Genomic DNA, 72,089 nt, shown 5'->3' with positions numbered 1-72,089 from the left:
TTCTGCATTATTAACAAACTCCTTTTCTTTCTTGAAAGAAAGTCTTTAGTTTCTTTAAGATATAAACCATTCATCCAACATATTTCTAATTAGATGACTCAATATAAGATAAGACAATAGTTGAATATTGAGTCACTTTACTCAAGAGATTGCCTAAATATAAGCAAGCACATATCACTTGAACTAAAAGAGATAGTTTTATTAATCAAGATAGTTCAAGGACAATCATGTGAGGCAATAAGAAGATTTATCAAGGTCAAATCAATTTCTTATTTTCAAAATCAATTTAGTTTAGATTCTATTTGCTTAAGATAATTATCAATAAGATATGTTAGTTAAGTTTTAATCAACTTATCTTAAACGGTTGTTTCTATCAAAATTCAGATTATGATTTATTTGTTATCAATGAAATATGATTCATTAAAGTTGGATTGAAGTCTTGCATAAGGGCACATAATAAGCATACATTCTGGTCTACTAGCTGTATGATAAAATAATTATTCTATCATGCTTCAATACAGCTTTAAACAATAGATCTACTTTGCTCATCCTTTTCAAATTCCACAGGATGGGGTCATAGATATACCTTCTTCATGCCAATCTTCTATAAGAGTTTTCTTGTGGACTAACGTTGGTCAATGAAGATCCCCTTTTCTGTTTGTCTTAATTTGGAGTTTGAGAGAAGATGTTAATTCATTCATCATACGTATTTCAAACTCTCCTTGCATGAGCTAAGTAAAGTCTTCATATAACTCTTCATTAGTAGAACCAAAAATGATGTCATCAATGTATACTTTGAGCAAGTAAGATATCACAAATTCTTCTTTTTGATGCAAAGATTTATCACTATTACTTTCTATCAAAAAGGTTGCTTAAGCTTTTGTATCATGCTTTTGATGCTTGTTCCAAATTATATATTGCTTTAACATATTTGTAATGAGTGTTTTCAAATATGGTGGTTATTTAACATAGATCTCCTTTTTAATGAAATAACCACATAGGAGTACATTCTACACATTCATTTGACAGAATATAAAGCTCATAAAGCAAGCAAATGATGATGGTGATCTTTACTTCTAATCATGCAAAAATTTCATCAAGATCTATTTCATCTTTTCGTGATTTAGTCTTTTAGTAGTCATCAATTTTTCTTCATTAAGTGCATTACTGAGAAACTCAATTTGGTTCTAATTATTAACATATTTTTAGATTGTTATATGTAAAAGATTAACCATATACATATATAATTTGATCTTAGTATCTTGATAATAAATCATTAGTCTCATAAAGAATAAAATGACTTGATATTTCTGCAACTAAAATCTTTTCATTGAATATTCTATATGCATTGCTTGATGAATGATATCCAAGGATAGACATATCTCTATCAGATTTGGCATTATTTTCATAAGAACATATCAAGCATAACATGTACGACTGAAAAATATGAAAGATATGCAATGGTTCATTTTCAATTTTTCAGAAGATCAAAAGGAGTTTTCATCAAAAACAGATTTAATAGAAACCATTTGTATGACAAGCAGTGATGATAGCTTTTAAAAATCATTTGAGTAGATAACTATCATACACAATTGTCTTTTTCATTTTTTCAACAATTCTATTAACCCTATTTTACTTATGATGTCCTTGGAGCTGAAATAATCGAATTTAATATTGTTTTCTGTATAACCTTTATCAGGATTTTGGTTTTCAACACTGTGCCATGATCTTCACAGTTTGGAAACCTTTTTCATTTGAAACACTTTTACAAGATTTTAGCAAATACAGAAAAAACACTTCAGTTTTATTTGCCAAGAACAAATCCAATGTAAGCTTTTGAAAACTTAGAGATGGAAACAACATCTTTAGATTTAGAAATGATTTTTGTTTGTTTCCTTAGTTAGCTTGCATAGCAAAACTTTGACCTTTAAGAAGATAATCTAAGTAAGCTTATGGCAAGGTCTTTTGAGATTAAGTACATACTAGCATGAGCTAATTTCATATGCCAAAGACGGTTTCTTTAATCTTGGTATTCATAGTGCATATATTCAAAAGCACATCAAGTACACATTATCATATCTATGATCAATAAACAATAATGCCAAGGATAAAAACTCTCAATCAAGCATATAGAGAATTCATAGAGTTATTCTTAATAAATTGATTAATCATTTAGCAACTTATCCAATAGTGAGTAAAGTATACTATAAAATGAAGTGATTTGATTATATTTCCAAAAGTATTTTCTGTATCACAATGTTGATCAATACATGCACTTCATATTTTAATCAAATACTAAAACAAAAATAATGATGAGATGCAAATATTACTGATTTCATTATTATTATTATTTTATTTAAAATTACTTTTCATAAGTATATTTTAAGTTTCATTTTTGACATGTGTCTAGAGCACCCATTTGTATGAAAGTTCTATTTGTTCCATGGGTATCTTGACACACCTATGTCTGCATCCTCATAATTTCATTTTGGGTACCCAAGCTTGCTTGGGTCCTTGAGAGTTAGGACATATGGTTCCTTTTGGAATCCAAATCTGTTTGATAGTAATAACTTTACCATTTGATTTAATAGTGTTAGAACGATAGGTAAAGTTGTTATGCCCATTCTTTTCATTTTTGAAATAGGTTATCTTATTTAATGGTTTGTTTGGTGAATTGATAACCTTTTTCCCTAGAGATTTATGGCTAAGTGAAGGAGTCAAGCTAAATTTTGATTTATCAAAATCAGCATGTTGGCTTTCAAACATCATTTTTAATCTTTCTGAACTTACAGTGAATTTGTTAATAAAAGATCTTAATTGGTTAATTTCTTCGCTTAAGTTTTGATTTTCTTTAATTAAATTCTGATTTTTCTGGATCAATTGTTCTGAATTTGACCTTAAGCTTTCATTTTCTGAATTTAGTTTCTTAAGATTTTTATTCTTCATAGCTAATTTTCTACATTCACCATACAAATCATGAAAAGCATTTAAAAGTTCATCATAAGAATATTCTCCATGAAATTCATTTGGTGTAAGATTAGATTCAGATTCTACTTTATCTTCTTGTACCATAAGACATAAATTAGTTACCTCTTGTAGTTCATTGTTGCTCCTAACTTTCAATTCCTTGTATGACTTTCTCTTGGTCAGGGCTTTCTTGCGTTTTACCTCTTTCTTCCTTTCTTCTTGCTTCCTCTTCTTCTTTGTCTTTAGGAAGCTGATTTGCCTCGGAGTCGACTCGGACCTTATTGGAGTCGACTCGGTTAACTTGAGGGTCGACTCTGAAATACTTGGAGTCGACTCGACTGAGGTGGGAGATTCAACATCTTTTTCTGCAGTCTCATTGTTAGTATGTAATTGAAGCACATGTGAGCTAATCTGAGATTTATCATAAATATTTTCTAAAGTATCCCAGATCTCCTTAGCAGATAAGCATGCAGAAATTTCATTAAACTTTGTTTCTTGAATAGCACAATATAATATGTTCATAGCATTAGCATTTAATTGTGCTAAGTCCTTTTCATTCATAGTTTGAGAGAGTGTGTGAAGGTCATTTATTATGATTTTCCATAAATAATAGTTTTGTGATTGAATAAAAATGCGCATGCGTATTTTCCAATGTGTATAGTTTATGCCATTAAATAGTGGAGGTGTATCAATTGATTGTCCTTCTCCTAGAAAACTATCTATTTGAGTTGTCATGATCTTTGGCTCTTGATCGTGAGATCAATAATTAAACTTAGAGCACCTGCTCTGATACCACTTGTTGCCCAGTAGATACAAGCCAAGAGGGAGGGTGAATTGGGTCTTTTAAATCTTTTAACCTACTTCTGAAAGTTTTTGATTAATTATGCTAAGTTGTATAGATGTACAGTGAAAGTTAAACTTAGCAACAGTTTGATGTATAGATTGTGACTTGATTGAATATGCTTGCAACTAAAGAATTCGCGGATAATAGTTAAGCAAGCAATTTATCTAAGTGAGTAAGTGTGTAAGTTAGACAATGACAAGAAGCATTACAAACACAACAAACATATAGTGGTTCGGTGCACCCCAGCACCTACATCCACTTCCCAAGACCTCTTGGGAATTTCACTATAATCCTACAGATTACAGCCGGTTGTTTTACAAGCTCACAACCCAACTTGTTGTTTTACGAGCGCACAACGAACTCGGTCGGTTTTTCCAGGCTCACCGACTAGAACCACCCCGATTGTTTTTCCGGGATCACAATCGAACCCTTACACGTTGGTTTTACCCTCGGCTCACCAACAAACCTAACACCGTTGGTTTTTCCTTTGGCTCACCAACAAACCTTAACCCCTTGATTCAATCCCTTGATTGAATCAAGTTACAAGATATTAAAATAAAGGTTTAAAACAAATCAAAGCTTCTTAAATAAGCAAATAGAACAATATAAACAAATAGAGTAAAGAGAAGCCTTCAAACGAGTTTTGAAGATGAAGGAGCTCGGCTTCTTCTTTACTTGACCCTCTTCTGATTTTGCACGAAGTAGAGGATCTCCAAGGCAGCACACGGATGGAGAGGAAGCTTTGGGATTCACTTGGATGCTCTTCTTCTCTCTATTTTACTTTGAATGGCCCTTTTGTGCATATGGGAGATTTCCCAAGTAATCTCTTTGAAATCTCTTTCCTAAATGTTCTCTCCCACTTCCATACCTTCTCCTCTAGCTCTCCTCTTGTTTTTATAGCTTTAGATGACGTGGAAACAAGAATCTAGCCGTTAGAGACAAAAATAGAGCCGTTGGACACAGTCTGCACCTCCTGACAATATTACCGTTGGGATCGGAGTCGACTCGCGCGATCAGGAGTCGACTCGCCTGTTGCAGGAGTCGACTCGTGCTTCACTGGAGACGACTCGGCCACTGTTCTAAATTTGAATTAAAGTGCATGCCTTTTCCTCGGGTCGACTCGGACCAAACTGGAGTCGACTCGCCAATAGCTGGAGACGACTCGGCCACTTGGGGGTCGGCTCATTCTCAGGAATCCAGAGGACATACTTTCTGATTTTCTTCCTCGAGTCGACTCGGATTTTCTTCGAGTCGACTCGGCTCTCAGAGCCCGCAAACTGATCCTCTGTATTTTGGCTCGTCTGGTCTTGGAGTCGACTCGAACTGTTCCGAAGTCGACTCGGCTCTCAATTTCCGAAACACAGCCTTCTGCCATTTTGGTGTAGCGCTGCCTTGGAGTCGACTCGAGCTGTCTGGGAGTCGACTCGGATCTCAGAGTCCGAAAAACTGCTCTCTGATTTTTTTCTTTGTGTACCACTGAGAGTCGACTCTCACTTTCTTTGGAGTCGACCAGCGAACCATCGGAGTCGACTCGCATTCCACAGGAGTCGACTCGAATCTCAGGGTCGAAAATTGCTCTCTGACTTTTGCCTTGTTTTCCTTAGGAATTGACTTGCCAGTTATTGGAGTCGACTCGTTCTACTCTGGAGTCGACTCGAAGACTATTCTTTTGAATTTTTCTTTGAATTTGCTCCTCCAATTTGAGTCCTTTGAACTTGAAACTTGGGCCAATAAAAATTGTAGCTTTCTTCCAACTTGCTATGTTCCTTGCAAGATAAGTATCTTTCTCCTTGCAACACAAACATTAGTATTTATACTTCAAGGTTTTGTGATCATCAAAATCAATCTTTAAATCAATCTTTGGGTCATCACCATGCAAAAAGCGCAAACAAGCCGAGACGTCCCCATAAAGCGCCAAGGCGACCCTCTCAGAAAAACAGAAAAACAAGGATTCAAACCGTTCATCATCGGAGTCGCCCCCGTAAAGCGCCGAGTCGACCCCAAACATCGTCAAAAGTAAAATCTTACAGCCGAGACGTCTCGCGATGAAGCGGAGATGTCTCCGGAGCGCCTGGGACGCGACTGACAACTTTTGCAGGTTTGGTTTGAATTTCAAATCTCTTTAACTTTATCTCTAACGGCTATATTTGCTTTTTGGGCTATAAAAGGGAGCTCTTAAGTGCTTTCCAACAACTTCTCAAAAATCCAACACAAGATCATTCAAGAGAGAAGAAAGAAAAAGAGGTTCAAGGGAGTTAGTGCATTCAAGTGAAGAAATCAAGTGCCTTCAAGCTTCCCAAGTGATTTCGTGCTCAACTACTCTCTTCCGCTAGGCATTCAAAGCTCACATTCAAGCCAACGCGATCCACATCGGAAGAACCACCATTTTCCACGCTTCCAACGGCTAAAAGGGTTTTTCCGGGTTTCATTGTTTATCATTGTTATATTTGCTTATTTAGAGCTTTCAAATCTTTTGTAAAACTTTTTCAATATTGTGCTTGTTCCAGTCAAGGGACTTGGAACAAGGGAAAGGCGTCCCAAGCCTAGGTGAAATTGGGGGTTTTAGGGTTCGTTGTTAGCCCGGTGTAAAACAACGAGTTGGGTAGTGCACTCGCAAAACTACCGTACTGTAATCTTGGATTATAGTGGAAATTTCCAAAGGTACTTTGGGGAGTGGATGTAGGAGCAGTGGAAGCTTCGAACCACTATAAAAGCTTGTGTTTGCGATTGTCTGTTTTCATACCTTTATTTTTACTTTAGCTCATACATTTGTGTGTTTTATTAGACAAAAAGTTTTAAAACACCCAATTCACCCCCCTCTTGGGTGACCATCTCTGGGCAACAAGTGGTATCAGAGCGGGTGCTCTGTATATTTTTTGAAGACCTAACCGTCTTAGCTAAAGATCTAGATGGCAACACCCTTCAACAATGTTCCTGCTGAGGGGCAGGCAACCAATAGACCTCCACTCTTCAATGGGACAAATTATACCTATTGGAAGACTAGAATGAGGATCTTTATTCAAGCACAAGATTATGCCTTGTGGAGGGTTATGGTTAAGGGACCACAAGAACTATCTCACATGGTTAATGGCATTCAAGTTCCCAAACCTGAGGAGGATTGGGATGAGAATGATAATTGGATGGTTCAACTCAACTCTAGAGCCATGAACTCATTATTTTGTGCTCTAGATGTGAATGAGTTCAATAGAGTTTCAACCTGTACTTCTGCCCAGGAAATATGGGATAGACTTGAAGTTACCCACGAGGGTACAAATCAAGTCAAAGAATCTAAAGTGAACATTCTAGTTCACAAATATGAGCTATTTAAGATGGAACCCAATGAAACCATCACATGCATGTTCACACGTTTCACCGACATAATAAATGGTTTAAAGAGTTTGGGTAAATCTTATACTAATCAAGAACTTGTGAGCAAAATTCTCAGGTCTTTGCCGAAAGCTTAGGAAGCGAAGGTCACGGCGATTGTAGAAGCCAAAGACCTCAACACATTGGCACTCGAACAGCTATTGGGCTCATTGATGACGCATGAGCTGACAATGAAGCAACATGAAGAAGATGCGCCAAAGAAGAAGACAATCGCACTCAAGGCTACTTCGAGTGTGTGTGAAGAAGAAAGTAGTGAGAGTGACGAAGAAAGCGAAGATGAGGACTTGGGTTTAATAGTAAGGAAATTTAAGAAATTCATGAGAAGAAAGAAACCCTTCCCAAGAAAGAAGTTTGGAGGGAGAAATGATTGGGAAAAGGAAAAAGAAAAAGAAAGAGACCCAATCATATGCTATGATTGCAAGAGACCGGGACACATTCGTTCCGAATGCCCTCAACAAAAGAAGCACTTTGGAAAGAAGAAGAAGAAGGCATTGAAAGCAACGTGGGATGATAGTGACACATCCTCCTCCGAGGAAGAGAAGGAAGAAACCGCCAACTTGTGCTTCATGGCATTCGAAGATGACGAGGTATGTCAAAACTCAACTATAAATTTTACTTTAGAAGAATTGTATGAAGCTTTTCAAGAACTTATGAGTGATTGTAGTATGTTAGGAGCAAAGAATAAAGAATTAAAAGCCTCCAATCTAAAACTAAAGGATGATATTAAAAATCTATTGATTGAGAAAGAGAGCGTTGAAAATGTTAACACCATTGATCTAGAAAATAAAAATTCAAAACTTAGCATTGAAAATGAAACGGCAAAAACACTAATTAAGGAATTAAATCTAAAAGTAAAATCCCTACTCGATAATAATACCTCACTTGCACAACATGTTGAATCCCTTAAAAAGGATAAGGAAGAACTAGTTAAAGAAAATTTGAATCTTAAGAATGAGGTACATAAGTACAAACCAATTGTTGAAAAATTTACACAAAGCTCTGAAAAATTAAGTCTTATTCTTTCAAATCAAAGAGCTGTTTTTAATAAAGCCGGATTAGGATATAAAACTAACAAGCAACAAAAGTATCTAAAGAATTTCTTTGTAAAAGCAAAAGATGTCAAAACTGAAAAACCTACATGCTTTCATTGTGGAAAAAGTGGACATAAAGCTTACTCTTGTATTCAAAGAAAGATCCAAACAAACAAGAGTACATTTGTAAAAGCTAAAAACATAACTAAAGTATGGGTGCCTAAGGGAACCAACTACACTAACCACGAAGGACCCAAGAAAACTTGGGTACCTAAGAGCTTCACATGATCATTTTGCAGGTATGCCTTGCAGCCAAGAATAAAAAGAGAATGTGGTATCTTGATAGTGGTTGCTCAAGGCATATGACCGGTGACAAGAGTCTCTTCATCACCTTGAAATCAAAAGAAGGAGGAGTAGTCACATTTGGAGACAATGCAAAAGGTCAAATCATTGGTGTTGGTAAAATCTCCATATCACCCTCCTCATTTATTGACAATGTATTGTTAGTTAATAGACTAAAATATAATTTATTAAGTATAAGTCAATTTTGTGACAAGGGTTTTAAAGTGTCATTTGAATCTTCACTATGCATAATTAGTAGTCCAGTTGACAATGAGATCATACTTACGGGACATAGGCATGGAAATGTTTACATGGTAGATCTTGATGATCTCACCATGAAGGATGGCCAATGTCTTGTAGCCAAGGATCCCAAAGTTAATGAGACTAGTTGGTTATGGCATCGTAGGTTAGGGCATGCTAGCATGGATTTAATTTCTAAATTGATTACAAAAGATCTAGTCAAAGGACTACCAAAAATAGACTTTGAAAAGAACAAAATTTGTGCTGCATGCCAATTAGGGAAACAAACAAGAAGTTCTTTCAAGTCTAAGAACATAGTCTCAACATCAAAACCCCTAGAACTAATTCACATGGATTTGTTTGGACCCACTAGAACTGCTAGTCTAGGGGGTAAGAAATTTGGTCTTGTAATTGTTGATGATTTTTCATGTTTTACATGAGTTTCATTTCTTGCACATAAAGATGAGTCCTTTTCCGCTTTTATTAAGTTTCATAATAGAATTTCGAATGAACTCAATCTTAAACTAAAAGCAATTAGGAGTGATCATGGTACCGAGTTTGAAAATCAGCACTTTGAAAAGTTTTGTGACGAAAATGGTATCAATCACAATTTCTCGGCCCCTAGGACACCCCAACAAAATGGGGTGGTAGAAAGAAAGAATCGCACACTAGCAGATATGGCTCGTACCATGTTGTGCGAATCGGATCTACCAAAATACTTTTGGGCTGAAGCAATAAATACTGCATGTCACATTTTAAACCGTGCATTAGTTAGATCTATTTTAAAGAAAACACCCTATGAGTTAATGAAAAATAAGAAGCCCAATATAAGCTACTTTCATGTGTTCGGTTGTAGGTGTTTTATTTTAAACAATGGAAAGGACAATCTAAGTAAATTTAGTGCCAAATCAGATGAGGGGATCTTCTTAGGTTATTCCTCATCTAGTAGAGCATACAGGGTCTTCAACAAGAGAACTCTCGTTGTTGAAGAATCCATACATGTTGTCTTTGATGAAGCTAATGGAGATTCTTCTAGAAAAGAAGAAGATAATGATGCAGGTATACTTGAAGACAGAATGAAGGAGTTCTCCATACAAGACAAACAACTTGAGGATGAAGTCAAGGAAGATACAATTCAGCAAGATGAAGAAGATCAACCCCAAGCAACAAATCAAGATCTTCCGAGGGAATGGAGGTATGCACATGGTCATCCAAGGGATGTAATCCTTAGTGATCCCTCGCAAGGGGTAAGAACAAGATCCTCTCTAAGAAATACTAGTAATTATCTTGCTTTCGTTTCACAAATAGAGCCTAAATCACTAGAAGAAGCCGAAAAAGATGATAATTGGATGAATGCTATGCAAGAGGAATTAAATCAATTTGAAAGAAATCAAGTTTGGACTTTAATGAAAAGACCCCCTAATGTTTCAATTATAGGCACCAAATGGGTATATAGAAATAAACTAGATGAAGATGGAGTAGTAATAAGAAACAAAGCTAGGCTAGTGGCCAAAGGCTATAATCAGGAGGAAGGAATAGATTTTGATGAAACTTTTGCTCCTGTTGCTAGGTTAGAGGCTATTAGACTACTTTTGGCATATGCATGCTTCGTGGACTTTAAACTCTATCAAATGGATGTAAAAAGTGCATTTCTAAATGGTTATATAATGGAGGAAGTTTATGTAGGACAACCTCCAGGCTTTGAAAACCACTTACATCCAGATTACGTTTATAAATTGCATAAAGCATTGTATGGGCTTAAGCAAGCTCCTAGGGCATGGTATGAAAGATTAAGTAATTTTCTAATTGAAAATAAATTTAAGAGAGGAAATGTAGACAAAATCCTCTTCATTAAAAGAAAAGAAAATGACTTATTGCTTGTGCAAATTTATGTGGATGATATAATTTTTGGTGCTACTAATGATAGTCTTTGTCAAGAGTTTGCCAAGCTTATGCAGGGAGAATTTGAAATGAGCATGATAGGTGAGCTCAACTTCTTCCTTGGGCTACAAATAAAACAATCAGAGGAAGGCATCTTCATCAGTCAATCCAAATATATCAAGGAAATGTTGGAAAAATTCAAGATGAAGGATGCAAAGGAAATTAGCACACCCATGGGCTCAAGTTGCAAGCTTGACAAAGATGAAAAAGGTAAAAGTATAGACTGCAAATTGTACAGAGGTATGATAGGCTCTTTACTTTACCTTACTGCTAGTAGGCCAGATATATTATTCAGTGTTTGCATGTGTGCTAGATACCAAGCATGTCCTAAGGAATCACACTTGCAAGCTGTTAAAAGAATTTTTAGATATCTAGTAGGGACATCTAATGTAGGCTTATGGTATTCTAAACAATCTGACATAAATTTAATTGCTTATTCCGTTGCTGATTTTGCCGGGTGCAAACTCGACAGAAAAAGCACAAGTGGCACATGTCAATTCTTGGGTGCTAATTTGGTTTCTTGGTTTAGCAAGAAACAGAATTCAGTCGCCTTGTCCACAGCTGAGGCTGAGTACATTGCAGCTGGAAGCTGTTGTGCCCAAGTTCTTTGGATTAAGAAACAACTTGAAGACTTCGGTATCAAAATGGACAACATACCAATTAAATGTGATAATACAAGTGCAATCAATTTAACAAAAAATCCTGTCCAACACTCTAAATCAAAGCATATAGAAATTAGGAATCACTTTATTAGGGATCATGTGCTGAAAAATGATGTGATGATTGAATATGTATGTACTGAAAATTAATTGGCCGATATCTTTACAAAGCCCCTTTGTAAAGATAGGTTCAACTTCTTAAGGAATGCTTTGAGCTTGTATGATCCTAGCAAATAAATTCAACTTGTATTGCAATGCTTTGCTACTCAAGCTAGTAATCCACCTCAAGGTCAACATAAGTGAAAGCATGAATCCATCTAAGCTAAATGACGAACTGTTTGACTTTCCGGAGGATGGTTACCCTCCCTTGGACTCTTCATAGAGATATTTTCAGAGCCTATTTCATAGGTATTCGAAATTTGGTCAAACATTCCTCATTTCAATATTAATAATTCAAAAATCATTATCAAACCTCTATAGGATGTATTATTAAGGGGGAGGATCACAAACAAACTCATTCTGTATTCACCAAAAGAAATCATATTGATTAGTGTGATTAAATGAAACAAATTAGGAAAAGATAAAAATCAGTCTGAAATTTTTTAGTGCCGGAGACGTCTCTAGCAAATCGCAGAGACGTCCCCCCGGCGAGACGTCTCGCCTTAGTCGCGGAGACGTCTCGGGGACCGAACGAGGGTTTTTAAAATAGGTCGAAACAGCTCGAGCCGACCCGAGCTATCCCTTTTATCCCCGACAAAAACAAAAATTCTAGCCTCCATTTTCTCTCCAACACAAACCCTAGCCTCTTTCTCCTCATTTCCCTAGGTTTTCCATTCAATGGCACCTAAAAGAGCTAGGAGGACTGGTGGGAGGCGTCCTAGGGCAGCGACCGACGGTGAGGAACGGAGGGAAGAGCCTTCCGCGCCGTCTCCTCCGGTTGCTCCGCCAACCGTGACCATTTCCTGTGCGAATCGCACAGTAACCACTGGAAGGTACATAGATTTTCATTTTCTAGATAGTGAGGGGTTCTCTATTGGAGAGAGACTCCGTGCCCAAGGTTGGGAACACCTTTGTACACTCAATACATCGACCTACCCCGGCCTGGTTAGAGAACTATTTAGCAATATGGCCTTAGGGGACTTAGGGTACACTGCATATGTCCGGGGGACATTGGTAGAAATTAATGAGGATGTCCTATCTAGTGTCTTGCAAATTCCTAAAGACGGTGAGGCTCCGACCTCACATCCCCAAAGGAAAATAGCCCTAAACTTGCTTTTAGGACGAGAGGACTGCGGCACTCTCGATGTGGTTAACTCCCAAGACCTGAATGCCGAGATGAGACTCCTTTTGAGTATTGTCAACCGAGTCTTATTTCCTAAAACCGGCCGCTTTGATTTTGTTTCGGAGCGAGACCTAGTTATCATGCACCACATCCTACTAGGGATTCCCCTAAACCTCCCTAGACTTATGTTGAACTACATTGCTACATGTCATAGGTATTCTAGGTTTAGCATACCTTATGGGATGATCCTTACCCTACTCTTCAAACATTTCAAAGTACCCATTTCAGAAAATGAGCCTGCAAAACCCTTGAGAAACACCGACTATTATAATGAGAGCACAATGCGAAGAATGGAGTTTCACAAGGTAGATGGGTCATGGGTCAAGGTACCAAAGAGAAAAGCTCAAACCCTAGAGCCTGAGATCCCACTTCAGGAGCCTGATCACCACTCTCCTCCACATAGCCACATGGACTTTCCTGATGTACCCTCCAGCTCAGCTGGACCTTCCACATACATGCCACCACCTCCTCCAGTCAGTGGGCCCTACTCCCTATCAGAAGACCAGATGCGCACTTTAGCATCTGTTATTTGCCAGCAGATGAGGGAGGAGATGAGATCGATGATCTCTACTGAGTTGGCCCCCATCAGAGCCTCACATGAAGGGATTCTACAAGAGCTGAAGGAAATTAGAGCTCAGATAGAAGCTACAGCGCAAGAACTAGTTAGTGTGAATGCCACCCAAGCCTTTAGATCAATTGAGCTACAAGACAGCTTGAGGACCATTTCAAATAGCCTTCAAGAACTGACAAGCCCTGGAGGTAATGTGGGCACTGTGGTTGCCCAACTTCGAGGAAGAATTGAAAGGGCAAGCATTGAATTTGAAGCACTAGTGGCAGCCTTTCATCAGTCCCAGGGAGAGCAGTTCAAAACATTACTAGATTCCATCAATGCATTTATAGATGCAGCTTGTAGGGCTTATGAGCAACGTCGCCGATGAGGGACATTTTGTAGACATCTAGGGTTCTTCTTTTGTAAACCCTAGGCTCATTTTGAAACACTTTTTGTATTAGAAATGAATACTTGTAATGATCTCCTCTTTCAACTTTGTAATGACTTCAAAGGTTTACAATGATATATGAATGACATACAATTTCTTTTGAAACCTTGTGTACATTTCTGACTCTGTGTATGTGATTCTATGATGTGCCTTAAAGATCTCATAACATACCTTAAGTGCTCAAATTTGACACAATTTATGAATGCATACAAAACAGGGGGAGCACATCTTGTGGTAACTATTTTAAACAAAAAGAGGAGTCTGAAATGAATTTCAGAACAAAGGGAGAGTGGTATGAATGACTGAATTCATTAATAAAAATAACTTGGACAGGGGGAGCAATAACTTGAATACCCTTGAGTGGTTCATGGTACTATGCTGAATTTTACTAGAAAGTATGCTTTAAGCACCTAAGGATAATTTGTCCCCTTCATTGTTGATGACAAAAAGGGGGAGTAGAAAAACACATTTGTAGAACCAATATATGAAATGCAAAATACAAAATTTACAATCATACTCGAAAGTTGAATTAGAAGAGTTAAAATTGAAGAATATTGGCTTTAAGATAATTGCCCTTCTGGAAAAGAAAGGGGGAGTGAAAAAGGAACTTAGCTCTCAATTGTCTTTAGCATCCATCTACATTTTAACTTGATTGAAATTCAGTAGATATGTTAAAATTGCCTAAGAGCTATTAAGATCAATTTTATGCATAAGGATAGAACTGAAAATTGACTATTTTGAATTATGCACATTGTATCTAGCTCTAATCAAAACATTAGACTTGTACATCTGATCAAATACTGTGTATATGTTTAAATTTCGAATTTTGCATATACTCAGTGTTTTGTCATCATCAAAAAGGGGGAGATTGTTGACCCCCTAATAGATTTTGATGAATACAAAACACTAGAGTATAATTCCATTTATCTTAACAATTTACTTGAGAATTTTAGGTGTTTAATTAAGAATATTGTTAAGAAATGTCTAGGCAAGTTCCCATAATTTTTATGAATTTATTGAAAAAATTTTTAAGTTGAAGAAAACAGATCAGGGACAGCCGAGACGTCTCCGGTTTGTCCCAGAGACGTCTCTAGCACAAACAGGAAGAACTGGCACGTCGGGAGACGTCCCCAGCACCTGGCGAGGCGTCTCGCAGGGTCGGAGTCGACTCTCTCAGTAGCGGAGTCGACTCTCTCAGTGGCGGCAGAAAGGTTGATTTCAAGAGATGCGCGCGAGCCGTCTCCACAGGACGAGGAGTCGTCCCCGCAAGTAAAAAGCAGACTTCCCGAGTCGTCCCCGAGGTAGCGGAGTCGGCTCTCTCAGGGTATTCCAGAGGATGTCTTTTTCAGTGATAAGGCAGCGGAGACGTCCCCTGAAAGAGCGGAGTCGACTCTCTCAGAGAATTCCAGAAGACATGTTTTTCGGAGATATAACGGCGGAGTCGTCCCTAAGGCAGCGGAGTCGTCCCCATGCAAAAAGCGCAAACAAGCCGAGACGTCCCCGTAAAGCGCCGAGGCGGCCCTCTCAGAAAAATAGAAAAACAAGGATTCAAACCGTTCATCATCGGAGTCGCCCCCGTAAAGCGCCGAGTCGACCCCAAACATCGTCAAAAGTAAAATCTTACAGTCGAGACGTCTCGCGATGAAGCGGAGACGTCTCCGGAGCGCCTGGGACGCGACTGACAACTTTTGCAGGTTTGGTTTGAATTTCAAATCTCTTTAACTTTATCTCTAACGGCTATATTTGCTTTTTGGGCTATAAAAGGGAGCTCTTAAGTGCTTTCCAACAACTTCTCAAAAATCCAACACAAGATCATTCAAGAGAGAAGAAAGAAAAAGAGGTTCAAGGGAGTTAGTGCATTCAAGTGAAGAAATCAAGTGCCTTCAAGCTTCCCAAGTGATTTCGTGCTCAACTACTCTCTTCCGCTAGGCATTCAAAGCTCACATTCAAGCCAACGCGATCCACATCGGAAGAACCACCATTTCCCACGCTTCCAACGGCTAAAAGGGTTCTTTCGGGTTTCATTGTTTATCATTGTTATATTTGCTTATTTAGAGCTTTCAAATCTTTTGTAAAACTTTTTCAATATTGTGCTTGTTCCAGTCAAGGGACTTGGAACAAGGGAAAGGCGTCCCAAGCCTAGGTGAAATTGGGGGTTTTAGGGTTCGTTGTTAGTCCGGTGTAAAACAATGAGTTGGGTAGTGCACTTGCAAAACTACCGTACTGTAATCTTGGATTATAGTGGAAATTTCCAAAGGTGCTTTGGGGAGTGGATGTAGGAGCAGTGGAAGCTCCGAACCACTATAAAAGCTTGTGTTTGCGATTGTCTGTTTTCATACCTTTATTTTTACTTTAGCTCATACATTTGTGTGTTTTATTAGACAAAAAGTTTTAAAACACCCAATTCACCCCCCTCTTGGGTGACCATCTCTGGGCAACATTTACAAAGGGGCTTTGTAAAGATATCGGCCAATTGATTTTCAGTGCATACATACTCAATCAATACATCATTTTTTAGCACATGATCCCTTATAAAGTGATGCCTAATCTCTATGTGTTTTGATTTAGAGTGTTGGACAGAATTTTTTGTTAAATTAATTGCACTTGTATTATCACATCTAATTGGTATGTTGTCCATTTTGATACCAAAATCTTCAAGTTGTTGCTTAATCCAAAGAACTTGGGCACAACAGCTTCCGGCTGCAATATACTCAGCCTCAGCTGTGGACAATGCAACTGAATTCTGTTTCTTGCTAAACCAAGAAACCAAGTTAGCACCCAAGAATTGACAAGTACCACTTGTGCTTTTTCTGTCGAGTTTGCACCCGGCAAAATCAGCATCGGAATAAGCAATTAAATTTAAATCAGATTGTTTAGAATACCATAAGCCTGCATTAGATGTCCCTACTAGATATCTGAATATTCTTTTAACAGCTTGCAAGTGTGATTCCTTAGGACATGCTTGGTATCTAGCACACATGCAAATACTGAATAATATGTCTGGTCTACTAGCAGTAAGGTAAAGTAAAGAACCTATCATACCTCTGTACAATTTGCAGTCTATACTTTTACCTTTTTCATCTTTGTCAAGCTTGCAACTTGAGCCCATGGGTGTGCTGATTTCCTTTGCATCCTTCATCTTGAACTTTTCCAACATTTCCTTGATGTATTTGGACTGACTGATGAAGATGCCTTCCTCTGATTGTTTTATTTGTAGCCCAAGGAAGAAATTGAGCTCACCCATCATGCTCATTTCAAATTCTCCCTGCATAAGCTTAGCAAATGCTTGACAAAGACTATCATTTGTAGCTCCAAAAATTATATCATCCACATAAATTTGCACAAGCAATAAGTCATTCCCTTTTCTTTTAATGAAGAGGGTTTTGTCTACATTTCCTCTCTTAAACTTATTTTCAATTAGGAAATTACTTAATCTTTCATATCATGCCCTAGGGGCTTGCTTAAGTCCATATAATGCTTTATGCAATTTAAAAATATAATCTGGATGTAAGTGGTTCTCAAAACCTGGAGGTTGTCCTACATAAACTTTCCCCATTATATAACCATTTAAAAAGGCACTTTTTACATCCATTTGATAGAGTTTGAAATCCATGAAGCATGCATATGCCAAAAGTAGTCTAATAGCCTCTAACCTAGCAACAGGAGCAAAAGTTTCATCAAAATCTATTCCTTCCTCCTGATTATATCCTTTGGCTACTAGCCTAGCTTTGTTTCTTATTACTATTCCATCTTCATCTAGTTTATTTCTATATACCCACTTGGTGCCTATAATTGAAACATTAGGGGGTCTTTTCATTAGAGTCCAAACTTGATTTCTTTTAAATTGGTTTAATTCCTCTTGCATAGCATTTATCCAATTTTCATCTTTTTCGGCTTCTTCTAGTGATTTAGGCTCTATCTGTGAAACGAATGCAAGATAATTACTAGTGTTTCTTAAGGAGGATCTTGTCCTTATCCCTTGTGAAGGATCACCAAGGATTAGATTCCTTGGATGACCATGTGCATACCTCCATTCCCTAGGAAGATCTTGATTTCTCGCTGGAGGTTGATCTTCTTCATCTTGCTGAATTGTATCTTCTTTGATTTCATCCTCATATTGTTTGTCTTGTATGGAGAATTCCTTCATTCTGTCTTCAAGTATACCTGCATCACCATCTTCTTCTTTTCTAGAAGAATCTCCATTAGCTTCATCAAAAACAACATGAATGGATTCTTCAACAACGAGAGTTCTCTTGTTGAAGACCCTGTATGCTCTACTAGATGAGGAATAACCTAAGAAGATCCCCTCATCTGATTTAGCACTAAATTTACTTAAATTGTCCTTTCCATTGTTTAAAATAAAGCAGCGACAACCGAAAACATGAAAATAGCTTATATTGGGCTTCTTATTTTTCAACAACTCATAAGGTGTTTTCTTTAAGATAGATCTAACTAAAGCACAGTTTAAAATATGACAAGCAGTATTTATTGCTTCAGCCCAAAAGTACTTTGGTAGATCCGATTCGCACAACATGGTACGAGCCATATCTGCTAGTGTGCTATTCTTCCTTTCTACCACCCCATTTTGTTGGGGTGTCCTAGGAGCCGAGAAATTGTGATTGATACCGTTTTCTTCACAAAATTTTTCAAAATGCTGATTTTCAAACTCGGTACCATGATCACTCCTAATTGCTTTTAGTTTAAGATTAAGTTCATTCGAAATCCTATTATGAAACTTGATAAAAGCGGGAAAGGATTCATCTTTGTGGGCAAGAAATGAAACCCATGTAAAACGTGAAAAATCATCAACAATTACAAGACCAAACTTCTTACCCCCTAGACTAGCAGTTCTAGTGGGTCCAAATAAATCCATATGAATTAGTTCTAGGGGTTTTGATGTTGAAACTATGTTCTTAGACTTGAAAGAACTTCTTGTTTGTTTTCCTAGTTGACATGCAGCACAAATTTTGTTCTTTTCAAAGTCTATTTTTGGTAGTCCTTTGACTAGATCTTTTGTAATTAATTTAGAAATTAAATCCATGCTAGCATGCCCTAACCTACGATGCCATAACCAGCTAGTCTCATTGACCTTGGCATCCATTGCTACAAGACATTGGCCATCTTTCATGGTGAGATCATCAAGATCTACCATGTAAACATTTCCACGCCTATGTCCCATAAGTATGATCTCATTGTCAATTGGACTACTAATTATGCATAGGGAAGATTCAAATGACACTTTAAACCCCTTGTCACAAAATTGACTTATACTTAATAAATTATGTTTTAATCCATTAACTAACAATACATTGTCAATAAATGAGGAGGGTGATATGGAGATTTTACCAACGCCAATGATTTGACCTTTAGCATTGTCTCCAAATGTGACTACTCCTTCTTCTTTTGATTTCAAGGTGACGAAAAGGCTCTCATCACCGGTCATATGCCTTGAGCAACCGCTATCAAGATACCACATTCTTTTTTTGCTCCCGGCTGCAAGGCATACCTGCAAAATAATCACATGAAGCTCTTAGGTACCCAAGTTTTCTTGGGTCCTTCTTGGTTAGTGTAGTTGGTTTCCTTAGGCACCCACACTTTAGTTGTGTTTTTACCCTTTACAAATGTATTCTTGTTAGTTTGAATCTTTCTTTGAATGCAAGAATAGGCTTTATGTCCACTTTTCCCACAATGAAAGTATGTAGGTTTTTCAGTTTTGATATCTTTTGCTTTCACAAAAAAGTTCTTTAGATATTTTTGTTATTTGCTAGTTTTGTATCCTAATCCGGCTTTATTAAAAACAGCTCTTTGATTGGATAGAATGAGATTTAATTTTTCAGAGCTATGTGTAAATTTCTGCACAATTGGTTTGTACTTGTGTACCTCATTTTTAAGGTCCAAATTTTCTTTAGCCAATTCTTCCTTATCATTTTTAAGGAATTCAACATTTTGTGCAAGTGAGGTATTACTATTGAGTAGGAATTTGACTTTTAGATTTAATTCCTTAATAAGTATTTTTGCCGTTTCATTTTCAATGCTAAGCTTTGAATTTTTATTCTTTAGGTCAATGGTGTTATCATTTTCATAACTCTCCTTCTCAATCAATAGGTTTTTAATGTCATCCTTTAGTTTTTGATTGGAGGCTTTTAATTCTTTATTTTTTGCTCCTAACATACTACAATCACTCATGAGCTCTTGAAAAGCTTCATATAATTCTTCTAAAGTAAAATCTGTAGTTGAGCTTTGACATACCTCATCGTCGTCGAATGCCATGAAGCACAAGTTTGCGGTCTCTTTCTTCTCTTCCTCGGAGGAGGATGTGTCATTATCATCCCAAGTTGCTTTCAATGCCTTCTTCTTCTTCTTTCCATAGTGCTTCTTCTGTTGAGGGCATTCGGAGCGGATGTGTCCCGGTCTCTTGCAATCATAACATATGATTGGGTCTCTTTCTTTTTCTTTTTCCTTTTCCCAATCATTTCTCCCTCCAAACTTCTTTCTTGGGAAGGGTTTCTTTCTTCTCATGAATTTCTTGAACTTCCTTACTATTAAGCCCAAGTCTTCATCTTCACTTTCTTCTTCACTCTCACTGCTTTCTTCTTCACAAGCACTTGAAGTAGCCTTGAGGGCGATTGTCTTCTTCTTTGGCACATCTTCTTCATGTTGCTTCATTGTGAGCTCATGCGTCATCAATGAGCCCAATAGTTGTTCAAGTGCCAACGTATTGAGGTCTTTAGCTTCTACGATCGCCGTGACCTTTGCTTCCCAAACTTTTGGCAAGGACCTGAGAATTTTCCTCACAAGTTCAGAGTTAGTGTAAGATTTACCCAAATTCTTTAGACCATTTATTATATCAGTGAAGCGTGTGAACATGCATGAAATAGTTTCGTTGGGTTCCATCTTAAATAACTCATATTTGTGAACTAGAATGTTCACCTTAGACTCTTTGACTTGATTGGTACCCTCGTGGGTAACTTCAAGCCTATCCCATATTTCCTTGGCGGAACTACAGGTGGAGACTCTATTAAACTCATTTACATCTAGAGCACAAAACAATGAGTTCATGGCTCTAGCATTGAGTTGAACCATCCAACTATCATTCTCATCCCAATCCTCCTCAGGTTTGGAAACTTGAATGCCATTTACTATGTGAGATGGTTCGTGTGGTCCCTTGATTATAACCCTCCACAAGGCATAATCTTGTGCTTGAATAAAAATTCTCATTCTAGTCTTCCAATAGGAATAATTTGTCCCATTGAAGAGTGGAGGTCTATTGGTTGCCTGCCCCTCAGCAGGAACATTGTTGAAGGGTGTTGCCATCTTGATCTTTGGCAAAGACGGTTAAGTCTTCAAGAATACAAAGAGCACCTGCTCTGATACCACTTGTTGCCCAGAGATGGTCACCCAAGAGGGGGGTGAATTGGGTGTTTTAAAATTTTTTGTCTAATTAAAACAAGACACACAAGTGTATGTGCTAAAGTAAAGATAGAGTTATAAGCACAGTCAATCGCAAACACAAAGATTTATAGTGGTTCGGAGCTTCCACTGCTCCTATATCCACTCCCCAAACACCTTTGGGAATTTCTACTATAATCAGCGATTACAGTCCGGTAGTTTTTCGAGTGCACTACCCAACTCGTTGTTTTACCCCGGGCTAACAACGAACCCTACAATCCTCCAATTTAACCTAGGCTTGGGACGCCTATCCCTTGTTCCAAGTCCCTTGACTGGAACAAGCACAATAATCAAATGTTTTACAAAGATTTGAAAGCTCTTATGAAAGCAAATATATCAATGAAAAACAACAAAACCGGAAGAACCCTTTTTGCCGTTGGAAGCGTGGGTGATGGTGGTTCTTCCGATGTGGATCATATTTGCTTGAATGCGAGCTTTGAATGCCAAGTGGGAGTGAGTAGTTGAGCACGAAATCAGATGAAAAAACTTGAATGCACTTGATTTCTCCTCTTGAAAGCTCTAACTCCCTTGAACCTCTTTCTCTTTCTTCTCTCTTAAATGATCTTGTGTTTTTTTTTGGTGAGTTGTTATTTAAAGGCACTTAAAAGCTCCCTTTTATAGCCCTACAAGCAATAGATCCGTTAGACACAAAGATATTACCGTTTGAAATTCAAACAAACCTGCAAAAGTGTGTCAGTCGCGTCCCAGGCGCTCCGGAGACGTCTCCGCTTGAACGCGAGACGTCTCGGCTGTATAAAAATTCTTTTGACGATGTTTGGAGTCGACTCGGCGCTTTACGGGGACGTCTCTGAAGAAGAACAGCTTGAATGCTTGTTTTTCTATTTTTCTGAGAGAGTCGGCTCGGCACTTTACGGGGACGTCTCGGGATGTTTGCGCTTTTTGCATGGGGACGACTCCGCGACGTCGGGGACGACTCCGTAGTTTTATCAACGAAAAACAAGTCCTCTGGAATCCCTGAGAGAGTCGACTCCGCACTTTCTGGAGACGTTTCGGGATGTTTGTCTTTTATGCGTGGGGACGACTCCGCGTCCTTCGGAGACGACTCGCGCGCATCCTTTAAAATCGGCCTTTCTGCCGTCTCTGAGAGAGTCGACTCCGCAGAGTCGGGAGTCGACTCCGACCCTGCGAGACGCCTCGCCAGGTGCCGGGGACGTCTCCAGACGTGCCAATTCTTCTTCTTCGTGCCAGAGACGTCTCTAGGACAAACCGGAGACGTCTCGGCTGTCCCTGATCTGTTTTCTTTATCTCAAAAAATCTTCAATAAATCCTTGAAAAATATGGGAACATGCCTTGACAATTCTTAACAATATTCTTAGTTAAACACCTGAAATCCTCAAATAAATTGTTAATATAAAGAGAATTATACTCTAGTATTTTGTATTCTGTTCGTCCTTTTTCTGTCTACCTAAAAATATGCTAGACAGATCGTTGTTAGAACCGACGAACAAAAGTTAAATTTAATTCTACTCTTACCTTCCTTACTCGAAGAATAGTGGTTGTAAGAGGTCGATCCACAGGGAGGCGATTGGAGTTGCTTAAAAATTAGAACGTTCACTCGGATTTGAAATCGATTTTTGAATGATAGAAGAAAAACATTATTTTGGGGATGTTGAATAATTCTCTAGTTGAAACTAACTAAAAGACAGGTGCTTAGATTCGAAAAGCATTTATTTAATTAATCAAAGAAGAATTTTGGCATAAATTAAAATAGACAACACTAGGAAGATTGAAGCTTAGAATATAAATTTTATATATAAAAAAAAATTAAATATATTGCATCAAAGAAAAATTAAAAGATTGCATAATTTGAAGAACGTAGATTGAAAACAACAGAAATTACAACTTTAGCATGAATAAAACTAAAAATCCCAAAACACTTGCTCTCAAAATAAAACTCTTAATAAAACAAAAAAGAAAACTAAAAAAAAAAAAAAACAAACAGAACATGCTCTGTTTTCAAAAGAGAAAACAGAGCATTTCTCTTCTTCTTCCCCAAACCGAACTCTCCTCCCGAGCCGACTCCTTCTTCTCCCCCTGGCTCTGTTTCTTGGCCTCCACCGAGCACACCCCCACATTACTTCTCCTCCCCTCTTCTTATAGCCCCTTGGAGATGCGGTGGAGGCTGGATCAGTCGGGCAGATCGCGGAAGGGAGGCTGGAACTTGCTTCTTTGGGCCACGGATGCGGGATCGCCGGAAGGGGCGGGCTTCCTTCTTCGGGCGCTGCTGGGAGCTGAAGAGGAAGGTGGGGACGCGGGCTTCCTTCTTCGGTTGCTGGGAAGGATGCGGAATCACGGAAGAGCTGGGATCTTCCGTGATCGATGGGAGGAGCGCACGGAGGGGCTGTGAGTCGGGCATTGCTGGGATCACGGGCGAGCTGGCACGGACGCTTGGATGCGAGGGAATCGCCGCGGGATCGTCGGGATTGGAAGCGGAAGAGGGGGCTGGGGCTTCCTTCTTCGGGTGCTGATGTGGGATCACGGAAGAGGGAAGTCGTCCGGGATCTTTGCTGGGATTTGGACGCTGCTGGCACGGTGGCTGGCACGCGGTGGGAGAAGCGCGGACGGCTGGAGCGGAAATGGTGCTGGGATTTCGGGAGGTGGATCCATGGGTGCAGAGGCGGAGGCTGCCGTGGGACCACCGCTAGCATCACGGGATGGAAGTTGATGCTTGGATCTGGGAGGGAAAATGTTGGCGGCTTGATTTGGGAAGGAGCTGGGAGATACCAAGTTCCATTCAATTAGTCATATAGATAAAAAAAGAGGGTGATATGAAATTTGGCTTGTGGACGGACGGACTGAGCTCGTCACGGTTCATCTGTTCTGACTGGAGGTCTAGTGCAAGTCTTTTATGGGTCACCCAGCACCTTATAGTTATGGTATGGCCAAATTAGATTTGCCCAAAATTATTTCCCAAAAACACAAAAGAAATGGACCCAATTCGGATCTGAATCTGACTCGGACCCGACCCGATCTTCAACCGGGTCGGATCTGGGAAGGGATCCTTCTTTAGTCAAATTTGTACTTAATGTGCATTTTATCTCTAATTTATGAAAATCTGTGCCAAACCCAAATATAATATTAATCCAGTGAATTTATCATTATCGGTTAGCAATAATACTAATTTAGGTGACATATAGGTCGCACTTTTGTGCTCTCATCACACCCCCCAACTAGCTTATTGCTAGTCTCTAGCAATTTAGTGCGAAAATGATAAAATAAGAGTGCAAAAGTGTAATTTATTATTAAAAAAAATAGTAAGATAAGTACTCATTTTCGTAGAGCATTACGATTGCACTTAGCATGTGCAACAAGCCTTTAAACCCCTAGGTTACCCTAGTGGACGAGTGTTGTCTCGTGAGCGTTTGCAGTGAAGTTACCCACAAACTTCAATCCCAAAATAAAATTTATTTTATGAAATAAAAGTCTAATTTCAAGTGCATAACTGATAAGAATTTCAAAAGCACACAAGGTTTTAATTACTAAGTAGCCCAAATTCTAGGTTAGTATGCAATTTAAGTTGAAGTCATTAAGTTTTCCGTTAGGAAGTTGTAAAACTTATTTATACTTGAGTGCTCAGTGAAGTTTGGACCATGCACCAGCTAAGGTTTCGGATCTCCAAAATATCGCTAATATTAGTAGTTTCCAAGAATTGGTCGGAAAAGACCTATTTGCTGATTCAAAATCATCTTATCTGCAGGATTTCGAGAGCTGTGGATGTTTACTTTAATACCTCATGGGTTTTATCTGTAATATTCCAGTTTACTCGAATTTTTACAACGACGGCTTTCACACTATTGTCTTTCTTAAGGTCAATATACATTTTTTTTTTCATCATTTTTTTTTGTTGTTTTTTTTTGTTTTTTGTTTTTGTTTTTTTTTTTTTCATTAAAGAGAAATGATAGTGTATATATTGTGCACTTTTACTCCTGTGATGATTCCTCCATGTAGCGAGCAATTAGTCGACAATTCTCATACCAGTTGGCATGAGGTGTCGGGCATCAAGACTCCCCTACAGACCTATGCTCGGATTCCTCATCACAAGCCCGCTGACCTTTGACAATAGGTAGCCCTTTTCGATGTACCTGATTAAATTCACCTTTTTTTTTTTTTTTTTTGGATCAGAAAAAGATGGTTCATCAGGATTCGAGGTTGCTACCATATTCTCAACACAATGTCGAACCTATACCTTAGAAAATGCAGGCCAGATGTGTTGTGAAATTCAAAGCACTAATTAGCTTACAACTCACTAAAAGGAACTTAATAAAAAGAACTCACTTTGCACTACTTCCAACTAGTCATTGGGCTCTTAGATTTTATATACCTTGTGTGTTGTATATTTTTTTTATTTTAACTAAAAACTTTTTTTTTTATTTTTATAAAATTCCAATGCTTAAAAATACCCCCAAACCTACATCTAATATTGTCCTCAATGTTAAAGAAAGTTTAAAGCAGTAAGAGGACAGAGGAGAAGTACCTGATATGGGTGGGTAAATTGAAAGTTGGGGCAAAATCCCCCAAACCTGCATGTTAGTAATTTATTGATGATTTTTTTTTTTTTAATAAAAGAAACTTACATGTTGGGTTGCCTCCCAAAGAGCGCTAAGTTTTACGTCTTCAGCCAGACAAAATGTAAATCCTCCTTTTTTCAACCATTATCTAAGAATGGTTTTGGAAGAGTCCGATGAAGAACAGTCGGCTGATGACGATCTATGCTCATAAGGGGAACAAAACTAAGAGGCGCATGCTTGACCCTTTCCTCGGAATGGGCAAGGTAAGCTTCTAAAGGGTCTTTATTATAAGTTTGTAAGAAAGTCTCCTGAACCAGACTTTCAATCATGTCAACTTCATTGATTTCTTTGTCGTCTGGTGGTTGTTTACTTATGTTGAAGACATAAAGCTCGACTTTCATGTTGCCAAAAGATAACTTCAGCATCCCATTTCGACAGTTGATCACAGCATTTGTTGTGGCTAAGAAAGGTCTACCTAAAATTATAGGTGTGTGACTGTCTAGATGTATTGCAGGTTCAGTCTCAAGGATAACGAAGTCCACAGGATAGTAAAACTCATTTACCTTTACAATTACATCCTCTACAATTCCCTTAGGATACTTCACAGTCCTATCTGCTAATGACAAAGTGATGTTTGTGGGTTTTAATTCCCCCAAACCTAGTTCGGTGTAGACAGAATAGGGTAATAGGTTCACACTTGCTCCTAAGTCTAATAGGGCTCTCCGAATGATGGTTTCTCCTATTTTAATTTCAACAGTGGGGCAACCAGGGTCCTTGTATTTTGGGGCAATCTGCTGTTGAATAAGAGATGAGGCTTGTGCAGCCATCACAGCTTGCCTAGGAATTCTGGTTTTTCTTTTCACCGTGGTTAAGTCTTTTAAGAATTTTGTATAGGAGGGGATCTGTCTGATGGCATCTAGAAAGGGTAAATTTATTTGAACATTTTTAAAGACTTCCATGATTTCATCGTACTGAGATTTTTTCTTTAAGTCTTGTAGTCTACTAGGAAAGGGAGCCTTAGGTGTGTAAGTCTCTATTGGTTTCTCCTCTATTCCTTGTGTTCCCTGTTCTTGTGCCTTTTTTTGGGTGGGGTTTGGTTCATGCTTTTCTTCTTTTTCTTGCACAGAAAGTTGGACTTTGTTGTCCACTTGCTTGCCAGACCTTAAAGTGGTAATTGCCTGGACTTCATAGGTCGGATTTCCATTGATTTGATACTGACCTCTTTGATATTGATTTTGTTGTCTACTAGGGTTAGGCACTGGTTGACTAGGTAGTTCACCTTTCTTTCTATCCCCTAGAGAGTTTGCTATTTGGCTTAGACTAACCTCAAGTTTTGCAATTGCTTGCGCATGGAATTGGTTAGTCTGGGCTTGGGCTGTATTGGTCTGTTGTTGTTGCTTGATAAAATCTTGTTGTTGTTTCATCATATTAGCCATCATGGTTTCTAATTGTGAAGGTTGCTGTGGGATAGGGGCATTATAAGGAGGTACAGATGGAACCAAAGGTTGGTTCATTTGTGGTGGACCTATCCTGGGGAAGTTGTTCTGAAAACCTGGTGGACCACCTTGATGCTGAATAGGTTCATTTTGCTTATATGAGAAATTTGGGTGGAACCTATTATCAGGGTGGTAAACTGGGCTGAATGAGTTGGGAGTGGGCTTCTTAAAGGCACTATATGAATTTAGAGCATTTGCTTGCTCAGCCTTAATGTTGGGTAAACTAGGACAACACTCCACTAGATGCTCAGAACTATTACACAAGATACATAAACTATGTGACTCGTGATCCACTTTCATGATGGGATTTAACTCTTTATATAAACTCGAGCTAGTGGAAACAGTGAAAGCATCAAACTTTTTGCTTAAGTTGTTCATTCCAGTCACCAGATTGGACATGACATTTTTGAGTTCTGGGTCTGCTTTCATTTCATAATTACCTGGTTTTCTAGACCCGAACTCATCTCTATTTATTTCCTCACCATAGCTACTCCAATTTTGGGCGTTCTCGGCTAAGTCAACAAGAAATTCATAGGCTTGATCCGGGGTTTGGTCCATGAACCTACCTTTGTGCATGGACTCGATCATGTTTCTATGTGCCGGAGGTAGTCCTTTATAAAAGAAGTGGACCAGATCAGCCTTATCAAGCCCATGGTGTGGGCATTTGACCAACAAGTCATGGAATCTTTCCCAAAGTTGGGAAAATTCCTCCTCAGATTTGCCTCTAAAAGTTCTTATGGCATCCTTAATTTTTTCAGTCTTTACCATAGGATAGAACTTAGCCATGAACTTCTTAGATAGTTGTTCCCATGATGTGATGGAATTTGAAGCAAGGGAATACAGCCATGCAGCAGCACGATCCTCTAAAGTCATGGGAAACAACCTTAATTTAATACCCTCTTCATCTAAGTTTTGGTTTCTAAACGTTTGACAGATTGTCAAAAATTTGTTCAGATGAATGTAGGGTTGTTCACTCTCGAACCCATGAAACTTGGGTAACATGTTTATTGTTGCAGCCCGAATCTCGAATTGGGCTGCATTATTGATTGGTAATACTATGCAAGTAGGGGGACTAGCAGATGCGGGTGCGAATAATTCATTCAGGGTTCTAATATGTTCACCCATTGTAGAGATCGACGGTTGGTTTACAGTTCGCAGGTTATGATGAAAAGTTCTGTCAATCTCAGGATCAAATGGGGTTAACTTATCCCTTAATGACCTTCTACCATGCATACATTTTCCACAACTTAATTAGACTCAATTTTTTTTTTTTTAAACGAAATCCTAAAAGATAAGAAGAAGGGCTAGACCAAGATGACCACAATCAACACCACACAATAATTTGACCCTATTAATTTTAGAGCTAAGTGAGGTTTAGTAGCTTCTTAAATCTAGTTGCATAGAGACTTATCAGGTTAAAAAAGTTCCTGAAATTCTCTCTAGATTAGACAGCTCCTAATCTCCCTTTCAGATTAAGCTTGAGCTTACCAGTTAAGTGATCCAGTAACCAGTGACCAGGAAAGTCCCGGGGTGTGCAGTGGTGCCAGAAGGGATACACCGATACCACAATACCCGTAACAGTTCTCACTGTTGTAAAACTTTCCTAGACATCACCAATTACTAAATCCTCACTGGAGTGGCTTTCAGCCGCTTCTTTCCAAGAGCCTAATTGAGCTCGAAAACCCTAAGGCCGACGTCTAATTTGATTTTAATTTAATTTGGCTTAGGATAAGTATGCAAGGTGGTGATTTTTGGGCTAAGGACAGGTAATGACTTCCCGACCTTATCTTTTTAATGGGTTTTGCCCTTAATTACTTTATGCAAATGCTTAATACTAAATGCAGCAAATAATCAATATTTTGTTTTTAAAATTTATGCAATGTCATTAGGTTGTACTGATTAAATGAGCAAGCAATTTTTTTTATTTTTCTTAATTTTTAATTTTTTTTTTAAATTTTTTTTTTTAGCAATAACTTGAATGTAAACTAAACACAATCCTTATGCGTCAGTCAATCTCCGAATGCCCGTTGAATAAGCTCTGGAGATTACTCCGTGAGGAGCCCCAATAGAGGTATGATCACCTCGGGGGATTGCACCCTATCAATTACTAGCAAAAATAATATTTTTTTTTATATTTTTTTTTGATTTAATTAAAAATTTTTTCTTTTTAAACTTCAAATTTCGAATCTCAGAATTCAAATTTTGAATTTAGAAAATTTTTGAATTTTTGAAATTTTTTTTTATTTTATTTTTTTTTGAATTTTAAATTTCGAATTTCAAATTTCAGAATTTAATAACTACGAAATTATTAACTAGAAATTATCAAAATAAAGAAAATTAATAAAAATAAAAATAAAAACTTACTACCGGAGTACGTTCACTCCGGGCATCCAAAATTCGATTTGATCTTCGTGATCGTTCTTGCTTCTCGATTTGCCTCCCCGGCAACGGCGCCAAAATTCTGTTCGTCCTTTTTCTGTCTACCTAAAAATATGCTAGACAGATCGTTGTTAGAACCGACGAACAAAAGTTAAATTTAATTCTACTCTTACCTTCCTTACTCGAAGAATAGTAGTTGTAAGAGGTCGATCCACAGGAAGGCGATTGGAGTTGCTTAAAAATTAGAACGTTCACTCGGATTTGAAATCGATTTTTGAATGATAGAAGAAAAACATTATTTTGGGGATGTTGAATAATTCTCTAGTTGAAACTAACTAAAAGACAGGTGCTTAGATTCGAAAAGCATTTATTTAATTAATCAAAGAAGAATTTTGGCATAAATTAAAATAGACAACACTAGGAAGATTGAAGCTTAGAATATAAATTTTATATATAAAAAAAAAGTTAAATATATTGCATCAAAGAAAAATTAAAAGATTGCATAATTTGAAGAACGTAGATTGAAAACAACAGAAATTACAACTTTAGCATGAATAAAACTAAAAATCCCAAAACACTTGCTCTCAAAATAAAACTCTTAATAAAACAAAAAAGAAAACTAAAAAAAAAAAAAAACAAACAGAACATGCTCTGTTTTCAAAAGAGAAAACAGAGCATTTCTCTTCTTCTTCCCCAAACCGAACTCTCCTCCCGAGCCGACTCCTTCTTCTCCCCCTGGCTCTGTTTCTTGGCCTCCACCGAGCACACCCCCACATTACTTCTCCTCCCCTCTTCTTATAGCCCCTTGGAGATGCGGTGGAGGCTGGATCAGTCGGGCAGATCGCGGAAGGGAGGCTGGAACTTGCTTCTTTGGGCCACGGATGCGGGATCGCCGGAAGGGGCGGGCTTCCTTCTTCGGGCGCTGCTGGGAGCTGAAGAGGAAGGTGGGGACGCGGGCTTCCTTCTTCGGTTGCTGGGAAGGATGCGGAATCACGGAAGAGCTGGGATCTTCCGTGATCGATGGGAGGAGCGCACGGAGGGGCTGTGAGTCGGGCGTTGCTGGGATCACGGGCGAGCTGGCACGGACGCTTGGATGCGAGGGAATCGCCGCGGGATCGTCGGGATTGGAAGCGGAAGAGGGGGCTGGGGCTTCCTTCTTCGGGTGCTGATGTGGGATCACGGAAGAGGGAAGTCGTCCGGGATCTTTGCTGGGATTTGGACGCTGCTGGCACGGTGGCTGGCACGCGGTGGGAGAAGCGCGGACGGCTGGAGCGGAAATGGTGCTGGGATTTCGGGAGGTGGATCCATGGGTGCAGAGGCGGAGGCTGCCGTGGGACCACCGCTAGCATCACGGGATGGAAGTTGATGCTTGGATCTGGGAGGGAAAATGTTGGCGGCTTGATTTGGGAAGGAGCTGGGAGATACCAAGTTCCATTCAATTAGTCATATAGATAAAAAAAGAGGGTGATATGAAATTTGGCTTGTGGACGGACGGACTGAGTTCGTCACGGTTCATCTGTTCTGACTGGAGGTCTAGTGCAAGTCTTTCATGGGTCACCCAGCACCTTATAGTTATGGTATGGCCAAATTAGATTTGCCCAAAATTATTTCCCAAAAACACAAAAGAAATGGACCCGATTCGGATCTGAATCTGACTCGGACCCGACCCGATCTTCAACCGGGTCGGATCTGGGAAGGGATCCTTCTTTAGTCAAATTTGTACTTAATGTGCATTTTATCTCTAATTTATGAAAATCTGTGCCAAACCCAAATATAATATTAATCCAGTGAATTTATCATTATCGGTTAGCAATAATACTAATTTAGGTGACATATAGGTCGCACTTTTGTGCTCTCATCATATTCATCAAAATCCATTAGGGGGTCAACAAGGATCAAGATCAATTTAAGGGCAAGGCGCCAATTGAGAAGCTGGTTGAAGTTAGGAATTCACCTCAAATGCTTTCTAATGTGTTGAAATCTTATTGTTAAGTTCTCTTGCAAGAACTTCTTCATCTCCTCCTCTAGTTCTTCAACCTCATATAATCAAAAGAAGCAATGCGAATAAAATCATTAATCCAATTAGCTTTATAAAATCAATGCTCTATTTAAGAGGAGTGAAAATTGAAGTTTCAAATTTATATTTGAAGATGGAACTTGAAGTTTTCGTGATAGACTTCATGTATCAAAATCTTTATAGAGAAAGCAATGGCCAAAGTCATAATTTTGATTTAAGAGACTCATTCAGTTATGCCTTATAATGCTCTTATCTCTCCATCCAAGCACCAATTTCATTTATTACTAGTTTCCATCATTAACATCCAACAAGAACCGAATTATATTTTGGAGGTTATGCAAATCACAAGATCAAGGTAATACACTTTGAAGATATGAAATTCTAAAAGCATTGATGATTGAAAAACTCAAGGAAGAGTTCATATACAGTGGAATGTCTATGTAGGAGCGATGGACCAACCATGTTGTAACAACCCATTTTGGATTCCAATATGCTAGTCTAAATCAAAAGTCTAGTCAAATAGTATTTATTAGTTATTAGTAGCTAGTGTTTGTTATTCTTAAATTATGTTTTCATAAATGTTGAAAAAGTCTTTGTTTTTGTAAGTTTCATGAAATATAGCTCATGCATGGTGTTCATTAGAGGTTGTAGAAGTATTTTATCGTTGTAAGCATTAATGCATTGGAATATGTATGGTCTTCTAGTGTCTATATAAATACATATCTTGTAGGGTTGGTGGAGTGCACTTGTTATCACCCTTCTTCTACTTGCTTCTCTTCTCTCTCGATTTCTTTCTCCTCTTTTGCTTGGCCTTACTATTTCTGGTGTTAAGGGGTCCACCTGGAATACCCATACCAAGTAAAATGGACATAAGGTGTTTTGACCGGGCATAGCCGATTCCAAGTCAATCCCTGACTTGCAAGGTGTTTGATTGGAATAACTCTCTATTTCAGGTGTTATGCTCCTACTAGACCGCTCCTTAAGGTTCTGAACTTAAGTTAATTTCATCTTCCTCTCCATAAGAAAAACCCTAAGGAAAGATGAGCTCACATGCTCACTCTAAGCACATCAGATAGACAACTAACTGTTCATGGTATTTAGGTTTTAATCTAGAAGTTAACCTGGAAATGAACATACGCTCATGTCTGATCTATGCAGTAACTTCGAGGGATCAAGGGACGTAACTATGTTTTTTATGCAACAGCTACTAAGGAATTTCTCTAGTGTCAGCTTTAAAAGCTGGCTAATTTGAAATACAAATTCAATCCTTATTCCCTATGTTCTCCATGTGCATACCTCAGTTAGAGCACATATTTAATATAACTCTCTAGACTACCTTTAGTTTTGAACTATCAAGGAAAATGAAAAAAAATGAATGATGTGTTGCAGACTTCTTCACTACGAACCATTCCACATTATTGATGTGCTATTCAAAGTATACGAATGTCAGATATGATTTCAATTTTAACTCCTTGTTGCATTCTTGTTTTCTATCAGTTCTATTATTTTGTTAATTTGATTTTTCTCATTTCATTCTTTAGTTTTCCCTCTATTATAGGGGAGATGCCTGATTCCCACATCAGTGTGGTATCCCTATCATGGATGGAAAAGGGTTGAGGAGAGAGTCAAGGAAGGGGAGAAGCTGATGGGATCTGGGAATGCTATGGATCCTACCAACCCAAGAATTTTAGGATATTGGACTTTGATGCAAAAATAAAATTGTTCTCCCAAGTGCAGGAGAATCGCACAAGTAGTAAATTCTCGGGAGTCCGAGGTCGAATCCTCGGAAAATGAAATATATATGAGATTATTTAATATAATTTTAGATTAATTAATTCAATAAATTTGTGGATTAAAATTATGTTTTGATTTTCAGAAATTAAAATCGGAGAACAATATAGCAATAAACAAAGTTTAATAAAATAAAGATGGTAGGGATCTGGAATCCCCTTTGACGATATTGCATCCAAGAAATAAACTCTATGGTTCTTGATTAAAAATGAATGGTAGGATAGATCTAATCATGGTATATGTTTCATGAACATATGAACTCAATTTCTAAGCATTCGTCGTGCTTTCTACATCTATGACGAATCAAATACTAAAGCAATCCATATATCAATAATCATAATCCATTAAAGAGCTATCTACGAAATAACTATGCATGGATCAAAAACATATCAGTAAATATAATTCATTCAAGGCAAAAGTTTAGAGTTTACTTCAAAGAGCAATACATCAAAGGTTCCTCCATCTCCCTTCCTAAGAAATCAGCCACTCATTTTAAAAATGAGTCCCCCTTTCATTCTCCCCTTTTCCTTTCTTTCTTTTCTTTTCGGAAACAGGGGAGGCCCTGTTTCCCTTTCTTTTTTTTTTCTTTTGACAGAGGGCCTCCTCTATTTTTCGAATGAGGGATTGAGGCTCTGTTCTTTTTTTTACAAATCCCTTCCCCTCCAGCCGAGAAGAGAGCTCCTTATATCTCCCAGTGGACCCCCTGATCACACGGGATGCTCCTCTCGTGTTGGCTGCCGAGTATCCCGGATGCGGAGAGGCTCAACCAAGATTGGAGAGGTAGAAGAAGCGGGCGGACGCATGTGACACGGGCTCGGCTGAAGCACGGACGGACGCGTGGACTGCGAGGAAGATGCTGGGGCTGGATCATTAGGGATCCGAGAGGAGCTGGAACGTGGAAGCTTTGGAATGCATCACAGGATTTGCTGTGAACGCGGACAAGATCTGATCGCGAACGGAAGGATGAACGCGTGGATCCGGAAGAATCGGATGCGGGAAGGCTTCACGGACGTGGCTGGAAGGCTGATCGCATGAGGCCGCTAAGATGCTCTGTGAACGTGTGGGATCTGGTAGAAGGGCCTTGGATGCATGGGAGAAAGATCCGGGAGCGTGTGATCTTGCTGTGACGCTGGAATGGAGATGCTCGGGATCGGAAGGAGGTTTGGAGCTGGGATCACGGTTGCTGGGAACTCGGGGGAGCTGGTTCACGGACGTGGCATGCTGGGAAGCGCGGACGAAATCTGATCACGAACAGAAGGAGGTTTGGAGCTGGGATGCGGACTCGGATGAACGTGGCATGCTGGGACGCGCTGTGAACTGGGAGAACCTGGATCGTTGGAGATTCGAGAGGAGCTGGGATGCGTGGACTGCGAGGAAGACGGAAGAGCTGGGACGCGTATGCTGAGATCACGGACGCGGGATGTCTAGGAGAGGCTGGATCGCGGTGGATTTTGCACGCGGACGGTCGGAAGGAGCGTGGACGCAGAAGACTGGGATGCACGCGTGGACTCGTGAGGATCTGGATGGCATGCGGAGATGCTCGCAGATGATGGCTGCACGCGGACGCTGAGATTCGTATGCTCTATTTTGGGAAGAAACAAGGGAAGAGGCAGACATGGCTGGGAGATGTTTCATGGGATGCTGAATGGCTGGGCTTCATCGTTGGAGCTGGGAGAAAGGCTGATCGCGGCATGATTCGATCACGGATCGTAAGACGCGGACGGGTCTTGAGAGGGTTGATGCGGCTCACGGACGCGGCAAGGATGCTGAGGTGCTTGCGAACGGCTGAATCTGGGCTCTGTTCTGCAGCTGGGAAGAGATGAATTTATATAATGATAAAAATTATAATAAGTGCTAAGGATAAAATATTTAATCATGTAAATGTTAACACCTATTATTTATCATTATTTTGCTAGCATTAGGCTAAGTTAATTGGTACTTAGATCGCACTTTTGTGCTCTCATCACACCCCCCAACTAGCTTATTGCTAGTCTCTAGCAATTAACGAGCAAATAATAAAATGAGAGTGCAAAAGGTGTGGTCTAACCTATGATGTTTTATTAGAATTAATTGCATAAAATTAAGATAAATACTCACTTTCGTAGGAATCACGATTGCACTTAGCACGTGCAACAAGCCGTTAAACCTCTACGTTACCCTAGTGGACGAGTGTTGTCTCGTGAGGGTTTTCAGGGATATTACCCACAAACATTATGAATTATAAGACATGAGATTCTAATAGAAATATGAAATAAATCTTAAGCTAATACACATGTAATTAATTGATATATATTTTCAAGCATGGCAACTGTCAAAGCAAGGAAATATAAAAGTGTAGTGTGCATCAAATCGCATGACTTTCTTAGAGTACTAATACCTCCACCACAACAGGGCACCGCCTGAGTTTTAGGTGCACTACTCAAGTTCAAAAGTATTTTCTACAATTTATTAGAACCTGATCCATCAAATTTTCAGAATATCACATGTTGTCTAAATTTGTCAAGAATGGTTCGCATGTAAAGATAGAGCTATCAATCTCAACTAAACAACCCGGGTACACAGAGGTCCAATACAATGGAGTCAAACCAGCCATTACCACATGTCACTAGGTTCAGCCTAACCAACTCATTCATGCTTATTTTTATTTCATTTTTTTTTCTTTCAATACACATGACAACTACAGCTATCCAACCCCATTAGGCTCTAGTAAGGTCCATGTAGCGAGCTTTCAGTCAATGACCCCCGATCCAGTTGGCTCAAGACATTAGGTGAAACACCCCTCGGACTTAATTACTCGAACCAGACTACGCCACGAGGCCAGACTTGTCATCATAAGTATTATTTTTTTTTTTAAATAATAATTATGCAAGAAAAGAAATGGTAGACTGAACCATATAAATATTTTTATTATATATGTGACTGCATCGTGACTATAGGTCAACCAATGTCGGATCATAAGGCACCTAAGTAATCTAGTCAGGATATTCAACCTCTATCTTTATGTGAAAACCAAATCCTGAACCTTATGGTACAAACAAGGATACTCATACTTCTTTTATGGATAAGGCTAACAAAAATGCAGTTAACAAATATGAACTCCTGAGGCCTTCCTATTGTCATTAAGTACACGTGTGGGGATCTAATAATAGGTCTCTGATTAGTCATAGTATGCATGTGTTCCTTGCCTTAATAGTTGCACACACTCAATATGAAAATACATGTGCATTTGCTCAGAAAAGAAAGTAATAGAATAAATCAAATGCAAACAAGTTTTTTTTTTTTTTTGATCAAAATATTTCCCTCCCCCCAACTTAAACATTGCATTGTCCTCAATGTAAAAAAATGCAAGAAAATTATATATGAGAGACAATAGAGAAAATAATAGAGAGAAGAAGAATACCTTGAGCTGTTGATTTCCAGAAAAGAAGACCTACAAAATAAGAAGAAAACTAGAAATAAAAGAAAAAAAATTTAATTCTAACTAATATACACATACCTTGGCCGTCATGCTCAGTCATAAGAAGGCTCCTCCAAGAGAAAGGAGTCCTCTTCATCTGCAAAATTCTCAAGAAAAGGTTTTAATCTTTGTCCATTTACCCTAAAAATTGTGCCATCCTGTGGATTTTCAATTTCAACTGCCCCTTGTGGAAAAACAGTTTTTACAATGAAAGGACCTGTCCATCTTGATCGTAACTTTTCAGGAAACAGATGTAAGCGGGAGTCATAACAAAGAACTTTTTGTGCAGGTTCAAAAGATTTTCTTAGAATTAATTTATCATGCCTAATTTTCATTCGTTCTTTACAAAGTCTAGCATTGTCATACGCATCCCGTCGAATTTCATTCAACTCACTTAGTTGTATTTTTCTGGCTAAACCAGCATCTGACAGTTCAAAGTTTAATTTTCTAATGGCCCAATACGATTTATGCTCTATTTCAACAGGTAGTTGACATGCTTTTCCATAGACTAGCCGATACGGGGACATACCAAGAATAGTTTTATAAGCAGTACGGTAAGCCCACAATGCGTCAGAAAGTTTTAAAGACCAGTCTTTGCGTGATGGATTCACCGTTTTCTCTAAAATTTGTTTAATCTCCCGATTGGCTAACTCTACTTGGCCACTAGTCTGCGGGTGATAAGGAGTTGCAATTCTATGGATGATACCGTACTTTCGTAACAGAATCTCAAAAGGTTTATTACAGAAATGTTTTCCCCCATCACTAATTATAACCTTCGGCATCCCAAACCTAGAAAATATGTTTTCTTTAAGAAATTTTAAAACTAGTTTGTGGTCATTTGTTCGACAAGATACAGCTTCCACCCATTTGGACACATACTCAACACCAACCAAAATGTACTCATATCCAAAAGACGGTGGGAATGGGCCCATGAAATCAATGCCCCACATGTCAAAAATTTCAATAGCAGTAATGGGCTGAAGAGGCATCATTTGCCTACGAGTTAGACTTCCAACACGTTGACATGGGTCACATGTCCTACAGAACTCGTGGGCATCTTTAAATAGTGTAGGCCAATAAAAACCACATTGTAACACCTTAGCTGCTGTTTTCTTAGATGCAAAGTGTCCTCCGCAAGCACTGGCATCACAAAAAGAGAGTACACTTTGTATCTCATGATCCGGAATGCATCTTCTAAAGATTTGATCATTGCAATACTTGAATAAATAGGGGGCATCATAATAATAACTTCTTACTTCATGTAAGAAATTATTCTTATCATTCGATCCCCAATGCTCCGGCATCCGGTTCGTGACAAGAAAGTTTACAATATCAGCATACCATGGCATAGTAGAAAGTGCAAACAATTGCTCTTCAGGGAATGAGTCCTTGATGGGCAACTGTGGCACCGAATCATTAAAAACTAGCCGTGATAAATGGTCAGCAACTATATTTTGTACTCCCTTTTTATCTTTGATAGTGATGTCAAATTCTTGGAGTAGAAGTATCCATTGTATTAAGCGTGGTTTGGCATCTTTCTTATCCAATAAATATTTTAGCGCTGCATGATCTGTAAAGATAACAATAGGAGCACTAAGGATATAAGAGCGAAATTTGTCTAATGCAAATACTACTACAAGCAATTCCTTCTCGGTGGTGGTGTAATTTATTTGAGCATCATTTAAGATTTTGCTTGCATAGTAGATGACATATGGCTTATTATCCTTGCGTTGTCCTAGGACAGCTCCTAAAGCATAGTCACTAGCATCGCACATGATCTTAAAAGGTAATGACCAATCAGGTGGTCGCACGATGGGTGCAGTGCTAAGCATAGCCTTCAATTTTTCGAATGCCTCTTGACATGTTTCAGTCCAATTGAACGGTGTATCAAGGGATAGGAGGTTACATAATGGTCGGGCTATGACACTAAAGTCCTTGATGAACCTCCTATAAAATTCTGCGTGACCCAAAAATGATCTAACATCTCTAACCGTTTTGGGTGCAGGTAGCTTGGCGATTAAGTCAATCTTGGCTCTATCAACTTCCATGCCCTTCGATGAAACAATATGACCTAGGAACTGAACGTCTTTAGTATAGGTAAACAACCCAGTGATCATGAAGAAAGTAAAGAAGTTGAATGGGTTGAAACCATTGCGGAAGAATATTTGTTAAAAGAAACATTTACTGAATCGGCCGACAATGGTTTAATAGATTGGTGTTCTGAAGGTACTGCTAATGACGTGGTCCCACCTGGTTTAGATAATTCGGATGTTATGATGGTCAATGGGTGGAGACCACGAATAGAGGAATTTGAACAGTTGCCACCTCGAAAAGCAAAGATAGTACCATCCCATGAACAAACACCTTAGCTCGAGTTGAAACCTTTACCGAAGGAACTCAAGTATGCCTTTCTTGGATCCGATGACACATTTTCTATAATCATCTCATCTGATCTGGATCATGCCCAAGAAAGAAAATTACTTGGTGTTCTAAAGAATCATAAGGGAGCTTTAGGATGGTCTATTGCCGACTTGAAGGGGATTAGCCCTTTAATTTGCACGCACCGGATATATTTGGAGGACAATGCCAAAACCACAAGGCAAATGCAACGCAGGTTGAATCCTACGATGAGAGATGTGGTTAAAGCAGAAGTCCTCAAGTTACTTGACGTGGGTATTATTTACCCAATTTCCGATAGCAAGTGGGTGAGTCCTACTCAAGTCGTGCCCAAGAAAGCAGGTCTGACGGTAGTCAAAAATGATCAGGGTGAACTAGTTCCAACTCGTGTTCCGACGAGTTGGCGCATGTGTGTTGACTACCGAAAATTGAATTTGGTCACTAGGAAGGATCACTTTTCCCTACCCTTCCTAGACCAAGTTTTGGAAAGAGATGCAGGACACAAATTCTATAGTTTTCTCAATGGCTATTCCGGGTACTACCAAATCGAAATTTCACCTGAGGATCAAGAGAAGACTACCTTCACTTGTCTTTTTGGCACATTCGCTTTCCGTCGGATGCCATTCGGGTTGTGTAATGCACCTGCAACATTCCAAAGGTGTATGCTCAACATTTTTGAAGAAATGAACGAGAAATTTTTAGAAGTGTTTATGGATGATTTCTCTATTTTTGGCGATTCAAAAATAAAATTGTTCTTCCAATTTAGTATCAGATTCTTTTCCATGCATCGAGCTAAGACTGCTTGTAAATGTAATAAACAATCATCAAAAGAATCGCCAAAAATAGAGAAATCATCCATAAACACTTCTAAAAATTTCTGTTCATTTCTTCAAAAATACTGAGCATACACCTTTGGAATGTTGCAGGTGCATTACACAACCCGAATGGCATCCGACGGAAAGCGAATGTGCCAAAAGGACAAGTGAAGGTAGTCTTCTCTTGATCCTCAGGTGAAATTTCGATTTGGTAGTACCCGGAATAGCCATCGAGAAAATAATAAAATTTGTGTCCTGCAACTCTTTCCAAAACTTGGTCTAGGAAGGGTAGGGGAAAGTGATCCTTCCTAGTGACCAAATTCAATTTTCGGTAGTCAACACACATGCGCCAACTCGTCGGAACACGAGTTGGAACTAGTTCACCCTGATCATTTTTGACTACCGTCAGACCTGCTTTCTTGGGCACGACTTGAGTAGGACTCACCCACTTGCTATCGGAAATTGGGTAAATAATACCCACGTCAAGCAACTTGAGGACTTCTACTTTAACCACATCTCTCATCGTAGGATTCAACCTACGTTGCATTTGCCTTGTGGTTTTGGCATTGTCCTCCAAATATATCCGGTGCGTGCAAATTAAAGGGCTAATCCCCTTCAAGTCGGCAATAGACCATCCTAAAGCTCCCTTATGATTCTTTAGAACACCAAGTAATTTTTTTTCTTGGGCATGATCCAGATCAGATGAGATGATTATAGGAAATGTGTCCTCGGATCCAAGAAAGGCATACTTGAGTTCCTTCGGTAAAGGTTTCAACTCGAGCTTAGGTGTTTGTTCATGGGATGGTACTATCTTTGCTTTTCGAGGTGGCAACTGTTCAAATTTCTCTATTCGCGGTCTCCACCCATTGACCATCATAACATCCGAATTATCTAAACCAGGTGGGACCACGTCATTAGCAGTACCTTCAGAACACCAATCTATTAAACCATTGTCGGCCGATTCAGTAAATGTTTCTTTTAACAAATATTCTTCCGCAATGGTTTCAACCCATTCAACTTCTTTACTTTCTTCATGATCACTGGGTTATTTACCTATACTAAAGACGTTCAGTTCCAAGGTCATATTGCCAAAAGAAAGCTTCATGACACCATTCCTACAATTGATCAATGCATTAGAAGTTGCAAGGAATGGACGTCCTAAGATGACCGAAATCTGAGATGGTGAATTGGAAGCCAGATGTGTGTCCAGTACGATAAAATCAACAGGAAAATAGAACTTGTCTACTTGGACCAACACATCTTCGATAATTCCTCTAGGAACCTTCACTGACCTGTCAGCTAATTGTAAGGTCACAGTTGTTGGCTTCAACTCACCCAAACCGAGTTGCTCATATACCGTATATGGCAACAAGTTCACACTCGCTCCTAAATCTAGCAATGCTCGCTCAATCCTAAAATTGCCAATGATGCACGAGATAGTTGGGCAACCTGGATCCTTATATTTAGGAAGAATGTTATGCTGTAAAATTGCACTCACATTTTCAGCCAGAAATGCCTTTTTTTTGACATTTAAACGATGCTTGACAGTGCACAAATCTTTTAAAAATTTTGCATATGAAGGCACTTGTTTGATTGCATCAAGAAGAGGTACATTGATTTTTTACTTGCTTAAAAAGCTCAAGAATTTCAGAGTTTGGTTCAAGCTTTTGCAAGGGCTTTAATCTTTGTGGAAATGGTGCAGGAAAAGGACATTCAATTTTTTCAGTAGATGTTGGTGCTTCAGTTTCTTCATTATCCTTTTCTTTTATCTTGGGAGGGTCAGAATCAGGTATGACTTGTGTTTGTTCTGGGACTAGTCGGTCAATAATCTTTCCACTTCGCAAAGTTATTATACTCTTTGCTTGCTCTTTATGCGAAGTTGAAGATGATGCATTACTACCGCCATAGACTTGAGGATTAGGTTGTGGTTGAGCTGGTAGCTTACCTTTCTCTTGAGCACTTAAAACAGTGGTCAGCGTTGTCAGTTGATTTCTTAATTCATCATTGATTTTAGCTTGACCTTGCATGAAAGATTGCAAAGTTTCTTCGAGACTGGATTTTTGAGGGGGTGCGTGTGCATAATGTGGTTGCGGAGGTGGAGGAGTTGGGTTATATACTTGTTGAGGTTGGTCATTCCTCCACCTGAGATTTGGATGGTTCTTCCATCCAGGGTTGTAAGTACCCGAAAAAGGATTATTGAAAGATTTTTGATAGGTATTCATAACATTGGCCTGATCGTGCAAGACTTCCTTGAATGCGGGTATTGTGGGGCAATCAGTGATGAGATGGCCAGGCATCTCGCAAATCCTACAACACTCGCTGTTATGTTCTACGGTCTTGACGGGTTCAATCCTTTTAAGTTCAATTTCCTCTACCTTCCTAGTAAGCGCTGCCATTTTAGCCTGAATATCATCCTGAGTACTAAGGTTGTAAAGGCCCCCGTGTGGAATGCTAGTAGGCTTAGGCAAAGGTTTATTCACTCTATCCCCTGTATCCCATAATTGTGCAGTCTCGAGTCTAAATAGTCCCATGCCTCATCGGGTTGCTTTTCTAGAAATAGACCATTGCACATAGTCTCTATAAATTGTTTCAACTGTGGAGACAACCCTTCGTAAAAGAAACTAATGGTTCTCCATGTTTCAAACCCATGATGAGGACAAGAGAGAAGCAAATCTTTAAATCTCTCCCAGCATTCATAAAATGTTTCATGGTCTTTTTGTTGGAAATTACTAATGTGCCTATTCAAAAAGTTAGTCCTTTGTGCGGGAAAGAATTTTTTCAAGAATTCTCTTTACATATCATGCCATGTTCCTAGCGATCTAGGTCTCAAGGAGTTCAGCCATGTTTTGGCTTTATTCTTTAAGAAAAAAGGAAACAAGGTCAATTTAAGGACGTCTTCCGATACATTTGGCACTCTAAATGTGATGCTAATTTCTTCAAAATCCTTAAGATGAAGATAAAGGTTCTCGGATTCCATCCCATGATACTTGGGCAGCAATTGAATTACTCCTGGTTTGATTTCAAAGTGTCCTACATTTTCAGGAATAATCATGCATGAAGGTTGACTAGTCCTAGTGGGATGTAAGTATTGTCGATGTGTCATAACTGGGGGTCTACCTTCATCACCATGGTGACTTCCTACATCATCAGGAAAATTTGCCATCTCACAAGGTGTGAGATACTGCGAAGGAATTTCAAGGATGTGTCCTAAGGGATGATCTAAAGTTGTACGACTTAATCGACCGGTGTCGTCCCTATTCCAACCTAGCATACAAAATTTAATTAATTTTTTTATGTTTTTTTTAAAAAAATAAATATAAATATAAGTACCAACTAAAGATACCCTAAAACTACACCCTAAAATAAAAATCTATTCACAATCAAATATGCAACTAAACATTACACCTCAATTTCTAATGTTTTTCTTAAATTTCTAGACAGCTCCTAACTGGTTTGAAGAGGGCACCTAAGCCTCCAATCCGGTCTAATGAACCGAGTTGACCAGGTAAGCTTCCAGGTAAGTGGAGGGGTCACGGTGCGTTCGCAAAGGTCCCACTTAAAACCCACTTGCCTCGAACAGATGAACTGTCTCCCTTATAGGGACAAAGCTTGCCTAGACATCAACTAAGCCACAGAGCAAAATTGGTGCAACTTTCGGTGGTCTTCGTCCTATTCAGCTCGAATGTCCTTAGGGGCAAACGTCTAGTTGATTTTAATTAAGCTTAGGATATTTATGCAATGGGGTGATTTTTGGGCTAAGGACGAGTGATGAAATTCCGACCTTATTTTTTTAAATGGGTTCAGCCCTTAGAATATTTTATGTTGATGCCTTATACTATATGCAACAATCAATAGATTTTTTTTTTTAATGTTTTATGACATGACATTAAATTTCATTGAATAGGTGATCAAGCAAATTATTTATTTTTTTTAAAAAAATTTTATGAGTTGAAGTTTGAAATTTGAAATTTTAGGTTTTTCCTCTCTTTTCTTAAAGTTTTTTTTTCTTAAATTTTCAATTAGCAACAAGGGTTAATGAGATATGATAACAATAAAATTCTGATTCTAAAACAATTATATGCAGAAAATTCAAAACAGAAAGCAGCAAGGTTTCGTATTAATATAATGGTCTTAAAAGTTTCAGAATGTCAATCAGACCGTTCCGATGAAAGAAACACAGGTCCTGCACCTGACGCCCAAATTTGAGTTCAATCAGACGGTTAATTTCTTTGATATCAGAGTTTGATGCAGACTGTGCAGGGAATAAAAAAACAGCAGTAAAGATTTTTTTTGTTTTTCGAAAGAAAAAGACTAACTACTAAAGTATTAATTAAATCTAAAATTATACTAATAAATAAGCCGATCCCCGGCAACGGCGCCAAAAACTTGATGCAAAAATAAAATTGTTCTCCCAAGTGCAGGAGAATCGCACAAGTAGTAAATTCTCGGGAGTCCGAGGTCGAATCCTCAGGGAACGAAATATATATGAGATTATTTAATATAATTTTAGATTAATTAATTCAATAAATTTGTGGATTAAAATTATGTTTTTATTTTCAAAAATTAAAATCGGAGAACAATATAGCAATAAACAAAGTTTAATAAAATAAAGATGGTAGGGATCTGGAATCCCCCTTGACGATATTGCATTCAAGAAATAAACTCTATGGTTCTTGATTAAAAATGAATGGTAGGATAGATCTAATCATGGTATATGTTTCATGAACATATGAACTCAATTTTTAAGCATTCGTCGTGCTTTCTACGTCTACGACGAATCAAATACTAAAGCAATCCATATATCAATAATCATAATCCATTAAAGAGCTATCTACGAAATAACTATGCATGGATCAAAAACATATCAGTAAATACAATTCATTCACGGCAAAAGTTTAGAGTTTACTTCAAAGAGCAATACATCAAAGGTTCCTCCATCTCCCTTCCTAAGAAATCAGCCACTCATTTTAAAAATGAGTCCCCCTTTCATTCTCCCCTTTTCCTTTCTTTCTTTTCTTTTCGGAAACAGGGGAGGCCCTGTTTCCCTTTCTTTTTTTTTTCCTTTTGACAGAGGGCCTCCTCTGTTTTTCGAATGAGGGATTGAGGCTCTGTTCTTTTTTTTACAAATCCCTTCCCCTCCAGCCGAGAAGAGAGCTCCTTATATCTCCCAGTGGACCCCCTGATCACACGGGATGCTCCTCTCGTGTTGGCTGCCGAGTATCCCGGACGCGGAGAGGCTCAACCAAGATTGGAGAGGCAGAAGAAGCGGGCGGACGCATGTGACACGGGCTCGGCTGAAGCACGGATGGACGCGTGGACTGCGAGGAAGATGCTGGGGCTGGATCGTTAGGGATCCGAGAGGAGCTGGAATGTGGAAGCTTTGGAATGCATCACGGGATTTGCTGTGAACGCGGACGAGATCTAATCGTGAATGGAAGGATGAACGCGTGGATCCGGAAGAATCGGATGCGGGAAGGCTTCACGGACGTGGCTGGAAGGCTGATCGCATGAGGCCGCTAAGATGCTCTGTGAACGTGTGGGATCTGGTAGAAGGGCCTTGGATGCATGGGAGAAAGATCCGGGAGCGTGTGATCTTGCTGTGACGCTGGAATGGAGATGCTCGGGATCGGAAGGAGGTTTGGAGCTGGGATCACGGTTGCTGGGAACTCGGGGGAGCTGGTTCACGGACGTGGCATGTTAGGAAGCGCGGACGAAATCTGATCGCGAACGGAAGGAGGTTTGGAGCTGGGATGCGGACTCGGACAAACGTGGCATGCTGGGACGCGCTGTGAACTGGGAGAACCTGGATCGTTGGAGATTCAAGAGGAGCTAGGATGCGTGGACTGCGAGGAAGACGGAAGAGCTGGGATGCGTACGCTGAGATCACGGACGCGGGATGTCTGGGAGAGGCTGGATCGCGGTGGATTTTGCACGCGGACGGCCGGAAGGAGCGTGGACGCGGAAGACTGGGATGCACGCGTGGACTTGTGAGGATCTGGATGGCATGCGGAGATGCTCGCAGATGATGGCTGCACGCGGACGCTGAGATTCGTATGCTCTATTTTGGGAAGAAACAAGGGAAGAGGCAGACATGGCTGGGAGATGTTTCATGGGATGCTGAATGGCTGGGCTTCATCGTTGGAGCTGGGAGAAAGGCTGATCACGGCATGATTCGATCACGGATCGTAAGACGCAGACGGGTCTTGATAGGGTTGATGCGGCTCACAGACGCGGCAAGGATGCTGAGGTGCTTGCGAACGGCTGAATTTGGGCTCTGTTCTGCAGCTGGGAAGAGATGAATTTATATAATGATAAAAATTATAATAAGTGCTAAGGATAAAATATTTAATCATGTAAATGTTAACACCTATTATTTATCATTATTTTGCTAGCATTAGGCTAAGTTAATTGGTACTTAGATCGCACTTTTGTGCTCTCATCTGACTTCCTATGAAATGGTCTGTGAGATACGGGGCTGAAGTCGGCAGCCCCAGCCGACTTCAACCCCATTCCCCTTTTGGAAAGGGCCAGAGCAGGGGATCGCAGACGCGATCCCCTCCGGCTTCTTCGGGTGCAGCGAGGGCGGGGCGCCGCGGGCGTTACGCGGCAGCCCCACGGTCGTTCCGCGGCCACACGAGCGGCCGTTGATTTCGCCCCACCGCCGCAATTTTTGCGGTGGAGAGCCGTTGAAATAGGGTTATAAAACCCCCCTTTCCTCCTCCCTTGGATCCTCCACCGAGCACCTTCTCTCCTCCCCCCTCTCTTCCCTACTTCTCCTTCTTCTCCGGTGACCGCGTGCGCCCCTTCAATCGAGTTCAGCCACCCCGGGAGCCAAGCTCCTTTGATTTTCTTATTTCCTTATTTTTTCGATCTAGTTTGGCTGTTAGAAACCCCACCGCTGTCGCCGCTGCTAGCTGCCAGATCGAGCCACCTACGACCGGAATCCGCCGCCTCCGTCGACTGCCGGTAAGCCCCTTCTTTTTCAATTTATTTCGTTGCTAAACATCCTCGAGTTCTTCCCTTTGTTTTGGCCCCAAACCGAGACCATGCTCGGTTGTCTTCATGCTTGTAGCCGCAGTGACCGCCGGCCACCACTGTGGTCGGCTGGCCGTCGACCGGGCGACGGCCCCCGGCCGCCTAGGCTGGCCACCCAGGCCGACCACCCTGCCTATCCCACTTCCTCTCCTGTTCTCCCATCTTCCATCTCCATGGGGAGCTCAGTAGGGAAGAAGGCCTATGTGGGCCAAACTGGGCCAAGCTTGGGCCCGGTTCACTGTTGGCCCAACTTGGGCCCAGTTGAAACCCGAACCCAAAATCTGGAATCCGAACTCGAAACCCGGAAACTCGGAAACCCAGAAATCCAAATCCGAAATCCGAAATCCAAAATCCGAAACCCAAAATCCGAAACCCAGTAGTCTTATTTTTGATCTGAAATTAACAAAAAAATTAATTAAATATAACAGGTGAACCCGATCTGCCTACCTGAAGTAGGAGTTAAGCGAGAAGTGGCAAGTAACTTAATGCTTCAAAGTGCATTTTTCAAATTATTTAGTAAAATAACTATCAATGGATTAAATTTTGAAATATGATTTGCATTTAGTAAAATGGGTCTGGCATGTTTAAATTTCATCTGAAAATTTTGTTATATGCTCTAAAATCCGTAAACTATGACTAGGTAATTTATGAAATCTGTTTATATATATATATATATATATATATATATATATATATGCATTTTCAGCATGGCTATGATCTGTTCTGTTCTGTTTTGGCCCCGCCAATGAGGATTATACGTTGGACCTGTCGACTTGTAATTTGTGAGGAACCGATTTCGACACCGCGCCACCGGTAATTAGAATAGTGGTTTCTGGACACCGTTGCCACCGGTGACTAACAATAGTAGTTTCTAGTACTCTATGCAACCATGCCACTGGGTTACGTGGCTGTAGCCTATTATGTTGAGAATCTGGTATCAGAGTTTTTGAAAAAATAATAATAAGTTTTGAAAACAGTAAAACGAAATTATTTATGATTTATTTCATACATTATCCTGTATTTTGATTTGATATGCTCTGACCCCGCTTTGGGGTATTTGTTGCTTACTGGGTTAGTGTAGCTCATTATTTTATTTTCTCTATTTTTCAGATCCAGAGGCTTGATCGCACGGGATTGGGGAGTGCGTTAGATTTTCCGACGATTTCTTCAGTTATCGGTCCTTTAGTTAGATTAGCTTGGACACTTGAATTATGCTGGCATATGCTATTTTGAAGACTGCTTTTGACCAACTTAAATATTTATGTCATCTTTAAACATATGTAATTTCTTCGATAAAATCAGCTGCCTTGCACACCTGTGTGGCCCGCCGTGCGGGCGTGCGGCATCTGCCGCGTTCCGGGCTCGGGGCGTGACAGATTTAGTGGTATCAAAGCTCAGGTTTTAGATTCCTAGGGATTGTGTTTGAAATAGTCAGACGGAGCTTAAGTTTTAGGATCTTTAGAATTCATCGAAAAGTTTAAGAGATGGGTAGACATTAGGCCATTAGACGAAGGTATTTATTTGCTTTTGTTATTGATAAATTTGTGTTATTGTATCAGAATTTTGAAATGCTAAAATTAGAATGCAACCTAATTATGGTCGTAACTGAAGTGTGAATAAGCTATTCGAAGAGTTTTCTTGGTAGAGCCATTTGTATTTCAAGTTATGATGAATTAGATTTTGACTAAATTAAGTGAAGGAATATTAATCATGGGATATTATTGTGCAATGTAATTATTTTGGAAGTTTAACTTGATATCATGCACTGTGGATATTGCTTCTAGTAGAAGTTAATTATTTTGGTGGTAAATTAAGGTTCATTTATAAAAAGATGTTTAAAGCTTGGACCAGAAAATATTCTTCGAGGATGGAAATCTGTATGTGGATCATGTACGAAACTCTTGTGTAGATAGAAAACATATTTGGGATGCAATTCTAGAATTTTTCTTTGGCTTTACCTAGAATTTGAAATTTTAGATCTTTTCAAATTACAATGCAGATTGATATTTTAATTGGAAGTGATTTAGTAAATTATAAGAATATTGGTTGTTTGAATTATTTTAAGCTGGTCAGCGATATTAACTTTGTGATTTGGAAATAGTTTCTAATGGTTTTCCTTATTAAGGAGAATTTCAATTGTCAAAGAAAAGAATAGTATTTTTGATTTTGACTGATATGGATATCATAGTGTCATTAGTGTAGGTACTTCTATCTATTATGCAAAAAAAAAATTGTTGGAAAGTATAGTATTTTGATTTTGATCGATATGGATATCATTGTGTTATTAGTAAATTCTCTAAGTCCAGTAGATTTACAAGATCTCGAAATGTTTGAAGTATTATAAATAAAAATATTTTACTTATTTGAGGAGTTGATCTCAATGTAAAAACATAGAGCATATATCTTAGTAGAATTTCTTGTAAATCTTTAAACCAAATTATTAGATTCTTGTGAGTTAAATATTTATAAATCAAGGCCATAAGTTGATTATGGATTTTGTATCATCATATGTGAAATGCAAGTGGGATTTCATGAGAGGCCCAAATAATTTTAGCCTAAAAGAAAAGATTCGGGATGATTAAGTAGGCTCCTGAGTAAGTTAATCTAGAATCTTTTAATTATCGAAGCTTAGAATAAATATCAACTTGTATAATGGAATTGTCAAAGGAAACTAGAATTGGCTTAGTTCAAATTTGGATCTAGAATATGATTACTTGATCATATGATGGTACAAATACGGCAACTATCTCAAGGGTTAATCATGACCTAGTGTACTTGGAAAGCAAGGATAAAATTTTGCTTGGATATTATAAAAAAAAATGTTGATGATCTAGGATCATTAAGAAATTTTGGAAAATATTGATCAGAGTTGCACAACGAAAGTATGATGGACTGAGTCAATTTAAACTGGTCAAAAATATTGACTGTGTTATGTGAAAGACTATGTTGTTCAATAATGAAAGATTTTGTTAATAAGGGAAGGTGAATACTATTAATTCTCAGGTCAATCATGATATGATTATATTATTTCTTGGATAGACTTTGCTATTTTTGGGTATGCTAAGAAAAAATTGAGTATATCATGACCAGGATTGGTTGATTATTAATTAAATACAGACTAATTTGTTAAGTATCTAAATAAACCATGCATTATTTGCTCCCATATTATGATTTATAAGTTCAAGTTAAAAGCTTTGTGGCATATTGAATCATGGTATTAATACTTTGCCTTCTTAGACTTGCTTTTGTTATTTGATGCAAATCATTTTTGAGATAGCTCGTTGCTATCTAATGATCATCAGTACATGTTCATTTTGTGAATCATACTCTTAGCAATATAATGATTTGACTCTAAGGTTGGTTATTCTCCTTTGAGGGATCAGCACACTACCATGATAAGTGTATGAGATCTATTTCATTTCAAATTCTATCCCAAACACAACTAATATTAATCAATTCTATTGTGAATTGATCCTAATCCGATCTCGAGTGAATATGCATCAAGATGATAATTTCAATATGAGATTTTAGTTAGTCACTTATCTAGTGCTATCCTTACGAGTCTATATGAAATTTTTGATAATTGATCCAAAGTTATCTATCACACTACTTTTGATCGAGAAGAATGAGATCTTGGATTTATATTACTCAATGAGCTGAGCATCTTTAAATTTGAAAGGCATAGATCTCTCAAATTTCGAGGAAGAAATTTTTTAGGGGGGGAGAGAATGTGAGATACGGGGCTGAAGTCGGCAGCCCCAGCCGACTTCAGCCCCATTCCCCTTTTGGAAGGGGCTAGAGTAGGGGATCGCAGATGCGATCCCCTCCGGCTTCTTCGGGCACAGCGAGGGCGGGGTGCCGCGGGCGTTACGCGGCAGCCCCGTGGTTGTTCCACGGCCACCCTACGGCCGCACGAGCGGCCGTTGATTTCGCCTCACTACCATGATTTTCACAGCGGGGAGCCGTTGAAGTGGGGTTATAAAACCCCCCTTTCCTCCTCCCTTGGATCCTCCACCGAGCACCTTCTCTCCTCCCCCCTCTCTTCCCTGCTTCTCCTTCTTCTCCGGTGACCGCATGCGCCACTTCAATCGAGTTCAGCCACCCCGAGAGCCAAGCTCCTTTGATTTTCTTATTCCCCTATTTTTTTGATCTAGTTTGGCCATTGGAAACCCCACCGCCGTCGCCGCTGCTAGCTGCCGGATCGAGCCACCTGCGGCCGGGATCCACCGCCTTCGTCGACCGCCGATAAGCCCCTTCTTTTTCTCTTTATTCTGTTGCTAAACATCCTTGAGTTCTTCCCTTTGTTTTGGCCCCAAACCGAGACCATGCTCGGTTGTCTTCATGCCCGTTGCCACAGCGACCGCCGGCCACCACTGTGGTCGGTTGGCCGTCGACCGGGCGACGGCCCCCGACAGCCTAGGCTGGCCACCTAGGCCGACCACCCTGCTGATCCCCCTTCCTCTCCTGTTCTCCCATCTCCCCTGTCCATGGAGAGCTCGGTGAGGAAGAAGGCCCATGTGGGCCGAACTGGGCCAAGCTTGGGCCCGATTCACTGTGGGCCCAACTTGAGCCCAGTTGAAACCCGAACCCAAAATCTGGAATCCAAACCCGAAACCCGGAAACTCGGAAATCCGAAACCCAAAATCCGAAATTCGAAACCCAAAATCCGAAACCCGAAACCCAATAATATTATTTTTGATCTAAAATTAATAAAGAAATTAATTAAATGTAACAGGTGAACCCGATCCGCCTACCTGAAGTAGGAGTTAAGCGAGAAGAGGTAAGTAACTTAATGCTTCAAAGTGCATTTTTCAAATTATTTAATAAAATAACTATCAGTGGATTAAATTTCGAAATATGATTTGCATTTAGTAAAATGGGTCTGGCATGTTTAAATTTCATCTGAAAATTTTGTTATATGCTCTTAAATTCGTAAACTATGACTGGTTAATTTATGAAATATGTTTATATATATATGCATTCTCAGCATGGCTATGATCTATTCTGTTCTGTTCTGGCCCCGCCAATGGAGATTATACGTTGGACCTGTCGACTTGTAATCTGTGAGGAATCGGTTTCGACACCACACCATCGGTGATTAGAATAGTGGTTTCTGGACACCGTTGCCACCGGTGACTAACAATAGTGGTTTCTGGTACTCTGTGCAACCCATGCCACTGGGTTACGTGACCGTAGCCTATTATGTTGAGAATCTGGTATCAGAGTTTTTGAAAAAATAATAATAAGTTTTGAAAACAGTAAAACGATGTTATTTATGATTTATTCCATACATTATCCTATATTTTGATTTGATATGCTCTGACCCCGCTTTGGGGTATTTGTTGCTTACTGGGCTAGTGTAGCTCATTATTTTATTTTCTCTGTTTTTCAGATCCAGAGGCTTGATCGCACGGGATTGGGGAGTGCGTTAGATTTTCCGACGATTCCTTCAGTTATGGGTCCTTTAGTTAGATTAGCTTGGACACTTGAATTATGCTGGCATATGCTATTTTGAAGACTGCTTTTGACCAACTTAAATATTTATGTCATCTTTAAACATATGTAATTTCTTCGATAGAATCAGCTGCCTTGCACGCATGTGCGGCCCGCCGTGCGGGCATGCGGCGTCTGCCGCGTTCTGGGCTCGGGGCGTGACATGGTCATATACTGCATTTTGTAAATTTGTTGATGGGATTTGTTCCATCCTTTGATTATATCTTCTTTCTCCTCTGCCTAACTCCTCTCCCATGTCCTTCCCAATCATATGGAGGATGTCAATATATATGAGGAAATCACGTGTCCAAACAGCCCAATAAATCAGTTATTTTTTCCTGTGAAATTTCTAATTTTTTATAGTTTATTCACTTATGTTTTCCTCCAGATTTACAAATTAGTGGTTTAAATATTTCCTAGCACCGGTCGCCATATAGGAGATAACACTCATAGCCATGCCCAAGACATGTACTTAGACCCCTGTTCTATTGTAGTATACCTTATTTCTGTTGAAAATTTATGTGGCACAAGTTGATTTTAATTACTTTTCCTTGAAATAGGTACTTATTTTCTGAATAAATAAATCAGTGCAAATCTAAGTTAGTTTGAGCCGCTGTACTTGAACCATGTTTTTCTTTTCCATATTGGTGATCGTCTCAACATGCATTCGTGTGCACTTTTATATGTCTTTTTAAAGTTTATTCTTGATTGCTAAATCCTCCTGTATTATGTTGTTGTTGCAGAACTAGATAAGCTACTAGAAGATGCACCCATCCCATTCATTATGCAACATGCAGTCAAGATATCCTCTATCTGCAAGAGAGTTTCATCATTGAACTTGCTCTTGAAGTCAATACAGAGGCGCATTGGTAACATAGATCGAATGCTTTCTACAGGTGTACCAAATGGTATTGACTGATCTTAACAACCTCTGCTAATTTTAGTCTTTATATATTACTGTGAAATATAGTATCAGTGAACAAAACCTTAAAATTTTCTTTTGCAGATAATGTCTCTCCTGATATAGTGGAAACATCAGCACTGACTTTGTGATTCTGCTATTCTCAATTCGTTGTTAGTACTTATTACTTAATCATAGCTTTATGATTAGATTTTTTTGGATGACTGAGTGTTAAACATGCACCTTCAAAATTACATATGCTAAACTACTAGTGAGACACAGTAATATGCAGAATTATGCTTTTACATATGCTGCGCCAGCCTTCACTGAGTATTCTCATATCTCGATAAAATAAGCAGTTAAGGTGCAGTATACTATCATTACAATATTTGTTTTTATTACCAGTGTATGCTGACAGGTATCATGCACTGTTTTGTTCCCTCTTTATAAGAAATTAGACACTACATGGTCTTTTTCATTTCAGTTTATCTGTCAGATGTTTGTAACTGAATTTCTAGGGTCCAAAGCCATTTCTTTTTTAATATGCATCTGATTAAGCAAAGTGTTCAGAGGAGATTTAATTCTTTCATCTAAACACAGTTTTAGTTTAAATGCAATGATGTGATTCTGAGTGATCACAGGGATGCTTTGGTTTAGTCCAGTTACCTGAGAATAAACCAAAGAATTTTTTGTGTATCTACCAGCAGCTTTTTTCCATGGCATTAATGTTGTAGGTGATGTTCATCTAAGCTTTTCTCTATGTTCTACCTTTGACTAAGTGTTCAGAATAAAAGTTAATTTTAGCTGGACTTGAGAACCCATTCTAAATTAATACTTCACAAATAAATCTATGGGATGTTTATATGAGAAGAAAATTATGTTTTTGCCAACCTGGACAAAGACCTTGGATGCGCATGAGTCCGTTTTCGGTATCTGAAAGTTGCTGTACAGGAAAATAATGTAGACAAGATTCTGAAAAGATTGCCATAACTTTATCACTTTATATTGCATAGGTAAGATCCCCAGCCGATAAAAGTCCTCTTAGGTGCTGCTCACAAGACCTTTGGGATTATGGAACCTTGCGGTACGAAGTAACGTTCTTGTAGCTTGCCATGATATTTGATTTACCATAAAGGATATGGCATGAAGCGGATGAATATTAGAATCCTTTATTTTTTTAATAAAATAAAGAGATTACAAATTTACAATTGCAGTAGATCGATATGTAGTTCTGGGTTTTGGTAGAAATCATATCTACTTCTAAGCTGCTTATCCAATTTATTACTGATTTCTAGGTTTAGGTCCCATGATATCTGAGCTGCATACTTCAAATTGATCCAGTTGACTTCCATGTTATTCTATATGACAAGGAAAGTATAATTCAAGTGGATGGCGAGAACTGTTAATGCATAATGTGCTCACATACAGAAATCCATATAATGTCTTCCTTTGTTATCACTTTTAATCGATTGTAATCCATTTTGTCCCATTCTCTGGAGGAGGAATTTCCCACTCTCCGCCCTCTTTTATTTCATAGGAAAGGGAAGGAGATCCACTTGCACTATAATTATCCAGGTCTGAATACTGAGAATGCAACATCCAAGACTCGAACCCAGAAGCTCAGAGAGGTGTGGCCATTGGGATAAGCCCCAGTTCCCTGATTCACGAGGAAGAATTTGTCTTCAATCTTCAGATTGATGGTGACCTTGTTTATGTAGCAGTAGCAGAAATATATTTCATGAAGGAATAACACAGTAAATTTATTCAAGCTTTAGCTGGAAAGGTTAAAAGAAAAACTAGTCTATTGTCCAGGGAATTCAGATCAGATTATTCTCATTCAGTTTAGTTTTATATTTTTGGAGAATGAGCGTATAAGTTCTTTTTCTTTTATTAAGTGTTTTAGTACTATTGGAATGTAACTATGCTTGTAAACTGCAGACAGTTCTTGTATTTGTCGTTGCTAGTGAATAGTTTTAGTACTTGGAATGCAAACTAATATGCCCATGGGTGTCTCCTCTCTATAAAAACAAGCAAAAATGGTTTTGTTGAACATGGATGTTGGTTGTAGATGTAAGATGTGTTTTGTGAGGATGAAAAGGAGGTGATGAAGCTCGATATTGCGCGACGGGGTGTTTCGAAGAGCTTCTGTTGTTACTTTGATTGCTAAAATTTATTAGAAGGTGGATGCCTTTCTATCATGATATAGACTTGGCCCTTCAGCTTTGAGTACAGAAGGTTCTCATCAGTTCATATAGATTGGTGCTATGCAAAATAATACTATGCAATGAGCAAGCCTTGGCATATCCATAATTTAGTCAAGAATGTCCAAGGCAAGAAGAAGGAACACCTGCTATTTTTTTTTTCCTATAGAAAACTCAATTAAGGCTGCTAATTAGATTTCAAGGTATATATATGTTAGGATAATGGAGGGAATAATGTATTGAGACGATCCTTAGGGTAGAGAGATGCAATCATGTTGATGGTTGAATGAGATAACCTATGGGCTCATATTACCCAAGGAAAAGAGGCTATGATCTCCCCAATAGTTCATATAGCTGTTTCATTCCTATTCATGGTTATGATGTTCAATATTCAAATAGCAGAAATTTACGAAGTATTGCGCTATTTACCAGTGTGATATTATTTGACCGATCCTTTGGTAGGAAATGTTTTTTATTTTAGATAATGAGGCGAGCCTATATAACAATCAAATGTGTGCATGTCCCAACCGGGTTCTCATGAAAGTTCAAACCGGCACATTGCAGGAGTTTGGCTACAGCCATCTTGAGATCACTTGATTAATGAGCAAGAGCAACAAGGGTGGGACACGAGCGATGCTTGTGAGAAATGCCTGGGTAGAGTTGGCCCAAGGGAAGGGGAAAAGAAGAGTTGTTCTTGGCTCTCTGGATAAAAAACCGAAGGCATGATCGCTCTGAAAAGAGAAAAAAGCTGTAAAATAAAATCAGAGGTGGTAACTCAGTCTTTTAATGAATAACAATTGCAGCATACTTCTTTTAATCGAGTGAAAGTAGTGAAACTAAAATTAGTAATTGCCTTGATGAACCCTAACTTTATCCAATCAGTCTTTCAATTGGTGAAAAGATGATACTGCAAATGGTGACCTAAACAATTTTCCTGAAGCAATGCAAGCATGAGATAAATCGCATGCTGCAAGGTTCCACGCAGATGCATAATTCTATTTGTATGATACGGAGACAGATGACAATTTGAGAACTTATTTGGAGTTTGAATTAAATGGTAGAAATATTATTTGGACCAAAATGTTTCTCGTAAAATGTAACAACTCAGGACCTTATCCAAAATGGCTATCCGAAAGGTATTATTTGAGTTCCTTGATTCTATATAAGTACCCAAGATCTACCCAGTGAATAATCGATGTGGGACTAAACACACGCCCACACAGGTCCTCACATACTCCTCCGTTCAAACCTTAACGTCCCCGTCAGCTTAAGGATTCAAATTCATTCAAAATCTAATTACAAACACCACGATCGGCTCGTGGTCAACCCCAATGGATCCGTGCTATAGTGTCCTCCTAGTCCACATAGGTTATGGGCTGGGTCCGCTCTGATACCATTTGTAACAACTCAGGATCTCACCCAAAATGGCTAGCTGGAAGGTATTATTTGGGTTCCTTGATCTCGTATAAGTACCCAAGATCTGTCCAGCGAATCACCGATGTGGGACTAAACACACGCCCGCACAGATCCTCACATAAAATATGATGTTTCGCTTTTTGGCAGAATAAAATGCGATATCTTTGATTCTATAAAACGGCTTATTGACAATGGAATGGATAGAAGATTAACCAATGACCTAGAATTATTATCTTTCTTAGTCAATAATTGGAACATACTTTGCTCTCCAAACAAAATTTAGAAGTGATTCCTTTTGATGCAGAACTAAAACACTACCCCTTGTAGGCAAAAGTTGCACCGACCAAAGTCGCTATGATCATTTTGATCAATGTGCATTCGTGAACCGAAGGTGCTACTGCAGAGTGTTTCATTTCTTCTCTCTTCCTGAAAATAGTGCTGAAAATGAACTCAGTTGAGCCAGTCAAAGTTTGGCTAGAGCTTTATGAGATCAGCTATGCGTGTAGGTTTTGTTCATGAGTTGCCTGGGTAATTTCTTCTCAGACCCAGTAGGATATTGACCGCCATGAGAGCAGAACATGACCTTATCATTTGGTGAAGAGTACTAGGATTCCTGAACTTGCCAAAATGTAAGATGTAAGAATAAAGTTTAGTATGAAAATTTTCAAAATGCATATATAACTGAATCTGTTGAAACCAAAACCGTTGCATGCAACGAATATAAACTAATCCTTAGGATGGACCTCGTTGAGGTGGCCAAGCTCATCCAATCTTGTATCTTGGACTAGTATCTTAATGAAAAGCACCATAAATGGACTTTAAAAATCAAAATTATCATTTTGCATGCTAATTAATGTGCTCTTCATCCATAAAAAACTGAATTTTTGAACATACACACTATGAATTTAATAAGGAAAGGAATGCTTATAGTTGGGCCCATAGTTTAGAAGTTAGGAACCCATAGTTACAAACACAGCTGCAACAGCTCTACACTTTCAAAACAATAAATGAATAAAAAAATTCAGAAGTTTCAATAGATGATGATTTTAACTTTCTTTGTACACTGTAAATTAAATATCAAACTACTTTTCAATCTTCAGAGCACACTTCAAGCTTCTGATGCAGAGGTCCCACTGATCTCGTTTTCGCATCTGAATAGAAGGAAGAAATCTTTCCTTGGTGTTCCATGCTCTGAAATTTTACTCCTCCATGATGGTGTTAAGACAAACTTTTCTTTCAAGGGGCAGGAGAACAAGACTTCCTGAAAACATATGAAGAACCAGTCATGCACATGAAAGAACGGTTTAGATGTGCCAATGTCAAGAAAGGAAAGTATATCTGAGAACAAGGACATCTTCTCTATCTAACATGTAGAGTAGAAGCCCTACAAAAACAATACAATAGCAGCAATAAGCAGAGTAGATATACAATACCTGGAGGTAACTACTCAGATGCGTGTGTAACCTTCTCCTCTCCAAAGTCCACCATTAGGAAGCGTTCTTCTGAAGAAAGATTTTCTATTAAGAGACCAGCTCTTTTTCAGTGCATACTTTCTTCTCCAAGCAGATATACGTGTGTAGAGAGATGGAAAGATGAAACAAAATAACAAAAGAAACAGTATCACTGCACAGACTATCATAACATTAATGAATCCATCTTTCAATTCAGGGTCCCTCTGATTTGTCCATGGAACACCTCCGACATTCATCCCAAATACTGCAGAAGAAAAATGAAAATATCAGCTACCATCGAAAGAAACCGGTAATTTAAACTTAGACTCTGATTTGTAGGGCAAGAAAACTTACTTCCAGTAACAATAGATAATGGAAGGAAAATCATCGAGAGGAAAGAAAGGTAGTAGAGCTTCCGGTTTATCTGTTCTGATTGCCAGCTATCAAGACCAGCCTGAACTGCTGTCACCCGATTCGTTATAAATCCCAAATTCTCTTTTAGCCTCCTAAGACGACCAATTAGTTCTTCAAGAGCAACAATGTCTTCACTTGCAAACCAACTTTTGGTTGCACACTTCTCTTTTACACGTGGAAAGACCTGCTCGCCATGAGAAACTACCTGCAGGGCGTTCATAAACACAACCAGAAGAGCTCAAAATTGAGACAGCATTGAATGACCAGCCAACTTGGACGACTAGGATTTAGAGTTAGCAAATAATATTTCCTATTCAAATTATGCTCGTGAGAAAGAAAAGAATAACCTGTAGAAGGTGCTGCAAATTCAGATGCATTTTGGGGAATCTTCTGTCATCCAACATTTGTTTCTTTAATGAGGAGCCACCTGCAGTGAAATAATCTCATTATTTATTTATTTATTTTCCATAAACAATGGAAGCATTTAAGAATATGACTACTCTAGTAAATTATTTTACACATCCTACTATGAGCTTGTGCTGTAGCTTTTAAAGCTACAGAAATTTATAAATGGCCAGTTCGACAAAATATAAGGCTGATTGACTACAAATGTCAATTGTTATTTCTCTCTGAGATTAATGGAAGTTTCCAAACACTCGTGTAATATCATAAAAAACTTTTCAACGAGTATGCAGTACATAACTGCTGATATACATACTCATGTGGGTTATACAAACTGATGATTTGTTTATGAGACACAGAAGATATATGGTCTTGTTTCAATGGTATGAAATTGTATAAAGTTGTCCCAGCTTGATGGATGACCAAATTATTGGTCTGTAAACAAATTTGTTGAAAACAAACAAACATAAAACCCTTTTGGTGGAGGAAAATAAATTTCAGATAGAAGCATCTTTTCCAAGGAATGTTCTGCTTTCAGAAAGTCAATTATGTATTAAAAAAATGTAATCATAAAGTAATATGCTAAGCTCAAAAAATATACCTGCAGATTCCATCACTGAAAGCAATCCCTTTCAGTTACCAACTCAAACAGACATTTAAAGATGGGAAACAGGATATAGTATCACCAAATTGCCTTCACTTTCAATGGATGAAGATTGTGAAGAGTTGCAATAGCTTGATGGATGAGCTCAACTATTGGAACTAATGTTTTAAAAGTTCAGTTTCTATCCTCTAAGTAGAGTTTCGATTCAGCTGTTTCAATGATTTCGGCAAATTTTGCTCTAAAAAAAGAAAAATAGCAAAATTTTATTCTAGATTACTGATTATATTTTGAGTTCTTTAGGGTTATTATTTGTGACTTTAGGTAGTTTCAGGTTGAAAACTAAAGTTACTAACTGTTTCAAAGCTTAACATGTTAGACATATTTGTACTTTCTCTAACATTTATAATATCTTATACTTTTCACTAATTCTTGTAATTTCCTTCATTTTCCTCTTTTTTATATACTTTTTCATATTTTCTCTATTATGATTAACTTTTCCCAAAGCATATTTCATTTAATAACACAAACTAAGTAAGAATAAAACCATTTAAGTGCATTTGATTCCATAAAGCTAGAGAAGACACCATCAAAATAAGAACATATTCTCTTTCACTACTTTAGTGGTTATATCATTTTATTCTAAAGAAGAGAAAAATTTCATTTGAATAAGAAAAAGAAACAAAGTAACACATGACACTTTATTAAGTAGTAAAGATACACATTAAATTAACAACTTGTGCACAATAATTACAAAACTTAGCCAAAAATAACATAAAATATACTATTAGATCCATAGATAAATGTGACATTCAATAATACTAACAAATTCCAGAAAATGTTAGAATTTATTGAACATATAAACTTGTCAAACGAAAAAAAAAAAAAGTTTCAGTCAATTTTGGTTGAAACTGACTGAAACTGAAAATTTTGGTCCGTTTCAAATTGGTGTTGGGTAAAAAGGATTGTTTCAGCCGAAACTTCAAACCTTGTTTGGAACCTAAAAAGAATTATCGAAAAATTGAAGCCAGAATTTCCTAATTGGTGCAAGAAAGTAGGTCAGGGTGAATGTATTTTGTTCCATGAAAATGTTGAGTTCGTTCACTTTAAAGTCTATGATAAACAAAATCTAGTATCATATAACTCCACTATAGAGATAACTGCTTCGACAAAGCTACCATATGCCTCCACTATAAAAATCACTGTCCCCAAATTCTCTTCCTTCCCCTTGACTTTTTTTTGAATCCATAAACAAATTTTATTAATCTAGAACAATCCGAACTAAGCATCTTGTTGAAACAAACCCTAATTATTTTGGTATAAACTTGACAATTTATTTTATACATATTCTAGTGAAGCCAACAGTATGTGTACTTATAGCACTAGTTCAGATTTATGAATCGCTTGCGTATAACTTTGTGGTTCACGATGATATCATTGGCATCCTGCTCACATGTGTTTTCCCATTCAACAGGCTTGTAGAAACTAACTTGTAATGTAATAAGCTCGTCCTTCTATCCCTACACTGGATCTTGTCTTAAGAGGCAACACGAAATATCTAATTTAAATGCTCTCCATGCCAAACTCAAGCAATATAGGGCTTCCTTTCAATAAATACACCACGTAATATACTGCAAAACATCCATACTTCAAGAAAATAACCTGCAACCCAATAATATATCCATAGTGTAAACTTCATACTCCTAAGTAATACCTTAAATATACATCTTGAAATAGTCCATCCACATGAACCAACCAGCAATGAAAGAAAATAAAAAGGTGTTTCCTATTATCAAAACATCCAGAGGAAGATGTGTCTCTGAGGAAATCTGAGTAGATATTTTCTCTCTTTTTTCTAGATGGAATAAATCTTTTCTTCAACAAATATTTAAACTTACACTAGACCCAACATGTGGTGATATGCATACTTATCACTTTTTTATTCTCAGATCTGAAATAAGTCTTCCATCATGAGGGGGCATCCTTTCTGATGGACTTGGTCCACTCTTAGAACTCTCTAAATTCTCATCTCCTTAAAATACACGTCTATTTTCGCCAACACCACCAATGCAATTTTAATACGTCTTCCTTCTTTTCCAATACACACAACTTAGTTGATCTACCCTCTCAAATCCTCATTAATTTCATCCTCAACCTAAGAATACCTTTTCTCCAGGTCCAACTTCCCCCAATCCTCCCCAAATTATTAACAAATTTTTATTTCTTATCCAACCAAGTTTTCCTAATCGTGTAACTTATGTCACAAGAATCATCAGTTTCTCAGAATACATCAAGAACAGTTGCATCCAGTTAAATAGCAATTTGTAAACTTAGAATCTGATTAAGCAGTAATTAGTAAGCACTAATCCAACAAAAAAAGAGAGAGAAATATTACATGAGCAAGATTTGTCAGGAACATGAATTACCTTTATCCAATTCGAGCTCCACAGAGTCCAATTCCATCTCCATCTTTGTCACTATATCCTGCATATGATCCACATGTGTATCAATAATATGGACGACCAAATTCGACACCGTCTTCGGCACCGGGTTGTCGGCCTCCTCCGAGTGATTCATCGTCAACAAGAACTCCAGCACATGCTCCGGAATCACAAAACTCCCATTCGCCGCCTTCTCCCCATCGCCCCCGACGCTCGGAATCTCCGAAAGCAGCGACTGCCCCGTCGGCGAGAACCCGAGCCTCGGCACCCTCCCGAGCGACACCGTGACGACCGAGTTCTCCGTCACCCTCGCCGCAAGCCGGAGAGTGAAATTGCTCGCCGCCGGGCCCGGGGAGTTCACCCGGAAAACCAACGCGCCGTCGACGTGGCCGACGAAGGGGCCATTGCTAACTAAAGCGAGGATGTCGTGGAGCTTTAACGGCGGGCAGAGGACGTCGATGAGGTATTGAGCGAAGCCGGCTAGATTCTGGTTCCCCTTGGGTAGCTCGACGTGGTACCAGTAGAACTCTTCGCCGTTGCCGCTGCCGTTGGCTTGTGTGAGGTCCCATTGTTTGGTGGTGTAGTTGCCGAGGCCGTCGAAGCGGTAGGCGCGCTGCTTGACGGCGCCGGGGAAGTGGGCGCGACGGAGACGCGCCTCCTTGGTGGTGGGAGTCGCATTGGAAGGCATGTACTCGCCGCCGGCAAGATCCATCGAAGAAGGAAGGGGAAGACCGTGGGTTGGAAGCGGATCGGAGGAAGTGCCAGGGGGATTTGTTTGTTTATTAAATTGGAGTTGGTTACAACACGCGGTGAAACACGGTTACAGATTGGAGACAGTCATTGTATGGCTGGGGAGGGACTGGTTTTATCAGATATTAAAAAACAGGTTCTGGTGGATATTCTTAGAGACAAATCCTCTAACTCATCAACAAAAGTGGTCTTCCAGAGAAAATCTAGGTTCTAGAAAATCGTCAAGTATGCGTATTTTAGGGGTGCAAATGGTTCGGATTATACCGGATCATGAGTAATTCCGGTTTCTTATTTGAATCCTAAATTTGCACCCAGATCCAATCCAATAGAAAATTGGATCAGATTGGGTCAAATCCATGGTTACAATTTTGACCCAACGGATCAATCAGGTCGGATTGGATCGGGTCCATATATAACTCGGTTCCAACCCAAAAAAATCGAATCTAGGACAAATCTATTTGTTTAGGTCTAGTTCATGAAAGGACTATCCGAACAAATTTATCAAATCAATTGATTTTAGTATCATCCTAGTATCACTCAATCCCTTAAAAGCTTGTTCAACTAAAATTAAAATGGCACTGTCCAGGAAAAAAATAATACACTTGAGAAAATAATTCATTAGTTAGATTTCTTTTGTAAAGTGGATTCTTGGTAAATTAGCTAAATAGGAACTAGAAAATGCATGTAATCACATAAAGCAATGGTCTTGAGGAAACAAATCTGACCAATATGAGCTAATTTAACGAAGAAAAAACTTTTTTGAAAGTCAACCAAGACGTAACCTAGCAATGCATTAATCAAGTATCTAAAGAACTATGGGTTGAGAGAAAAAAGGCTATAGTGAAATAAAAAGAGTGGGCATAGAGAGAGGGGGAGGGAGAGGAGAGCAAGGAGAAGGATGTGTGGGCGGAGGAGGACCAAGAACCATGGTACACGATGCCTCCATCGAGAAGAAAAAGACAGTGAAGGATGGCAGAGAGAGAACAAAACAGAGGAGGGAGAAAAGGGGTAGGTGCAGAAGACTAGAGGCAAGGGGAGGTGAGAGACAAATAAAGCAAGGGGGAAAGGGAGCGTCACCTGGGGCTCCGGCTTCGATGAAGAAAATAGCTGGCAGGTTCGGCAAGGAAGGGAGGAAAGAAGGATCAATGATGGGGGTGACCGAAAAGACTTAACTCTTAACTCTTAAGAGTTAGTGACTCATAGAGCTTTGGGTCGGGCCTTAAGCACCCAATTGACTTGTTTGGCTTGCACCCCTCCGGCTGATCGGTTCTTTCAATTTTGAAATTAAACCACGCAATAGCACGTATCCTGTAGGATAGTGATTACGGATGTCGGTCCACAGGGATTGGAGACAAGTTATTTTTCCTAATTAAATAATTACTTCAAAGGGGATAAGCTAGAGTAAATGATAAAAACTAAGAATTAATATGGGTGTAGTAGTATGAATTGTCTATGGAGAGAGGTGTTTAGGGCTAGATTCCACCGATAGATTTATATCCGTGACGCTTTCAATGATTGAGTTGTATGTAAGACTTGATTGCTTCCGACTACAAGCCAAAGCAATCACAAAAGAAAATCATAACTAATTCCCAGCATGAATCATCTAAGTCTAGCACAAACCATCTACTCTAACGATAAGCATGACCTGTCTAACCTAGCATGATGCATCTGATCATTAAGTCATTAAACATGAAATCAATGTCACATGAATATCTCCTCCAAACCACAGGTGTTGGATTCGATGAAATAGATCAATCTATGTAAAATATTTTATGCAAGATAGATGATTCACATAAATTGGATAAATCGTAAGATCAATTGATAAATTCTTCATCATGCAACCATCTTACAATACAAACTCAAATCAATAAAAATGAAACGAATACTCCTCTATAGCTTCATCAAACCCCTAAACCGAGGCTCAGCTGCTCATGGTGCTTGTCATCTCCATTGGTTGGCTGAAGAACTCCTTTGCCATCCGCCTCAAACCCTCTCTATTTTTTATTCTTTTTTTTTGGTTTTCTTTTTCTCTTCAAAACAGAGCAAGCTCTGTTTTTTTCTTGGAACCGTGCCCCCCCGTTTTCTTTCGAACCGAGCTCTTTATATAGGACTTCCCCACCCCTTGCAGCCGACTGAGGATCGAAACGGCCGTGGAATCGCTGGGCGCTGATCACGAAAGAGGATCCCTCCTGGATGGCGAGAAACGGACGAGGCGGAGGCGGGGGATTGGCTATGATGCGCTTCCTGGCGGATGGCTGGCTATTCGGGATGCGAAGGGAAATCACGGGCAACTGCGTTGGGTGCTGGGTTCCCTGGAAATAGAAGGAACTGTGATCGTATCCCGGAATGGTTGCGGCTGCAAATGGATTGGAAGAAGCTGGGAGGATGCAGAGACTATCTCGGATGCTCGGATGCTTGCAGGAAATTGAGCTTTGAATCGCGGAAGCGGGGGATTGGCTCCGGATGCGTCACGGGCGGAGGAGGAGGCGGGAGATCCGGTCGCTGGCTGCATCATCTTGATCACAGACGGCTTGGATCACGCTTGCCATCCGGGTGTGGGAGTTTCCGGAAGAGGGTGCTGCAATGAGGCGCGATGGAAGGAGCTGGATTACCGGCTGCTGAAACAGGGGAAGAAATGCTGCTGTGAACCGTTGGGAGGAGTGGAAGAAGCCGGGAGGGAGCTGATCTGGATGCGCTGGAGATCGTGATCAACGGGCAGAAGAAGATGCGGAGGTGGGGGTCTTGAATCCGGAATGGTTGCACGGCTGGACGTGGTGCGGAAGGAAGGAGGCGCGGGCTGCGGCGGAGGAGGAGCGATCGTGGCTGGGCGGTGATCGCGGGATGATGGGGACGTTGAGAGGAGCTGGAGATCCGGAAGAGTGGAGAACGCGGATCCGTGGTTGCACCGCATGGAACTCGTGGCTGGAACGGGAGGGAGGAGCGAATCTCGGCCGTGATGCACTGCGGGGAAGAAGATGAACAGTGCTTATGTTTTGTTTATTTTATTTTTTTTTGTAACACTGTTCATATGAACAGTATTTTCATGGGACACTGTTCATATGAACAGTAAATCCGTGATGCACTATTCATATTTTATTTATTTTATTATATTCATTAATTTCTTTTTTTTTGTTTTAAATTTATAAATTTTATATGAAGGCAGGTAAGGAATTGGTTGGGAATTACTTTGGGTTTGAGTGGGTCATGATCGTTGATTTGGCTTGAACTTGTTCTCGAGCCCAATGTCATTTAATTCTTACTAAACCGCTTCAGATTGGACTCAACCAGATCAGACCGTGACTTAATAAAAGGGTTAATCAAATATTTTCCTATACAATTATAACTTTCAATCAAATCAGGACCAAAGCCCATTTAGTTATAACCTTAGTCGGGTCAACACAATCTCCTTATATATTTTTCTGTAGTTTTCATTAAAGATTGCAATCAAGAGAGAGACAAGTTCAGAATCTGGTTTAAGAAAAGAATTATTTACCTCTTACCATAATTTAAATTTAATTCAATGTTTATTCAATTTCATGGTAAAATATGTATTTATCAGTTTAAAAACATTGATAAGTGCTATGGAAAGATAACTAAATTATAAATTATTAAGCACTTATCACACCCCCAAACCTATGTTTTGCTAGTCCTCGAGCAAAATGAAAATAAAGAAAAGCTCTAACTCACTTTCGCAGGCATCGCGATTGCATTTACCATATGCAACAAGGCTTTAAACCCCTAGGTTACCCTAGTGGACGAGTTATAGTCTCGTGAGGGTTTCCAGTGAAGATACCCACAAACTTCTAAAATTTTATTATTATTATTATTATTATTATTATTATTATTATTTATTTTTTTATGGTTATTATTATTTTTATTTTTATTTTTTATTATATATATATTTAGATCGATTGATCTATGAAGTGAAAATCAAATTCCAAATGCATACTAGTAAAGAATTTCAAAAACTCTCTTTTTTTTATTAAAATCTAATTTAAGATACATAAATGACGAAAATTTCAAAGCACACACGGTTTTATTTACTAAATCAGCCCAAATCCTAGGTCAAGATGCAATTCAAGTTGAAGTCATTAAGTTTCCATTTAGGGAGTTGTAAGACTTATTTATACTGGAGTGCTCGGTGAAATCTGGACCGTACACAAGCTAAGGGTTCGGATCAACAAAATATTGCAAAGACTAGTAGTTTCCAAGGATTGGTTGAAAGGACCTGCTCACTGATTCAAAATCATCTTATCTGCAGGATTTCGAGAGTTGTGGATATTTACTTTAGTACCTCACGGGCTTTATCTGTAATATTCCAGTTTACTCGAATTTTTACAACGACGGCTTTCACACTATTGTTTTTTCGGTCAATACAACATTTTTTTTTCTTCGTTTTTTTCTTTTTTTTTAAAAAAGAATATAAATTGTGCACTTTTACTCTTGTGGTGATTTCTCTGTGTAACGAGCAATCAGTCGACAACTCTCACACCAGTTAGCATAAGGTGTCGGGCATCAAGACTCCCCTACGGACTTATGCTCGGAGTTCTCATCACAAGCCCACTTGACCTTTGACAATAGGTAGCCCTTTTCGATGTTCCTGACTAAATCCATTTTTATTGTTTTTTTTTTTTGGATTAGATAAGTATGATTCATCAGGGTCCAAGGTTGCTACCATACTCTAAATATAATGTCGAGCCTAGACCTTAGAAGAGTCGGCCAGTGTGTAGTGAAATTCCAAAGTGTTAATTAGCTTACAACTCCCTAAGAGAGACTTAATAAAAAGAACTTAAATTTGTATTACTTCCCACTAGTCATTGGGCTTTTTAGATTTTATATACCTTGTGTATTTATCATTCTCGCATAAATGTATATAAATTAGGTTTTTTTTTAACAAAAACTTTTTTTAATAACTTTTTTTTATTATTTTATAAAAAATGAAAATAAACACATTTTTTTTAAAAAAATATTTTTATTATTTTTTAAAAAAAATGATTTTTTTTTATTATTTTTTATTTTTATTTTTTTTTATTTTTTTTTTGGATGAAAATCAAGATGAATACCCCCAAACCTAAACCTAACATTGTCCTCAATGTTAAGAAATAATCTAAGAGAATTGGGTTGCCTCCCAACAAGCGCTAAGTTTATTGTCTTCAGCCAGACATAGTGAGATAGTTTTTGCATCTCCTTCTATGAGGTCATCTATTTTGTCTATCATAAAACACTCAATTTTCCTTGCGGGTTGGTCGGCCGCATTGAACACATTTAATTTTACCTTCATATTCCCAAATGATATGTTCATTACCCCTGTTCTACAATTGATGCACGCATTGGCTGTTGCTAAAAAGGGCCGCCCAAGGATAACGGGGATTTGTTTCCTAGGATTAGGTTCATGTTCCATATCAAGGACAATGAAATCTACTGGAAAATAGAATTTGTCTACCTTGACAAGAACATCTTCAATTATCCCACGTGGTGTTTTTACAGATCGATCAGCCAATTGAAGGGATACCGAGGTTGGTTTTAACTCACCTAACCCAAGTTTCTCATAAACTGAATAAGGTAAAAGGTTGACACTTGCCCCTAGATCTAAGAGTGCTCGATCAATGAAATTATTTCCTAAGACACAGGAGATCGTGGGAGCACCAGGATCTTTGAATTTTGGAGGGGTGTTGTGTTGGAGAATAGAACTCACTTGCTCAGTTAAGAAGACCTTCTTAGGCACATGTGTCCTAGATTTTCGCTTTTGTGTACAAAGGTCTTTGAGAAATTTGGCATAGAAGGGAACTTGTCTGATGGCATCAAGGAGTGGGAGGTTGATTTTAACTTGTTTGAAGACCTCTATCATCTCTTCTAATGAAGTTCCCTTTTTGCCAAATGGTGAGGGTGAAGTAAGAGCTTCAGAAAATGGGGCCTTTGGGATGTGAGTTTTGGCAGAAGATGGACTAGCTGAAGAAGAAGAAGAAGGTTTTAGATTTTCATTTGACACATTTCTATCCTCTTCTTCACCTTCCTTATTGTTATCCTCCCTAATCTTATTGTCTATTATACGTCCACTCCTTAGGGTAGTCAAAGCATTGGCTTGTTCATGATGAATTGTATTTAATTGATTTTCTTGAGCCATGTATTGTCCCCTAGGATTACTTAGTGGTTGGCTTGGAAGCTTTCCTTCCTCTCGCTTGTTCAGTGCATTAGCTAGTTGCCCCATCTGGGATTCTAGCTTGGCGATTGATTGCGTGTGAGAGTGTACCAATTGTGTAATGGTTTCCAAACCTTGAAGGGCGTTCAACACTTTCTCCTCAAAGGCTGTGTTTCTTTGGGGTGGAGGAGGAGTGTGTTGAAATTGAGTCGAGGGATGGTAGGGATGAATATTTTGTGGGGTTTGAAAATTCTGAGGGTTTGGAAAGTTTTGGGAATAAGGTTGGGCAGTATTCGAAGCTTGCTGCTTCCAAGAAAAGTTTGGATGATTTCGCCATCCCGGGTTATATGTATTGGAAAATGGGTCATTACCCGGTCTAGGCAGTGTTTGAGCAGCATTGATGTGTTCTTGCACGAGTTCGGGAAATTGGGGCGCTGAAGGGCACTCATGAATAGGGTGGGATGGGCTAGAACAAATAGTACACACTTGTGCTTGGGAAGAGTTCATGTAATGCCCACCTATCATCAGTTGGTCAATCTTATGGGACAATGCATCTACCTTGCTAGACAGGTCCATAGAATGACTTATTTCACAAATGGTCCCTTTTCTTTGAGAACTCGGGGGTGCTTGACGAGAACATGAAGCATGGTGGAGGGAGTTTTCATTTAGATTTTCAAATAATTTCCATGCTTCATGCTCATTTTGAAGCATGAATGTCCCCCCACATGCGGCATCAATCATCTGACAGTTTCGTTTTGTCAATCCGTCATAAAAACATTGCACTAGTTGCCACTTAGGTATTTGATGATGAGGGCATTTACGGATTAGGTCCCTAAATCTCTCCCAAGTTTCATGAAATTCTTCTCCCTCAGTTTGGGAGAAGCTTGTAATGGCACGTCTAAACTGGTTCGTTCTTCCTATGGAAAAGTATTTTTTAAGGAATTCTTGTTGCATTTGATCCCAAGAACGAATTGAGTTAGCTTCTAAAGAATTCAGCCATTGTTTGGCTCTATCTTTAAGGGAGAAGGGGAATAATCTAAGTTTCAGAGCATCATCAGTGAAATTCTGAATCTTGACAGTGGTGCAAATTTCAAGGAATTCATCTAGGTGTTTATATGGATCTTCATTGGTGAGCCCATAAAAAGATGGAAGCATTTGGATCACACTAGACTTTATTTCATATTGTACAGCTGCTACTTCAGGTAATCGAATGCAAGATGGGGAAGTGTAAATAGTGGGAGTAAAGTACTCCCTCAGGAGTTTGGGTTGTTCTTCAGCCATCTTAAGAGGTTGGGATGATCCTAATGTTTTGATCTTAGCTCGAATGTTCCTAAGGGTTCGTTCTATTTCAGGGTCGAAAGGTAATAGATTTTGTACTCTAGAACGACTACCGTACATACACTAGTACTCGATCAATCAAGCATGCAATAAAAGAGAAAAGCATATCAATCCTAGTCTTTGACCTAAAATCACTAGACAGCTCCTAACTGGTTTGAAGAGGGCACCTAAGCCTCCAATCCGGTCTAATGAACCGAGTTGACCAGGTAAGCTCCCAGGTAAGTGGAGGGGTCACGATGCGTTCGCAAAGGTCCCACTTAAAACCCACTTGCCTCGAACAGATGAACTGTCTCCCTTATAGGGACAAAGCTTGCCTAGACATCAACTAAGCCACAGAGCGAAATTGGTGCAACTTTCGGTGATCTTCGTCCTATTGAGCTCGAATGTCCCTAGGGGCCAACGTCTAATTGATTTTAATTAAAGATGACACTATGTGAGATTGAGTTCACCTAAGTTGGGCAAGAGTCCGGTGATGAAATCCGGCTCTTATCTTGTTGGGGTGATTGCCCTTACTATGTGCAAATTGATTTGTGTATGTGTATCAAGCATGCATTCACACTCTTGCTGAAATTGAAATCAAATAATCACCACAAAATTTCAAGCTAATAATTAATTTAAATAAGAAAGGTTTAGAGGTTACCAAAGAAAATTTCCCCAGCAATTTTAAATTTTTTTTTTAGCAAACCTCCAAAGCATTCCTTTCTGATAGCCCAGATCTCCTCTTCGATTCCTGATCAAATAAGACCAAAAGAAAAATAAAAAAAAAAAATTAGTAGAAGAGAAAAAGGAGATAAGAAAAGTAACAATAATAGAGAATAATTTTTTTTTATATATATTTTTTTTTGAAAGTTTTTTTAATTAATTAATTTTTTTTTATGATAGGAAAAATAACTATGCAAGCAATCTCCGGCAACGGCGCCAAAAATTGATCGGTTCTTTCAATTTTGAAATTAAACCACGCAATAGCACGTATCCTGTAGGATAGTGATTACGGGTGTCGGTCCACAGGGATTGGAGACAAGTTATTTTTCCTAATTAAATAATTACTTCAAAGGGGATAAGCTAGAGTAAATAATAAAAACTAAGAATTAATATGGGTGTAGTAGTATGAATTGTCTATGGAGAGAGGTGTTTAGGGCTAGATTCCACCGATAGATTTATATTCGTGATGCTTTCAATGATTGAGTTGTATGTAAGACTTGATTGCTTCCGACTACAAGCCAAAGCAATCACAAAAGAAAATCATAACTAATTCCCAGCATGAATCATCTAAGTCTAGCACAAACCATCTACTCTAACGATAAGCATGACCTGTCTAACCTAGCATGATGCATCTGATCATTAAGTCATTAAACATGAAATCGATGTCACATGAATATCTCCTCCAAACCACAGGTGTTGGATTCGATGAAATAGATCAATCTAT

The 72,089-nt window shown here is 38.9% G+C and overlaps 1 protein-coding gene, 1 non-coding gene and 1 pseudogene across 2 annotated transcripts; 2 read left to right on the top strand and 1 right to left on the bottom strand.

Moving 5' to 3' along the window:
• Window positions 1-42,723: 42,723 nt before the first annotated feature.
• Window positions 42,724-42,821, top strand: LOC148703812 (small nucleolar RNA R71; annotated as a pseudogene).
• Window positions 42,822-58,008: 15,187 nt separating this feature from the next.
• On the bottom strand, window positions 58,009-63,281 carry LOC113461105 (uncharacterized). The gene is made up of 5 exons (XM_039119303.3): window positions 62,422-63,281; window positions 59,340-59,419; window positions 58,933-59,197; window positions 58,561-58,843; window positions 58,009-58,388 (listed from the first exon to the last, which is right to left on the bottom strand). Exons 1-4 carry the CDS (start codon window positions 63,146-63,148, stop codon window positions 58,575-58,577), a joined length of 1,341 nt encoding a protein of 446 aa, XP_038975231.3. The 5' UTR covers window positions 63,149-63,281; the 3' UTR covers window positions 58,009-58,388; window positions 58,561-58,574.
• A 6,843-nt stretch (window positions 63,282-70,124) lies between these two features.
• Window positions 70,125-70,230, top strand: LOC120106318 (small nucleolar RNA R71). Its single transcript, XR_005508499.2, has one exon. It is a non-coding gene; the product is annotated as a small nucleolar RNA R71 (small nucleolar RNA).
• Window positions 70,231-72,089: the final 1,859 nt, after the last annotated feature.

This window comes from Phoenix dactylifera, chromosome 14 (assembly GCF_051530095.1).
Source record: "Phoenix dactylifera cultivar Ajwa chromosome 14, Ajwa_hap1_PhDact_Kaust_v1.1, whole genome shotgun sequence".
NCBI lineage: Eukaryota > Viridiplantae > Streptophyta > Magnoliopsida > Arecales > Arecaceae > Phoenix > Phoenix dactylifera.
Note: the sequence above shows the minus strand (reverse complement) of the source record. Positions and strands in the feature narration are given on the sequence as shown.

What these genes read in the sequence shown, in the direction of transcription:
- LOC113461105 (XM_039119303.3), bottom strand. Translation starts at nt 63,148, where the DNA reads ATGGATCTTGCCGGCGGCGAGTACATGCCTTCCAATGCGACTCCCACC. An exon ending in GGAGCTCGAATTGGATAAAG is followed by an intron (nt 59,420 to 62,421) that starts GTAATTCATGTT and finishes ATTTCACTGCAG; the next exon opens with GTGGCTCCTCATTAAAGAAA. An exon ending in ATTATCTATTGTTACTGGAA is followed by an intron (nt 58,844 to 58,932) that starts GTAAGTTTTCTT and finishes TTTCTTCTGCAG; the next exon opens with TATTTGGGATGAATGTCGGA.